The sequence below is a fragment of the Sabethes cyaneus genome, chromosome 1 (genome assembly GCF_943734655.1).
Source record: "Sabethes cyaneus chromosome 1, idSabCyanKW18_F2, whole genome shotgun sequence".
In the NCBI taxonomy this organism is placed as follows: domain Eukaryota; kingdom Metazoa; phylum Arthropoda; class Insecta; order Diptera; family Culicidae; genus Sabethes; species Sabethes cyaneus.
This window is the reverse complement of record NC_071353.1, coordinates 145,101,355-145,173,443: the sequence shown is the minus strand read 5'-3', so window position 1 is coordinate 145,173,443 and position 72,089 is coordinate 145,101,355. Positions and strand designations below refer to the sequence as shown.

Here is a 72,089-nt window from a genome sequence, read left to right as displayed (position 1 = left end):
ACGAGGCCGAGTGGATTAGCCGTCTGCTCAAAACCTTGGTTGTGAAATTGAGTAGCCGCAAAACCACGCAGCATTTTTATCTTCCAGTTTTATATTCCCTATTTTTTCATTTTTAACTTTTAATTTTTATTCTAATAATTTTTATTTTAGTAGTTTTTCGTTTTCCATTTCTCACTTAAGATAATTATTTTTCCATTTCTCATTTTACATGTTTTGAATCGTCAATGATGTCAATAGACGTGTGGAGAAACATCCTCTTAATCTTCACATGATGGAAATTCATTTCCCAACTCAATTTTCCAAATCTATTAAATAAAAACGGTTCCTATTGAAGAAACAAAAAGTAAAAAATACGTCAAAATATGCAAAAAACGATGAGAAAATTACGAATATACGGCAGCTAGCCGATAGCATGACTACGAAAAGAAGCCAAGAAACCAAAACAGCGACAATAATGGTAAAAAGTCGTCAAAAAACCAACAAAAACAGAACGTACGACAAATAAATTCATTTAGAAAGCGTTAAAAAGACGACAAAGTATGCATAAGGATGACGTAGAGATGGCAAATATGCAATAAAAAAAGTCGGCTTTTTGTTGTCTTGGCGCTAACAAGACGACAATAAAACTGTAAAAATAGCCGAAAAGATAACAAAAAAAAAAAAACGGCGAAAAGATGACAAAAGACAACGATAAGATGACGATACAAAACGAAGAATAGAGGACAAAGAGATACCAAAACAGCAACAAAAACGCTTCAAAAAGTCGCCGGAAACATGAACGAAAAATGTCAAAAACGGAGCTCAAAAAAAGGAAGGATGAACAGACGACGGAAATAACAAAAAATATGAACACGCGCCAAAACAACGACAAAAAACACGATAAAAAGACGTTAAAAGACGTTAAAGAAAAGATAAAAAGTTGTCAAAAATACGACAAAACGTGCAAAAAACGATGAAAAAATGACGAATATATCAACCCGACAGCATAACGACAAAAAAAAAGCCAAAACAGCACCAAAAAATGGCAAAGTCGTCAAAAACTAAAAACTAAAAAAAATCATTTAGAAACCGTCGAAAAAACGACAAAGTATATATTAACAGTACGACGGATAGATGCCGAATATACGACAAAGAAAACGACGAAAAGACTGCAAGAAGACAGGTTTTTGTTGTCTGGGCAGCAAACAGAACGGCAGTAAAAATGCAAAAATAGACGAAAAGACAACAATAAAAAACGATGAAATGATGATAAAAGACAACAAAAAGATGACAATAAAAACAAAGAAAAGATGACAAAAAATACCAAAACAGCAACAAAAATATCGACTAAAATTCACAAAAATGGCCAAAAACGAAACTCGAAAAAACGCCGGATGATCAGACGACGGAAATAACATGTGAAAATATGACGAAGACGACGAAAAGACGCCAAAACAGCGAAAAAAACACGATAAAAAGACTTTTAAGGAGCGTCGAAACACGACAGAACGATGAAAAATGATGAATAACAGTAGAAAATCGACAGCATGACGACCAAAAAGATACCAAAAAGCAACAAAAATGGCAAAAAGTCGTCAAAATCATCAAAAACAGACGACACATAAAAAATAACAAAAAAAGTCATCTAGAAAGCGTCAAAAAGACGAGTATGCAAAAAGATGAAAAGACAACAGAAAACAATGGAAAGATGGCAAAAAACGAGAAAAAAATGCACAAAATGACGATGCCAAATTGAAGGGGCCAAAACAGTAACAAAAAGGACGATAACAACGGTAAAAAACCGTTGAAAAAAGTAACGAAAAATGCTAAAACGGAGTCGCAAAATGACGCGCAGACGACAGAAGTGTGACGTGAAAAAGGCGACAAATATACAGACAGAGAGATAATAAAAAGACGTCAAAACGCGTCGAAAAAAGGACAAAAAATAACGAATTGGCAACATAAGAACGACGAAAAGAAGTAGACGAGAAAAAGATGGCAAAGAAGCGGCAAAAGACGACGAAACAGGATGACAAACAGGCGAAAAGCTGAGGAAAAAATACCGGAAAAACATCAGGCAAATGACAAAAAATGTCAAAAAACGATGAAAGGACTAAAAATAGATCCAGAAAAGGGCATGGAGAGACAGATAAATGATAGCCAAACAGCGTGCAAAAAACAGACGGCAAATAAGGGCAAAAAGATGCAATTAAGAGGAATCAAAAACGCAATAAAAGACAATAAAGACTAACAGTAAATCACTGGAAGTAGGCGAAAAGACAATGTAAAGATGCCAGAAAGGTAGATGTCGAAAAGAGTGAAATGCCGAAACCCAGAACCGAAAAGCCACACGGACGGAAAACATAGACGAAAGGAGAATTATGAAAGATCCATACGAAACTTAGGCTAAGTTACCATGTTATTGTTTAATGATAAATATTCAATTCGACCTTAACCTGAGATCTTCTCCGTCATACAACAATATGATCTGTTCTGGCCTTCTCCCTACCACACCCAGCTTCAGCGTCTGTACTGAAGCAGGAGTCTTACCCTTCGATGCAATTGCAGCTATTACCGCTGCCAGAAGATTCGTCAGTTACACAGAACGACTACCAAGTCATGAAAATCTTTCCCCCTACCCTCTTCGTCAAATACTACTGAAGTTTCCTGAAATAAAAACATCCCCAGTATCCAGGCTTCCCCGTAATGGACATCGAAAATGGAACCATCGAGGACCAAAAGTAGACTGGTCATTGAAGAAATTACTTAGAGCTGGAGACCCACCTACCAAAGCCCAAACATATTATCTTCGACACGTGGCAAAAAACTATAATTGGCACGACCAAATTTTTACAGATGGCTCTAAACTAGAAAACAGTGTCGGTTTTGGCGTATTAAAAAAAGAATCCTCCCATTTTCATCGATTACCCGAGTCATGCTCAGTGTTCTCGGCGGAAGCAGCAGCAATCTATTATGCCTTAACCACCGATTTCGAATTGACTTCACACACGGTCATCTTCACAGACTCGGCCTCCGTTCTTCAAGCAGTTGAAAAAGGAGCTTCCACCCACCCTTGGGTACAAGCGATTGAATCCGCCGCGACTGAACGAACAATATTATGTTGGATCCCCGGTCACTCTGGAATCAGAGGAAACGAACAAGCCGATAAACTTGCCGCCCTAGGAAGGAGAGGTCAACTGTATAGTCTGGATATCCCCGGACCCGATCTCAGGAAAGAAATTCACAACACTGTACTATTCAACACAAACTGCAAATGGTGGCAACGAAGAGATCTCGTGCTGCGAAAAATAAAAGACAGCATTCAACGATGGGTTGACCGTCCCTCTCGACGAGACCAACAAATACTCTCGCGACTCCGCACAGGCCATACTGGAGTTACCCACCGTGAACTTTTCCAAAGCGGCTGCAGGAATCAGTGCGAGGTCTGCGGCATCCAGCAAACGATTGAACATATCCTCCTCACATGTCCTAAATATGAACTACCCAGAGATGAGTTATTAGACAACGAAACCATTCGAAACATCCTAGCAAACGACTCTTCACGCGAAGATAAAATTCTAGAATTTTTGAAAGTATGCAATATTTATAATGATGTATAAATTGTAATCAACTGTAATTAGTTAAATAGTTTTAAATATACATATAAGTGGTGAATGACCCTTTGGGTTAAAACCACTTAAAAAAAAAAAAAAAAAAAAAAAAAAATCTTCTCCAGTATTAATAACTTAGACTGAGTATCAGTCAATCAGTTTAAGTTTTTGAGCTCATCCTAAAACTTTGACTTGACTCAAATATTGTAACTGGATTTTGTTGATCACTGTAATCCACTCACTTCGAATACTGTTATATCAGAATGGGTATGTGGTAGATTATGTTTTACATATAAGTAGTAAAGAAATTTTATTTTTAGTCAAACCACCGACCGGCTGCAATTACGTAACATCTTCGCGATTATCATCCGGATTCTGACGGAGCACTACTGCAGCAGCGATACAAAATAGAACAATTTAATTCCCCTAATGGATTATAGCCACTATTCGCAGAAGGCAGAACGAACGCACCCGAACGAAAGAAAAATTGCCACAACTGATGAAGTGCATTTGTCCGAGGATACACTCGGCACAGTTAGTAGTTGTAATGCAAACAGAGCGGACAATTTTCCCCTGTCGTCGCTGCCCATGTACCACCCAGGGTTGCGGTGTCACTTACAGCAGCCGCCGCCGCCGCGCCGGCCGGTTGGATTATTAATCAATGAAATTGGCTTCCAGTGAGCGGGTGAGTGAGCGAGTGCAGCGGTACGGCTCAGTGGCCTGTGAATAATATATTAAGATTGCACTCGTTTCGCCATTTTCAACAGTTAATTCCGTCTTGAAGGGTTCCAAAAAGAAAAGGTTTAAGCACAAATCCGATACCCAGGTTCTACGAATCTACGCTAGATCGTTTACTTTTGTAGTAAACACGCGGTTCGCGAGATTGTTGGTAAACAAAACCTTTCAGTCAGTCAGCTGTTCGTGGAAAACCACGTGCCAGCGCCTACTGCGCAGGTTTTCCGAAGCCAACAGGTTCTGCAATCGGTATGACATTGTGAATTCACTGCTCCATTGCCAACCAGCAGCACAGCGGAGCGGTTGTGTTTCGCTTCGTCCCGAGGGAGGTTTTGCGTAAAATAAGTTTTACTACGACATCCTGTTGTGGAAGCAAACATCAGGGGGACACTTAGTTTGGAACATTCGATGTTAAATTACACTTATTTCTGCTCTTAAATTTAAACAAAGTAATAATGAGAATAGGGCAAAACCTTCCGATGGAGGCGCAGTGTACTCGAATGCAGCTTTTGCGGCACCAACAATTTCATTTCGGTCAAACAGAGGAGCGCTGCCGCTCAGTTCAGCCGGCAGCTATTTTCATGCGATGGCATGATGGGAATCGCATGCCAACACACCGGCTGCTGGCTGTTGTACGGTGCTGCGGTTAATCCTTTCGTCACGCAAATTCACGATAGCAGTCTACCGCGGGACTGCAACCGGTACGGACGTCCGAAGCTGGCGGTCGTCGCCCATGGTTTGTGGTTGTTAAGACCAACGATGGTGGAGCCGCTCGGTGGATTAGTTTTATTCTACTAGTGAGTCGGGTGCTAGACTGGAAACAGGAAGAATGTTTATCAGGCGGGAAAAAATGTGAAGAATGTGAATGAGGAAGGTGTCCGCGGTGGTTAAAGGTGGTTAAAGTGCGGTGGCAGTATTGCTCACTCGGCTTGCGGTCGTTTCTATTGTGCGCTGTTGAGTGAAACAAGAGGATTAAATCTAAAACCGTTGCTGAGAACAACCGAGGGATATAGCTACTCGGTAGTGCATTCAGAAGCCGGCGGACGACTTCTGGCAAAGTGGTGCGGATTATTTTAGTTTTATGTTGACTTTTATATATACACGGGGTGCTTCACAGGAGAAATACAGAAGTGATTTGCTGACATCTTGAAGGATTTGTGATTGTTGCGACGACATTCTTCCGCATCCATCGCAGGAAATCGCAGCAGATGACGGTGTGGTGATGTAGTTTGTAAAGAATAAAAGATAGAAGGCAGAAGTTAACACAGTGTAGTGTGTGAAGCGGAAATGTTGATTGGGAAGCAAACAAACATTGTTTCGAAGAGCTCCCCCTGGAGTCCCTGAATTTTAAATGCACCAAACAGTTTCTATTCAATCGGTCATGTTTCCATACCACTACAGCAATCTTATCTGCACAATAGGACGCATCAAATATGCGTTACACAAATGTTCCCGAGACCATTGAGTACCGTAGGGCCTCTAGGCAGTAAACTTATGAAACAATGCAACTGGCAAACGAACGAACCGGTCGGTCGTCACTGAATCGAGCTGAGCCCGGTTTTACCTGTACGCTCGTCGGTTTTTCTACTAGGTAAAAATCAGACCCAGACACTAGAGCTAGAAGTCCATCGATCCCTGGCAAGAAGAGCCTGCAGGGGTAGACGTTGATTTTTTTTGCATCTATCCAACAACCAAGTCACCAGCAGTCGGTCGCCCAGCTTCCGAGAGGAAGCAATTGAACACGTCATTATAATTTCATGCACTTATGAACAGCGTAGTAAACAGAACGCTTGCCCTGGCGGGCGGAGAACAATGTTGTTAATTTGCGGAATCTGAGCGGCGGAGGGTTCGTGGAAAAAAGCGCTTTGTATATAGTTGTTAGAGAGTTCGTCGCTTAATTTCCATCGTCTGCGGCAGTTGCTCTATTTTAGGACTTTTTAAGGAATAATTATTACCAAATCGATTTGTGAAAAATTAACAAAATTATAACGTTGTTTTAATCACTAACAACGATTTGGTTTTAAGTGGGCCCACCGGCGTGCCCAGACCTAAACAAAAGAAGATTGGGGCGCCAACCTTTCAAAAGCATGTTTTGGCCTAGAAAAGTCATCGTAAGATAATAGCGGGTTAGTTTTACGCAATTAATACCGGCCGAATAAATTGCCTACAATTGTGGAACCGGAGTTTTGGTTTAAAATAATTATGAAATTGGACTTAAATTTGAGCTAGTTTAGACATGAAGCCTAACATCAAATTAAATTGCAAACCGGAGTTTGAATTGAACTCAAAAGTGGACCTGGTTTAAGATTTCCAGTTCGAATTAAAATTAGACCTATTTCACTTGAGGTGGCACATGAAATTGAGCTTGAAATAAGACTCGAATTGGAATTTTAATTGGATTTGAACTCGCACTTGAAGTTAATTCTAAAATCGAAGCTGTGCTTGAAAATTTAATGTAAAATTGAGCTTAAAATTTGATTTGATAATAGACTCAAATTAGATTTTAAAATGGGCATGACATTGGACTTAAGCATGGACCAAACCAATTCAGACTAAAAGCTTTATGACAAACCCGTTGAAGCTGGACTTTAAATTGAACTTCAAATTAGAAATTTCACTTGAATTGGACGTAAAATTTGACTTGAAATTGGATTTAAATAGAACTTAAAATAGAATTTGAATATCTACTTGACGTCGAATATGAAATAGAAATTGAAATGTTACTTTTTTACTTTGGGCTTCAAATTTGATTTGAGCCTGGATCTACTGGACTGGAATACTGGACTATTAAATTAGTCTCCGTACGTTCTAGTTACACCTAGGGACGTGCCTTAATTGGTAAATATATTTCTTAGACAGTTTTATCAGCTTTCCAATCGGTTAGTGCGCTTATAGCGGAAAAGGCGGTTTTCTGATAAAAGCCAATATGGCGATCAAATCCAAAATGACCATGTTATTTGTGGGTGCGCGGAGAAAAATATCAAATGATGGCATAGGGATGATAATCATACGAAATTTAGGTATAATGGAAGATAGACATAATGGATGGTAAGCATAATGGATGATAGACATAATGGACGTTAGGCATAATTTACAATACTTCGCTTCTACTCTTTGGCTCTCTAAGGGTCTTTGGCAAAAAATCATTTGCACAACGACCATTTGGCACAATTCCGTAAAACATATTTTACGACTTTTCATGGACGATTTAGAGCGAAACGGCCACAGGTCGCGAATATTGCCGGCGACACGTCGTCGGAGGGGCCGGCTGCTGCGGACGCGGCCCTCCGCAGAAATACCCATCTGTCTAGGTTTATTCGTTTCCATATGTTCCTAGTTGATTTTACCTAACCCACTACACTGCCACTACACATGTAATTTGATTAATGTTCCTTATAGCATTTTTTCTCAGTTTTCCGATGGTGGTCTTAAAATTAAAATCAATTTGGGGGGATCATGACGAAAACGGCGATTTATTGATAAAATCCAACATGGCTGCCAAATTCAAGATGGCCGCCGATTTTTTTCGCTTCGTTTATAAACCCTATTTATACTCTTTACGAAACCGTGTCGTTTGTAGTTTGTTTCATAGCAAATTTTGGAAATATATATCACAATAATTATATGAAAATTGTGAACCTTGCTACAAATAACCGGTTGTTTTATTCAGTTATGAATGTTTCTAATAGCATTTTTTCTCAGCTATTCAATGGTGGTCTTAAAATGAAAATCGGTTTGGGGGCTCATGGTAAAAACGGCTATTTTTTGATAAAAACCAAAATAGCGACCAAATCCAAGATGGCCGCCAAAATTTTTTTTTACTCCATTTGAAAGCCCTGCTCTTCTTCTTTACAGAACTGGGCCATTTGCTAGTTGTTTAATGGCAAATTTATGAAATATCACATGATATAGATCTCAAGGTTTGCTCAAAATTCAACTTTTTTTTGAAACTGTTAGGCCCCTTGGCGAACGAGGGGTCCACTATTTCGAGGAATCAAAAGTTTAATTCTTATTTTTTAACCATTTTCAACCAATTAAGCGAAAACGTCCCAATATTTAAAGACCTCGTGTCAGTAATGGCCCCGTTTCAACGAGAATTACTCCCATACTTAGTTTAATAGTGCCAAAAATTGTTTTCTCGACTAATCTTAATAAAAATAATGTTTTTAAGATTAAGTTATCATTAAAATAATCAAAAGAAATGGCGCACGAAATTTAGGAAAATATCAAATTATGATGGAAAACAGCATTTCTTAAAAATCTGCTACCTTGGTCTTAGAAAAGCAAGACACACCCATTTTGCAATTTATTTTTTGTCCATTCATTCCATTCATTTTACGAAATTTCTTTTTACGTCCATTTTTTACATCCGAAATTTGAATTAACGTCTTTTTTTATGTCCAAAATCTGAATTAACGTTCTCCTTTTTACGCCTGAAATTTAAATTAACCACCCCTTCAACCGATTTTATAGTTTGCACATTTAATCTAGTCTAGTTAATTTGCTGTCTTGAAACTAAACAAATTTGTTCAAATGTAAAACCACCCCTTTTCTTCAGCAGATTTTATCTTTAAACACTGAATGTAGACTATTTTTATTAAAGGTGGCGAAGCGTTTTTTGGTGAGGAGAATGATAGACTAGATGAAACTATGAAGGTTCGCTATGGGACCAAAAATATATTGCGTGGTTCAATTGTTGAGTGGGACTCTAACCCACACTCTCTCGGCTTGCGCCCAAGTATTTTGACAGTTAAACTACCAGCACACGACACCACATATTAGACATACTAGATAGTCCTCCCAGTTGACCTCGAGATATGATGCTGGCCTAATAAGCCAGTCGTCATATGTTCGAATCCCGATTGGGAGAGGCTGTTCGAGTCAATAGGATCGTAGCAACTAGCCCTGCAATTGTCCTGCACTCTAACAGCTGGCTGCGAAGTCTGTCGTATAAAAACAGAAGGTCAAGTTTCGATAACGGAATGTAGCACCTAGGCTTTTAGACAGTATTACATATATTGCGTAGATATATTTGTGGCCTCATATCGAACTTTCGCAGTTTCATCCAGTCTGTACCATTCTTCCCACCAAACGCTCCTCCACCTTTAATAAAAAATAGTTTACGTTGGACACCGCGACAGAGTCAGAAACAAGTAAAACCGAAAAAACTTGAATGTAGTCCAATTTGAGGTCCTGAAAGTGAAACGTTATAGAAAAGTGAGCGGTCATCTTTTCCTTTTGCCAGATTGCATCCATATGCTGTAAGCATTCGTTCGGAACTGTTGTCTTGCACGGAAACAGAGCTGAAGGGGTATTTGTGCATGTGACGTAACACAGCAATTTTGCTCCAGCAGCTCTCTTATCCGAGAATATAGTAGTTTTTGAGCGTTTCATTTGCTGCTTTGCGTCAGCCAGTTTCAATTGCAATTCTTTACATAGTTTCAATTGTATTTTTGTCAATTATGCAAACAGGTGTATAGCTGTAGAGTGTCGAAATGAACCAGTAAGATGCAGAGGACGTTCGCTAATTGATATTTTAACTAGCTGTCTACATGTTAGTTTTAGGACAATTATACTTCAAATCAATCTATCCCAATGAATGGTGTTATCAACAATTTGCTGAAAATTGACGAACGTGAATCAGTGCTGTAAATGGTAACCCAGAATAGTTATTTATTTTTTCGGTTTAATCGTAGTTGCAAGCAAGCTCCTTAAGTGAGCTAACTTCGTCAAGTTCATACCGGTTTCAAGCCAGTTACTTAAGGTTGACTAGTGCTACAAGTCATGCACAAATTGTCAAAATGCGAAATCATCGTCAATCATTCAATTCGAAAAAAAAATCAATTTTATCTACATTTATTACTTGGTGGCCCTTAAAAAGGCAGATTGATGGAAGATATTCAGATTTGACCTGAAACATTACTTGAAGCCATGACAATTATGTGCCTTCTGGGACGGCATCTTGGCTAATTAACTCAACAACAAGAAACAAACGAAGGTCTGAATCTCGCGCGCGATATCCGTAGCGCACTTGCTCAATGCTGCAGTGAGCCAAACGGGAGGCAATGATACTCACAGACAGGGCTTCGACCGAACCTTTTTTTCTACCGCAGTCACACCAACGCGCATTCAAGTTCACACAGTCCGTTTAGTGATGGAATATGAACGCTATGCATAACACAACTGGCAGTTTGCTCAGTCAAACGCCGATTGCACGCAATAGAATGAACGCGTTCTAAAGCTTTTTAACATTTTCGTTTCGATTAAGTTGCCTTTACCGTTTGGAGCAGCGAATGACTGCAAAACAGTCAAATGACTGGCAGTCACCACTCTAACGAAAAGCAATCGCACAATCGTATGATTCAATACTACAAAAAAAAACAACCACTACATGTGCATGGAAGAAGTCGGTCGGACTCCGTCCAATACAAAAGAATATTTTGCTTGCCGATTTGGAGACAAAAAGAGAAACGAAAAAATACGTCACCGTATGCTTCCAGTCAGTTTGCAGTATTCTCAAAGCGCAAAGCAGAACGGGGGATCGACTGTTTGCTTTTGCTGAGATGCCGCATGAATTGTAAGACGGCAGCAGCGCAAGCGGCAGATTGACTGGATTCAAAAAACAGTCAAATGATCGTTCAACAAGCGGAGTTTGAATGCGGAAAGTTCGCATTCACGGCAGTCACATTCAACTTGCGATCCCTTTTCAAGCCCTGCTCACAGATGCTCATAAACATACACATGCCAGAAATGCAGCTGGCATTAGTCTTTGATCTATAATGATCTGACGTAAAGCAATACTTCATCGAGTAAAACATGTTATCAATGCAACGAGTATTATACGGCATAGTGCCACGTCACCCTTTCGTACGATCGTTAGGGCTGTATACCTTGTAGTTTTTACGACCGATTTTTTACATCCCCACAATAGTGGACGTAAAACGAGACTCGTGTGTAATTGGGCCATTACAAATATTTTATAAAGTTTTTGTCCTTCCGGTGTTGAGCCACTGAAGGGGGAGGGGGGCGAAAAAACAAAGAGATTTTTTTAATCGAGCAAAAAAAAATACTGGTTTTAGCCATTTTTACTTATAGTTCAAACGTGAAAACCAAATCTATTCTTACTTTTAATATATACGTTATTATTTTCCATGCAAAAATCTACGAAAACAGATAAAAACGAAAGAAAAATTTTTCGGCCGATTTTCGGAAATTCCGTTGCACGAATTTCCATTTCTGTTTCGTGCTAGAAGCATTGACTCAACTCGTACACTCATTTTTCGAGTTTTGCAGGCTGTAGAACCCACAGACAATTGATTTTACGAAAAAAATTAACACATATTCTACAAATTATTTTTTTGCCCCCCGATTTTTCACGCCAATTTCAGTGACAAAAACTTTTAAAATTATTTGCAGTGGCCTTATTTGCAGTACAAGTTGTACTACAAGCAGTAGAGTATAGATTATTAATACTTTCTTCTTTTCCTTAAGTGCGAATGCGTTACGCTGATTATAAGGTACGAAACCTCCCAAGCAACAATTTGGGTTTTATTACACTCTTATGATGGCCTTTAAGACCAAAATTGGCCTTGTAAACCGTCATAAGTGTTGGTAATTAATGGACTTGGTAGTACTTTTATATTGTGAAATAACACGTAATTTTACATGATTTGCGACGTTCCATTTATGTGCATGTCAAAATACGTAAATTTACAGGATTTTTTTTCGTAATGAGTAGAGCATTAGAAACCATACCAGTAAGACCAGTATGTAAGATTTTTAAACATAAAAAAATTGATACTTCGTTGGTTCGAATGTGTGTGAAAGAGAGGTGGCCGCCTATTTGGCATAAAGTCATTCGACTTTTGACTGAATTCGGAACGATCCTTTTATTAAATTTTGCACTTAAATTATCTCACCGGAATTGGATAAACTTAATGAAGCACGGGAAGTTTTTTGATTATGCCAGGCAAACCTGTATTCTACCTACCGGAATTGCGCAAAGATGGAAGCAAATTTACGCATCATTAATTTTCGAATAGGTTCAGTCCAAATTAATCACCGCGTGCGTATTCACGAAAGCAATTGTGAAACAACATCGATCGATCAGTCAGCTTTTATTTTTTTGTGCTTTATTGTCTCTCGTATAACAATTGTTCCCATCCAGTGAACATTATTGCTTTCTCCATATTGTACTTTTACTGCTCAGCTCTGTATGTAGATAATATCAGAGTGAACTGATAACTCGCCATCATCGTAGCTATCAGAGTATCCATATTCTACCGATTGTCATCCTATCCCTATGGGGCCAATTACCGGGGCTGTTGGTAAACACCGTTTATTTCTGATCCAGTAGTGGAGCGGTGCTGGAAGCAAGCTCCCATTCAATCGACACTCGCACAAATATCGACCTAAATGAAGTCGGTGATCCTATGGGAACTTAACCGCCAACCATCATATGACGGAGTCAATACGGTGATGATAAGGCGGATTCACCCACAACATCATGTTGGTTTATTACTACGGTAAAACTATTATTTGATGCATGCGGGTTGGAAGCAGAAGCCAACCAGACAGAACAGAAGTTGATGGAGCCGCATGGTGAGTGTGGTTAAGGGCAAGCAAACCTGTTCACCGAACCGGACAGCATGCAAATTAGCGAATGAAATAGTTTTGGACGATGTTTCGCCTTTAATTGGTGGTCATAGGAGAGTGACCCGGTGCGGGCGAGCGGGGTGGTAAAAATGACAAAAGTTTTATGATTCGATAGCACGCCGTGCGCCGCTGCTGCTCGTATCGGCTATGGACTTTCTAATAATTAAGACGGAGAATGATGGCGAAACGGATTATGCAAGAAAAGTTGTGTTCTCAGTCGTTACTTTACTTTGGGACAAGTTTTGCAAGGGGCAATGGAGCACGTTTCTAATCCTCAGCCAGAAAAAATCTCAGCCCTTGGATTTATCGTCACCGTTTATAATTAGCTGCTTCCCAGTTCCGGAATCGTGACAGCACAAAGTGTAGAACATAAGGATGAGCATAACATAAACCTTATAAAGCGCTGCTTGACAGGGCTAAAGCACTGGAAAAGTGTTGAAAGAAATATCATAAATTAATTTGCTTTCTTCGTCAGGTCTTTTTTACCGAAACACTACGAACGGTTTGCAAAGCAACGAAATGCTTTTTACTGTACTGTATTCAGTCGTCCGTAAAAGTTGTCCAAAAAGTTGAATTCAAAATTGGCTCGTACTGGTTGACAGTTTAGCCTGGTTGAGCTGTTTTCCCCGGAAGCTTGCATATTTCATATGCAAGCAAGTGCACTTTAGGATTGCAGAATATCATAATGGTGGTGAAAGAACCGTGCACCGATGCATTCAATTGAATTTTTTCCGCTTTTCCGACATAATTGTCGTTCATCCGATGGAATTTTGCCCGATATGAGGGATATCGAAATCGACATTATTCACGCTGCGGCGACGGATGACTGTCAATGTGAATGAGATTTATACACTTAAAAAACTCAGCAAAATTTGCCGAGATTTGGACAACCGAGCGTTCGGTGAAAATTTCAGTATTGCAAATCGACGTTTACGGATCTTTACTAACGTTTGGCATCATAAAAATTTTTACCGAACGCTCGGCTGTCCAAATATCGGCAAAATTTTGCTGACTTCGGCACTTTTTTTTAAGTGTGAACGTTTGTAAAAAAAAGCTCTTCACACCTTAGAAAATAGTTTAGTAATTGAATATGTATTAACTTTTCTGAGGATTCCTTTCAGAGAAGTCCTAGCGGCAAACAAAACTACAATAAACGCCGTCGGAAACTGCATCAGGCTATTTTTATTGCGAAACTGATGAATGGTGACATTGACTCGCCGACGCTTTTGTCTCGCATAAACTTCCGTGCTTCACAACGTGCCCTTCGCTCTACTGGCCTGTTACAAACCAATTATCATCGTACGTTGTTTGGTTATCAAGAACCCATTACCGCCTGCATTAGGACTTTTGAATTGACTGACGAAATTTTCGATTTTAATGAAACTACACAGCAATTTGTGACGAAACTTAAGAGATCTAGTATTATATAAATTTGACGCTAATCCATTTATTAAGAACATTGTTCAGATAAATTATTGTAATAATAAATAAATAAATAAATAGTGTTACATCGTGTACAAGATGCTCAGTTGCAAGTTTAGGCGGGTGATATATGGGAAGCAACCAATTCTACAACTCTTAAAAATGGTCTCAAATTTGCAAATGTTGACCGATTTGGCTGAAATTTTGACCAAAGTCTTAGGATTGAATATAAAACAAATGATGTTGAGCTTAGGAATGTGGGTCATTTTTAAGGTCACTTTAAGGACCCCTAAAGCGAGAAAAATTTTATTTTTTAGTTAAATTTCATATTTAATTGAAAAAATCTCGTCTGACTTTTGTAGAATCATAGTGAATGTATATATATCCTGAAAGCTTATCCTCTAAGCTTTCCAAAAATGTATAAACAACATTAAAACTGCTTGGAAAATTATTGAGTTATTCATGTTAGTATGTGTACACCTAACCAAAAAACGTTGCAATAACTTGAAATAACTTGAAATTTTGAGGGTGTTAGAATGATGTCATATGTGTTTTTGTGATGTACTAGGTGTGACTAACAACGTACACTAGGTCACTTGCAAAGTATATTGAAAAAATTTTTTTTTGTCGCACCGTGTTATTGAACACTTCAATTCATGAATGAATTGTTTTGAAGGGTATAAAACTGAGAAAGACAAACACTGTCAGCAGTTCAGTAGTCATGCCCATGCGCTGACAGATAAAATAATACTACCAGGGGTAAAACTTTATGCGCTCAATGTGTTTTATATTTGCCTTCATGTATAGCTGCCAATTGTTTCGAGCACTGGTCCTAAACCAACGACGCACAGTGGTCCAAAATCGCAAAACCAGATATTAGCAATTGACTAAAAAATGCGAAATTTATCAAGGTAGTCTCTGTTCGATAGCACATGTTAGTTTCTAGTTTCCTCCGCAGGGTGAAGGAGGGTTTCTTTTCCTTGGTGTTTGCCTATCGCGTGTAATGAAAGCCTAATCCCACGTAAAGGCGTATTGTCGATTAGTATGCTAACAAACTTTCAATCCATTTGAGAGATATATCCTTTTAGTAGTCTGAAAAAAGCTTCAGTCGTTTTGGTTATAAGCTAAATTAGTCAACCACAAAGGTGAAATTTGTTTTTTTGACTCACTGTTCCCCAATATGTGGAACGAGTGAGACAACGACGTCTACAGACGTCTCTCCCCTATTTTCGTGTCAAATTTCATGTTCAATTTCAAGTATCCTTTTAAATCCATATTCAGGTTCAATTGTCTTATAATCTTTGAATTTAAAGTTAAATCTGATTTGGATCGGCCCTTAAAATTTGTTCTCTTTTAAAGTTGGCTTTTCAAAAACTTTTGGACATTTAATCTTTCACTTTAGACGTTCGCCTTTGAGTAAAACTTTGACATAATTTCCGACTTTCACTTTCGACTTTTGCATTTTTAATTGACTTACGATATTAGTGTTTTTTTTTTGCCTTTTTTGCCTTTCGACGTAAACTTTTGATTTAGCTCTTGACTCGATTTGTTATGCTGGATTTTTGACATTTGGCTTTCAAACTTTGGCTTTGACTGTTGATTTTTAGTTGTTGACTTTTTACTTTGCTCTCGACCTTCGCTTTTCGGACTTTTGAATTTTGTTTTTTCACTTTTGGTTTTTGTCTTTTGAATTTTACCTTAAACTTTTGACATTTATCTTATTTTAAATTCAGGTCCAATCTATATACCTAAAAGTGAGTGTGAATTTGTATGTTAGTGTGTTTGTATGTTCCGCCATAACTCCAGAACACCTAGACCGTATTCCACCAAACTTGGCATGCATGTTCCTTGACATTGGGGAATCAGCACTGGGGGTTTGACAAAAGGGTGGTCCCTATCAAAGGAGGAGGTTCAAATACGTAAAACGAGTTGCGCTTCTCCTGCATGTAGACCGATTGCAGTTGCACAGGTGGCTGGGAGACAAGAAAGCGGGGGGATTAGGGAGAGGGGGCCGAGGAGGAATATATGCAAAAATGCTTTGTTTCACTTCCGTTATAGGGATTTTCAAAGAGCAAACAGAAGCATAACTGACAGAAGCGTGAGCTGATTAGGAGGGAGCTAACAGCGGGGACGAGTAACGTGAATACGAATGTATGTTCCGCCATAACTTCCATAACCATAACTGGTCGGTTTTTCGTCAAACTTGGCACACATGTTCTTTGACATAAAAGAATCAGCACAGTGGGATTGAAAAAAGAGATAGATGGTCTTTTACAAGGGGGAGGAAGGTTCAAATGGGCAAAGGGGTACGATAGCAGTTGTGTGAGTGGCTGGACGAGTAGAAGATGAGTAGAAGTGTGAGATTTCGAAAGAGTAGAATAGGGTGGCCATTGACAAGAGGGAGGTTCAAACAACTAAAAAAGACAGAAAATAAGACAAATTTACAAGTGGCTAGGGGAGCTGACAAAGGGTAGACACATTCAAATGAAGAAAAAGGGTTTTGTTTCTTGCATTATGAGAATTTTCGTTACAATAACAGTTGTACAAGTAGCTGAGAGACAAAGGGAGCCCGAGAAAGATCGGGCAATCAGCTAGTAATATAATATATAGTTGGACTGTAATAATTTTATATCCAATTTCAAGTTTAATTTTTAGTCTACTAATGAGCCCAACTTGGGGCGTCTGCCTTTCCTTCTCTATAGTATTTAATGTAAAAAAAAGCCCATGATGGTACTCGAAAGTTCAGCAGATTACGAAACAATTGATCCGTCATCTTACATAACTTGATTGGATATTTATTTTTCCAGACCAATATATACTTTTGAAAGGTCGGCGCCCCAACGTCTGTTTTTGTCTAGGCACGCCAGTGTTCCGATGTTTCTCGGGGGACTGACAATGTTGCAAATCGAGCGAGAAGCCAACGATGTCTACTCGCACGCGAACGAGTATGACGCAAATGTAAGACAAACAGTCGCCGTTGCTGTGTACAAACATTCTGCCACGTACACACTCGCGAACGCACAGCCTCGTACCGTCTTCCTGCATAGCCCACTCGCGAGACAAACAACTCGTGAGCAACCAGCTGCCCGTGAGGGTTAGCTTCGCGCTCGATTCTACGGGCGAGAGTACGAGCCCTCGCGAGGGTTCGGTATCAGCAGCTCGGCCTGCAATGACAAGCTAGAACGACGACCGCGGTTGTTAGCTAAATACACACTCGCAAAAACTTGTCGCAGTGCATGAATCAACAAGAGCAAGAGCCCGAAAGGGATGCTTATACCGGCGTGTTAGTTAGAACGAGTACGCGTGTGTGAGAAAATTAGACCACACGAGTGTGTGGGCTTCGCAACACTGGGGATGGGGACTGCGGCATGGCTTTTTTTTATCAGTTTCTTATTTAGGGCATTGCAAATTAAAGTTTTGGTCGTCCCCCTTTGGAAATTGACTTGAAAAATCGGGGGCAAAAATAATTTGTGGGATATAAGTTGATTTTTTTATAAAACCAACTGTCCGTGGGCTCTACAGTCTAAAAAATAGGAAATATGAGTGTACGAGTGGAGTTAACGCTTGTAGCACGAAACAGAAAAGGAAATTCAAACAATAGAATTTCCGAAATTCGGCAAAAAAAAAATTTTTGTTTTAGTTTATCTTTTCGTAGGTTTTTGCATAGAAAATAGTAATGTATATATGAAAAGCAAGAATAAATTTGGTTTTCACGCTTAAACTTTGAGTAAAAATGCTTAAAAGGCATATTTTTTTGCGCGATTAAAAAATCTTTGTTTTTTTCACCCCCCTTTCAGTGGCCCAACACCGGAAAGACAAAAACTATTTATATAAGAGGCTTACTGCCGGTACTCGCATAACAGTCCCATTTATATAGGAAACTCCATACAAAATGGGACTGTTATGCGAGTAGCGCCAGCTTATATATGTACCAAAAACCAGGTCTCTGACAGGACGTCATAAGAAGCTTATCGGTAACTAAAAACAGGTCCCTGACATGACGTAATGCTTTCGTAGCAATGGGTTGTATTCTCAGTCGTCGACTGCTGGACTGCTCGATTGCTCAAGTGGTTGACTAGACTGCTCGACTGGACTGGTCGATTAGACTGCTCGTTTTGATTGCTCGACTAGACTGCTTAACTGAACTGCTCGACTGAACTGTTCGATTCGACTGCTCGACTCAACTGCTTGATTGGACAGATCGACTTGACTGAACAGCTCGATTTAACTGCCCGAGTGGACTACTCGACTTAACTACTCGATTCGAGTGTTTGACACATTTGCATGACTCACTGCTCGACTTAATTGCACGATTGAACTGCTCGACTAGACTGTTCGATTCGGCTGCTCGACTGGACTGCCTGACTGGACAGCATGATTCATCTGCTCGACTAGACTGCTCGATTCAACTGTTCGATTCGACGCTCGACTCAACTGCTCCATTCAGTCGCTTGATTCCACTGCTCGACTGGACTACTCAACTCAACTGCTCGATTCGACTGCTCGAATTAACTGCTTGACCCAACTACTTGATTGGACTATTCGAATCGGCTGCTCGACTCAACTGCTCAACCCGATTACTCGATTCAACTGCTCGACTAGACTACTCGATTTGATTGCTCGACTCAACTGACAGCTTGATTCAACAGCTCGACTAGACTGCTCGACTTAGCCACTCAACCCGCCTGCTCGACTCAACTGCTTGACTTAACTGTTTGATTCGACAGCTCGACTTAATTACTCGATTCAACTGCTCGACTGGGCTACTTGACTGAACTGCTCGATTCAACTGTTCGACTGAACCGCTTGACCTGACTGCTCGGCTGAACTACTCGACTCAACTGCTCGACTGGACTACTCGACTCGACTGCTTGACTCAGCTGGAATACTCGACTCAACTGCTCGAATAAACTGTTCGACTGGACTATTCGACTCAACTGCTCGACACGACTGCTCGACTGCAACTTCCAGATGTTAAATAAAATCCAATACGACCAAAAAAAATTTGTTTGTTTCCGTCTGACTCTTTTATGTACAACTAGCTGAGTGCCCGATCTTACTCGGGGAGCCTTTGTCTCACAACCACTTGTACATCGGTTATTGTAACCGAAATGCTTATAATGCAAAAATACAACGCTTGTTTCTCTTTCGGACGTTGCTCCCCATTTATCAGCTCCCCCTCTTTTGTCTACCCGGCCACCTGCACACCTGTTTTCTTTACGGAAATCCCTATAAAACCCTATAAAAAAAGAAAAACAAAGCCATTTTTCCTATTTGCACCTTTCGCTTTTAACAATGGCCACCCCACCCATAGGAAATGAATAGTTTTGCTATTGTACTTTTCTAAACACAGCTTTTTATTTATTTATTAGTTTAGTATTACATGGTATCCTAATAAAAAAAGTAGAAGGTTTAAGTGTTTGTAAACAATGTTTTTAGTGTCACCACCAGGAGCAAGTATGCACAAATTATTGGCTGAGCCCACTCTGCAGCATGCCACATAAAGTTTACCAAGGGAAAAACATGGTGTTCTCAGATGAACTCCACGCTGTTTGAATGATTGCCTCTGGGACTCAAACAGAGTCGGCCAACAACAATTAGCACTAACGATCAAACACTTTTTATGCAGGTCACTTTGATTCGGTGCATAATTACACTTGACAAATCTACAGCTGCGAGCATTGCAGTTTAGTGTTTCGTATTTTGATTTTTTCTGTTGTACGGATAAATTGTTGCAGTCATGTGGGCGTTACTCCCCCCTTCCCGTCAGCAACCTCCGGTCATCAGCTCCTCCTTTTGTCCTGTCCTTATGGGAGAACCGTCTAAAACATTTCGGTCCCCCCGTTGTCAACCCCTTCAGTGCTGATTCTCTTATTTCAAGGATCATGTGTGCCAAGTTTAGTGAAGATCGGTCAAGGCGTTTTGGAGTTATGATGGAACATACAAACATACAAACAAACATACTCACGCTCACTTTTATATATATAAATATCTTAGAGCAATATAAGAACTCAAAGAACCAATACAAAGATTAAACATCTTCGCAAATACTGGCCAGTGGAATGTATCCGCAGTTTTCTGAATTCTGAACAGACATTTATATTTTACAGATCGTAAGATGCGGGCTCAACTTGTTATAAAATATTTGCAATGGTCTTATTCTAATTATTATTACAAAAATGTTAATTTTTTCAAACAAATCACCGACTGTGGTCATACCAGTTAGTTTGCTGCAGTTACGATACATGGTAAATACGTGCCATACGGACACTCAGAATCCGGGGTTAGTTCCCATAAAAGTTAGTAAGTTAATTAAATGAACTATCGAGTTCGGGTAAACTTTTCAACTGTTATTGAATGTGAATCGAAATTTGAATGAAGCAGAATTTCGGTTTCTAGAAATTAGTGGAAATCTCGCATAAGCCAACTATGTGTATTAAGTTTGACTGTCGACCCAGCGGCTCCATCGAATTTACTCGAAAGGAGACGCTTGGTTGTTGTTGAATATTCGGAACCGAAATATAAAAAAACAATTTTCGGAGAACTGCAGCATATCATGCTGCTAAATTTGCTTTGCTAAACTGAGGGAGTTTTTGTTGATTGGTATTGATATTGTTTTAAATATGATGATATTGTTTTAAATATGTGGATTTTGAACAACTTTTAAGATACTTAGCGTTACATATCTTACAGCAGGCAATTTTACGAGGCAATTTTAAGGAAATTGTGCTACTGAAAACAATAAATTACTATATGCTTACGACTTCCAGGCGCCAATAGAAAAAATCAAAATTATTAAGTGTAATGAATTGGATGCAAAGCAAAGAACAGTTGTAGTGTTTTTTTTCGTACAAAAGTGAGAATGAGTTTCCCACAGATTAGCATACACGACGAACATTGTCTGCAAATTAATTGCCGTAGCACAAATACAGAATGTCACCACTTCGGTGGTTTAAGTGCCCACAAGAAGCGTAGAACATAGGGGGAACATCATACACGTCCCGTGTGCCGAGAATGCCCTCCGCAATAGCATCGCTGGCGCTGGCGCTGCCGATGGGCACGTGTTTCGTCATATCTGTTTGTTTAATTGGGTCTGCCGAAGCGGACAAACTGTCAGTCACCGGTAACAGCAGCAGCAGCAGCAGCAGCAGCAGCACCAGTACTCGTGTCACTCAGCTGGATGCTTCGAAACGGACCTCCGCGCACATATCCGGTGATTTCATCATCGGTGTCCTGTTCTCGGTTCATCATCAGCCGCGACAGAAGCGCACCGGTCCAAACCACTTCCTGGCCTGCGGAGAGGTAAGCCCAAGCAAGCAAGCAAGCATGCTCATTCATTCAAAAACCCGGTTTTTGCCTATTCCGAACAATTGTGTAAGCATATGTATAGGATTTATAAATAAATGACAATGGCGAGTTGAATGTGTTATTATTCCGGATATGAATGTTGTTCCGATATATTCGCTTTGCGAATGCATTGAAAAATTCGATCTAGTTCAAGTGCTGCACTCTTTCGATGAAATAATTGGAATAGCTTTCGGGCGAAATTGCCACAGTTTGCAATTTATCGACAAAGCAAGATGTTCATTGTTCCCTCTTACTGGAAAGAGTTGTCCGTATTCGGAAGGATCGCTCACACAATCTATCGGAAGCAGAAGCTTGTCTGCGCATGAAATGAAGTTCATTACTTTTAACGTTCCAATTTAACCATCGGCGAGGCGATGGAACAGAATTTGCCACCATCCATCACTCGACACTCACTTACAAAGAAAGTTCGGACAGTCAAAGAAGATGCTCCAGCACTAGCGCTAGCTAGAATTGAATCGGTTCATCTCTCGCGCCATTTTCAATCGCTGCCAAAAGCCAGTCTGTCGGTCAGCCAGTTAGTCGATGGCACTTTGCTCGTTTTTCCGACGGGCGCGACGTTCTGGATTGGATCGCTCACATCACATGACCCGCAATGGCCACTTGTCTCTTCTTTCTATCACATGCCATTCACGGTCGGAATGCCGTAGAGTGGTACGATTGCATTGACGGATGCTAAACGTTATCGAACCCATCCCTGCGAGTAATCGAATAGATTTCGACGTTTTTTTGCCTCCTTCATTCATTGTCGAATTCGATGTCTAGCGGCCGGTCGTTTCCAATTTAATATCGTGCATAGATTATTTAGAAGAAAAAAAAAATGATAGAATTCGGCTTTTTGCTCCAGAATCAAATTTGAGTAGAAATCAAATGTGCAATGTAAACAACTAAAAGCAAATTTACAAATTTTTACCTTCATGGATGGCACACAAAAAGGATTCGGCGCAAACATACTGAAGCTCGGTGATTTATTTATCCTTCCATATATAGAGAAGACAATGCCAACACTATTTCCAAGCAGACACACCTTGCTCAGCGCGAACGTCATGTTTTCGTTGCTTTGTGTCTAGAAATCGCGTGGATGATTCAACAATTCATTCAGCTCGCTGCTATTTTGAGGTGGAATATCTTTTTAACTAGAGCAGCGCGTGTTCCGTGATGCTTCTCTCCCTAAAACGCCCAAACAGTGAACTTTACTTTACTTTAAGCGTTCATAATGAGTCCTCAAAATACAATGTAGCTATCATTTCATTCTATTGTTCTACACCGTTTTTACCGGTCGGTAAGAGAATATTACTGAAAATTTCAAACAATCAAAAGTTTTGCCCTAAAAATTTTGCCTAGAGAAAAGGAAATTGGTCTTCTTATCTCCTCATTACCGATCGGGTGATGATTATGAAAGACCCAACCCAACCCTAGTAGGTAGTCTAGTAGGTTGATTGTTTTCAAACAAGCTTGAGTTATAGTGGTGAATGGAGCTTGCTCGTACCTATCGAACAACAACCAATCTGGCAAAGGAACGCGAACAGACCAGACGCTACAGGGTGGTGGCCGTGCACAGCACGGCGAGCGAGCGCGCAAAAAGTGATTATCCCTCTCACCGTCGTAGATGGCGTGCTAATCACTTTTTGCCCGGTCGTTCCTTCTTTAGCCGTGTCTTGTCTAGGTATTGACTTCCGCTCGATTGATGGAATACCAAGTCGAACGGTTAATGCTTGAATGTAGGGCATCATGCGTGCGCAACAGGTGCATGCAGGATCGGCTTCTTAAAACTGGAGAAAAGTACCCTTCTTCGTAATCATCGGCTTTTCATAATACGATAAGAATACCGGTAAAGTTGTTTATTTCAGCGCGAGAAGCAAGATTGATGACAGGTAATGAGCTATTATTGTGATGAAGAGAACTTGCACATAAAGTGTTAAATAGTGGAAGGCCATTTTGAGTGAAAAAAAAAACCAATTTATTAGTTTTTTCTTCCAGTGGATATATGTCCATTTTATGGTCGATGTTCTATGAACACTATTTTCCCAGGAAATTTGAAAGGAAATTTTGCGATTTTCACGGACATCACTTATTTAAAAAATTCATAACTCCTGAATCAAACAGAAAAATGAAAACATAGCAAGAGTATGTAAGAAAATGTAAGTAAGAATTCTCAGTTAATCAGAAAATATATCTGGAAAACATGGCTTTCTGGCCGCTATGAAACGATTAATCGTTTCTGAATTTAGAAATGGAAATTCATACCTGCTAAACTCCCCGCATTTTGGTGGCTTGTGGGAGACAGTAGTTAAATCGATGATGCACCAAACAACGATTACGTTCGATTAATTCCCGTAAAAGGTGCCTTCTGCGTAGTATCATCCGTTTAATGCATCAAGAAGTTCTCGGTCCTAAGCTATTCGTCGCCAATTCGTCGAGTATTTCGAAATCGGCAAGTCGGCTTCAACCTGATCGAGTCATCTAGTACGTTGGGCAACTCTATTTCTGGTACCCCGTGCGGTTCGGCACTCTTGCGACGTGACCGGGTCACCGTAGTCTCCAGATTTTTGCCAGATGTACTATGGGAATCTCTCTGAATAATGTCTGCAGCTTTATACAGGCTCATACGTCTACGTTACTCCTCGCTTTCCGTTTGTACTCCGCCAAAAATATTTCGCAGCATGTTTCGTTGAAATACGGTAAGCGCACGTAAGTCTTCCGTAAGTAAGGCTTGTTCGCAACAAAATCTGGACACCTCAATTTTGCAATAAAACAAATTTGCTAGAAGTTTAATCCATGAAACAATTTTGCATCATTTATGTGTGTATCGTTAATACTTATCAAACAAATTAACATTACTTATTTGGTCTGCAAGAAAAATTGGCGAACTTTGGAGTTCGACCATGAGCACATGAGCACATGAGCACACGACCATGAGGGTCAGTGCAGACTTGTTGGCAACCAATTTAGCTTTTTGTCCAAGATTTTCGAAATCTATCTATAGTTGTTGCTTGTTGTTTGTGCTGGGACAGCTCTCTCTTTACCAAAGCCCAATACCGCTCGATGGGGCGTAACTCTGGACAGTTAGGTGGATTCGCCACCTTCGGTACAATATGGACTCCATTAGCATCATACCATTCCAAAACATCTTTGGCGTAGTGACAGGATGCCAAATCAGGCCTAAACAGCGAAGGTACCTCATGGCTGTGTAGGAACGGTATATTTCCTTGTTAACCGTTCCCGTAGTGATGTAACTTTTGCTTGCTCGGCCACAGCTGCATATGGCCTGCCATACTGAATATTTTTTGGGGAACTTGGCTTTCTTCTTTGTCCTAAAATGCTCTGCAACGCCATTCCGTTTCATGGTAGTGTAAAAAGACATACCAGGAAGCTGTTTAAAGTCTTCTAGGACATACGTTTCATCGTCCATTAAAACGTATGGAAACTTCGTTAAATATTCGCGATAAAGCTTACGAGCGCATGTTTTGGCCGTCGTATTTTGCTTATCATTACGGTTTGGCACAGTCCTCACCTTGAAAGACTTCATGCCCTGTCGTTGCTTAGAAGTGTGCACGAATGTTGGCGCCATTTTTATTTTACGAGCAATGGTACGTACAGAAAGATCTGGTCTCCTCCGTAATATTTGTTTTACCTTCGCATCCTTTTGGTGGTTCCTCAGGTTTGTTTTTGTTCCACTTCCGGTCTTCCTAGCTGTTGTCAAGCGAGTATCGAACGATTTTAAAACACTGTGAACAGTGCTTGGAGGAAATCCAAGCTCTTGGCAAGTTTTCTTAACGAGAGATCCGGATTTTCATTGCGACCACACACAATTGCCTTTCGCACCTGCTCTTCTTTCGACGCCATTTTACGCTGAGCGCTTGTAATATAAACAATCGTTATATTTTCAGAAATGGCAGACATACGTCTGCCACTTTGCAAAATATTTCACTCATTTTTTAATGTATTTCCGAAACTGTGTGTGTTTAGGGGTGTCCAAATTTTGTCGCGAACAAGCCTTAAAGTTACAGTCTCAAGTCCGCAGCGGACTATCCATCTGATTATCGTGTTGTGCATCGTCAGCTTTGTGCGCCTGGCCGGCATATACTTTTTGATCGAAGCATTTTGCGGAGTGAAAAGTTGGCAAAATTTCCAATCCTCCTAGCCTCCGTTCTAAGTCTGGAGTAGATTGCTTCCGCCGTCCTAGTTTCTAGTAAAGATGTCAAGGTCGCCCGCGAAGGCTAAGAGTTGGCTACTTTTACCGAAGATCGTTCCGTTCGTTTCGATGACCACTTGCCAGATGCACACCTTCTATAGCTGCTTGTGCTCGACTGTATCGTATGCTGCCTTGAAATCAAGGCGGCGTTGAACAGCGTAATGCCGCGGTAATTACAGCAATCAAGCCGATCCGTCTCTTTATGTTTTATCGCCATTGGGATGTCCATCGAAGAAGTGCTTCCACCTTTTAGTCACCTAACGATTGTCTGTTAAAATTTTGCGTTTTTTTATTTCGACACATTTCTACTTGCGGTATAAAGCCTTTGCGGGATACGTTCAGTTTCTGGTAGAACTTTCGCGTTGCCTGAGAACGATGCAACTTCTATTATTCTATTGGATTAGGGAGTTTCCCTAAGCAAAGCAAAGCCTAGGTGCTACATTCCGTTATCGAAACTTGACCTTCTGTTTTTATACGACAGACATCGCAGCCAGCTGTTAGAGTGCAGGACAATTGCAGGGCCAGTTGCTATGATCCTACTGACTCTAACAACCTCTCCCAGCCGAGATTCGAACATACAACGACTGGCTTATTAGGCCAGCTTCATTTTTTTCCATGTGTGGACTCATCACTGCGACCAGTGTAGTTGATCTATTGTGATATCGCCCGGGTGTTTGCTGTATGACCTGCACTGCATTTTTTTGCTATAATCGCTATTGAATGAGCGATATGCTTTATTAAATTTTATGCGTGCTTGTGTGTATTAAGGCTTACCCTTCCTTCAAAGCCTGATCTACTTTACCTACTTTTATTCCTCGCTGCCAGTACTATCCCATATTATAGCCGTCCCTGGCGAGGACTCATTTGTACCTCTGACCAGTACACTTAACTATAGGAGGGACATTTGCACTGTCAAGAGGCTTCAGAGGGTAAATATAGAATTCAGCATGAAGGAAGGGTAAATGGAGGGGCCTGAGAATAAACCCATGCTAAAGTCACATGACATCGAATGGCTTGATTCTACTAAGATTCAAACCCACGACCACTCGCTTGTCAAAGCAGACTCGGTAACCTTGCGGCTACGGAGCCCCCCAGGACAGCGTCATACCTAGAAGCCAACGGGGAGTTTCCCTGAAATGTATAAAGGGATATTTACACAATATTTGGGGCATTGCCGGTGGCTTAATCGCCAGGAAATGCAAGTGTCATAATAAGCAAGCGTAAAAGGAGTAAGGGTGAGTCGTGCAATATGGCAAAACACGGAATGTCACATGAAATACAACAAAAAGTATTCAGTTAAGCTACTAGTCTGAACTGCTGGGCCTTTCGTTTAACCTTCGCTTGCCGATTCTGTACCTTGTCTACTTTACCTTAAACCGCTTCGCACAGATTTTTGAGCTTTCAAACTCCACTAGACGATGCGATGGCTTAATATTGCTCGATTAGGCGCAGTTCTAGCATGTTGGGTACTATCACTTTTTCATTTGTAATGCAAGATGCCAAATCCGGCCAAAACAACACGGAAGTATCGTGTTACTTTGGGAAAGGCAGCGGATGTTTTTCCAGACAATGCTGCTAGTTTTGATTGCGATGATTCTCCATTGCCATTTCATCATCGATTTTAATCTCCATATTCGGTAATTCTCTCTTTCGTTCTCCTATTCGTTCGTGAAGAATCGCCGATGCAAAAGCTGGTGGAAAAGATTAATTATTTACGCTCTCAGATACTCTCTCGGCGTCTGTCTCTGACATTGCTTTTGCTTTTCCCTCACTCTCATAAAATAATTCTCATTTAGAAAACAGTTGTCAGGAAATTTGACGTTTTGAAAATTGAAATGTCGCTCTTTAAGCCACTAATAGCTTGCCAAATCAGGTATTTCTTAGCAAGATGATTGTTTCATATGCTTGAAAATTTCAGCCATTCTTTCGCTTCCGGTTGCCGAATAAAATTCCGACGTAGGAAGCTATTCAAAGGATGCCTTGACGAATCGAATTTCGTCAAGATCGACGGCTACAAGTACTTAATTGGCCTAACGTCTTACGACGAGGCCTGCGCAGTATAATTTCTGCATCTATTTCGGTTCATGGCAGCTGGTCTCCAGTTCCGCGGGCACCCAGTGCTCGCAAGATTTCGCTCCACCTGGACTTGCCACCTCGCTCGCTGTGCCCCTCTTCGTTTTGTTCCTACCGGATTCGATGCGAAAACCATTTTTGCGGGATAGTTGTCCGGCATTCTAGCAACATGTCCTGCCCAACGTATCCGTCCAAGTTTTACCACTTTCTGAATACTTGGTTCGCCGTAAAGACGCGCGAGCTCGTGGTTCAGCTTATATTTCGTTTTAGACGTATTTATCTTCAATCCAATCTTCTCTGCCTCGCGTTTTAGTCTGGTGTACTGATCTTCCAACGGCTCAAATGTTCTGCCGACAGCATCCACGCCGTCAGCAAAGCAGCAAATTGACTGGATTTATTGAAAATCGTGCCCTACATTTCGATCACCGCACTTCTTATAACACCTTGAAGCGCAATGTTGAATAGCAGGCAGGAAAGACCATCACCTTGTCGAAGTCCCCTGCGAGATTCGAGTGGGTCCGACAATCTACCCGAGATTCTCACACAGCACTGGATCCCAACCATCATAGCCATGATAAGTCTAGTAAGCTTACCCGGAAAGTCGTATTCGTTCAAAATTTTCCGTTGGTTTACGCTATCATATGCGGCTTTGAAATTGATGAACAGGTGATGCGTGGGGACTCGGAATTCGCGGCACTTCTGGAGGATCTGCCGCAGGGTGAAGATTTGGTCCGTTGTAGACCGACCCTCTATGAAGCCGACCTCGTAACTTCCCACAAATCTATTGGCTATTGGCGATAGTCGTTGAAAGATGACTTGGGACAGCACTTTGTAGGCGGCATTCAGGATAGTGATCGCTTGGTAGTTCTCACAATCCAGCTTATCGCCTTTTTTGTAGATAGGGCAGGTAACCCCGTCTTTTCACTCCTCCGGTAGTCGTTCTGTATCCCAAATCTTGAGAATCAGTTGATGCAAGCAGCCGGTCAACTTGTCCGGGCCCATTTTAATAAGTTCCGCTCCAATGCCATCCTTTCGCGCTGCTTTGTTGTTCTTCAGCCGCTGGATAGCTTCTTTGACTTCCCTTATCGATGGGGGCGGCATCGTATTTTAGCTGTCTTGATTTGTTTATCGTCGCGATTTGGGGGCACTATATTCTTTATAAGTCGACAATCCGGACCGTTTTTAGTTGGATACACGGTTGTAGACGGCACTGTCCGCTTGCGTGCGACATCTCAGATGGAAGAATTGTACCTTCGTTTGAAAGCGCTGGCCACTAATTTTGTCGTCGTTGCGGCTTGTAGCTTCCGATTTCCGTCTGTCATAGGTTTCCTGGTTATCGACCGACAGTCGTTTTTCGAATACTTAGTTTTATCCCGTTAGTGACATTTGTTTTAGTAACTTTTGACGTTTTCGTCAAGTTGATAAGCGAGCAGCTTCTCTTGCGTAGTCGTCGTTTTGGCTTTTCTCGGCTCAACTTTTTCAATCCTTGATTTTATTATGGTTAGCTCCGGGGTTTCGGCTGAATTCCACAGCTCTACAATGACGCCATTGTCGTTGTACCACTGCACATTGAGGCTTTTTCGAACAATGAGATTCTTGATGTCAACAGAAAGTTTTTTAAGTACTCCAATGATGTGGTGTTTATTAACGGCACGTGTCCTTTTGTGGCAGGTCATATTTATTTATTCTATTTTGATGCATTTGCAAAAGAGTAAAAGAGTATCGAATAGGTTTGATCTTTCTCAATGAGAAGTAGCGTAATTTTACCGTACACCGAAAAAAGAAGATTGAATACCTGTCATTTGGCCAAAAATATTGGAAATAGACTTGTACCGTAAACAATCATTCATTGAATCCTCATAAACATAAAAGGATTGAAAAGGAAAGGACATTAAAGGATTGAAACCGTTCCATGTCAGCATCCGTAACGCCGAAATCGTATTACGTTGCCCAATTCTCATAACGAAACGCCTCCTTCAAATTTTCTTTACTATTGGATATTGCTTCGCGTCACATTCTGGTGCAAATTGCGCCTTGAAACTTCTCAAACCAGTTCTCTTCTTTGATTTTTAGTTTTTAGACATAAAATTGTAAAATTTTGAAACACCTCTTGGATTTGGTTTGAAAAGAATCACCATATTCGAATGACTTTACGGATCAGCTGCCTTTGCCATTCTGCTACTTTCGGGTTTTCTATCTATGGTCAACCAGTGAGCCAGTGACACTATGTTGTAAACAAATGCCCACTATAATTTTATATACTCTTAACGTGATCCAGTTAAATTTGCCGAATATTTTTCGTGTTCAATATTAGAATAAAAAAAGAAAGCCGATCGGAGAAAGTTGATCAGATTCTTGGGCTCAGTTCGTAGATGGGTGGAATATCTGGTCAAATATAAAACAAATTCACGTCCCACAATAAAAATACATTGGTTCAATAGATATAATTTTCTTTGGCCTACCGTTTGCTGATGATTATGTCGTAATTGTAAGTGACAGTCGGTTACCGCACGCATGTAGTATTAAGCGAGAGAGAAAAGTACTATTTTACTCTCTACATAGTGTAATCTACACGACACCAGTTTTGTCATTAAATGATCCTAATCGTTGTATCGTAATTGTAACTAATGTAATCGAAATAATTGTGTCAGTTTACGATTATTACTAGCCCATTTCTAACGTTAACATTTGGCTCCACTGCTTCCGTGTACGGTTGCTGTTTAATATTCAACTCTCGTTCTTCCTTCATTTCGGAAATCTGGAAGACAAACTAGTTCGACACACGAGGAAAATAAAAAAACAACCAAATGTAATCTTTTATCATTAAAATAAAAGGTTCTGCCTATGTCAATTGCTTGGAATATCTTTAGGAAAATCTAACCGATCAAGCTAATAACCCTTCTAAAACTCTTCCCCTTCGAAACTCTTAGGTTCGCGAACACTACGGCATCCAGCGTTCGGAGGTGACATTCAAAACCATCGACGAGATCAACCGGAACCCGTCGTTGCTGCCCAACATCACGCTCGGGGTGGAAATTCGGGACTCGTGCTGGTACGCTCCGGTGGCCCTGCAGCAAAGCATCGAACTGATACGGGACTCGATTTCGCCCCCTTCCGGCGGTAATAATCCCATCCGGGGTGGTGATCGGGTCGGTGCGAGCTCGCTGCCGGAGGGCAGCTGCGGGGTAAGTGAAGCCGCCGGTTTTAAATTAATTTCCCATGTGATTTGTGCTTAATTTCGTTAAAATCAACAATTAATCAATCAGACGGTGGGTCCGAATAGCACGCATGGCTACGCTGGCGGGAGGGGCAACAAGCCAAACAAGTTTCGCCGAACGTTGGTGGGAGTTATCGGACCGGGTTCCAGCTCGGTGGCCCTTCAGGTACCTGTCCATTATTATCACATATTGTTCAAGATTTAACAAAAAGCAAACACTCAATTAAACCGTTCCCAACTGTGCTGCTGCTGCTGTTGCTGGTGCTCGTATATTGGCCGGCCCTCCGTCAGGTTCAGAACCTGTTGCAACTGTTTTCGATTCCGCAAATCGGCTACTCGACCACATCGAAAGATCTGTCCGATAAGGCACGTTACAGCACCTTCATGCGAGTCGTTCCTTCCGACTACTACCAGGCACAGGTGATGGTGGACGTGGTGCGGCAGTTTAATTGGACTTACGTTTCTGCCATCAACACCGACGGTAAGTTTAAAACCTGATGGACGGGGACAGCCCGGAATATTTATATGTCAAATGTTGGATGTGAGTTGGCATTTCTACCGGATTTCACACACCAATTAGGATAATTAAAAATTGAGGTGATTAAAAACGTAACTTTTGCTGATTCTTTTTATGTCGTACATTCATTCGATGTGTGCAGAAAACTATGGTCAATCAGGAATTCAGGCATTTCGTGAGTTGGCGGAAAAACACGGCGTTTGTATAGCGAGGGAAGATTCGGTAAGTGATTTTTTACGGTTTATCCGTTTCCGATTTATGGATTTGACATTTCGAAAATTTCCACAGATTCTGAGCAACGCGGACGACGAATCATTCTCCGATGTGCTGCGTAACATTGAGCAGGATCTCAATGCCAACGTGGTGGTGTGCTTCTGCGAGGGGATGACCGTCCGGGGGCTGCTGAAAGCGATGGAACGTCTCAACATGACCGATCGGTTTCTGCTGATCGGCAGCGATGGTTGGGCCGATCGGGCCGATGTCGTACAGAACTACGAACGCCAGGCGCTGGGTTCGATTTCGATACGGATTCACAGTCCGTACGTGAAGTCGTTCGATAACTACTACTTTTCGTTGAATCCGTTCAGCAACAAGCGGAACCCGTGGTTTCAGGAGTTCTGGGAGGTAAGATGGGATTGATACGTTTTTTATCAGAATAAATAAACTGTATAATAGTCACTATACTAACGAGGGTTTTAGATTTCCTAATAATGCATATTCAGCCAAATTCGATCGATGATTGGAAAAATTACATGAAAATTGTCAACCTTGCTATAGATAATTAATTGTTTCTTTTAGTCAATGCCAATGCACATCTAATTTGATGGATCTTTATTGTAGCATTTTTGCTCAGATTTCCATTAATGGTTATAAAATTTAACCAGCCAACCTAAGCCGTCCTAAGTTCACGTTTTACAGGTTTGTAATGTTACCAGATACCTATTTTTATGTAAAAAAATGCAGGAAATCGATTGGTGGAGGTTTCATCCTGCGCAGACTTCGGGAAGTGGTCCATTTTGCCCTATTTTCCTCAGAAATCACGCGACAAGCTAATTAAACAGTATAAAAACTTATTTCCGCCCATGAAATGAACTCAAATATCTTCCAAACGTTGTCGAAACATCAGAAGAAACCAATCCCATCCATTCCATACTGTGCGAAATGCAAGAATAGTCCATTTTGTCCAATTCACCCTCATATACATAGATAACCTAATTAAAGCGATTAAAACTAACTCAAAAGCAAAAACAGTCTTCAGAAAAAATGTGTATTTTATCATATTGAATAACTTTGGAGAACAGTTGAAAGCAATAAATAAATTGGATGCAAAGTTATTGTGCAGAATTGATTTTTAAGTGTACTTTTTAAATAAATCATTATATCTCGCAACTAGTAAAAGATATATAGTTACTATATTCAGCAAAGCTGCTTATTTTAGTGCGATCTACAATTTTTCTGAAGAAATTTTTTTTTGGGCGGATTTAAAAAAAAAAACCCGATTTAATCCACCTAATGGTGAAAGGAACCTTTGTTATACGGTCCTTTTTGCTATTTGAGATAGAAATCGACACGGCTTTGGAACATAATTCATCTATTGGTTATCGTTACGCAGTGCGTTGGTTTACATTAAATTTTTTGAAAATTGAATAAGCTTACAAAATTTGAACAAAATAGGAACACTTTTAAATTTTGATAGATCCTTTTTTCATGAAATTGCTGAGTAAGGAGTAAGTTGTTATTAATCTGAGTAAGTGCAAATAAAACTAAGTTGTAAGAGGAAATCTTATTCTTTAACATATACATTGTCTAGTAAAGGTGTTTATAGGTTTTTGAACTATGCATAGTTTCCTGTAATGCTATTCTATTTGAATCACATCAGTAGAGTTTTCTTGAATAATTTTCATCAATTTTTATTAACCTTCGGTTACTCACGCTGTTGTATTTTATACAACACGTGTAGGTTTTTCAACGCCATATTGTTGTAAAGTTACAAATCGTTATTTAACTAACGTATATTCTTCAACAAACTTATTGTGAGCAAAACGTCATAATTATTCAATGCATTAATAATTTAAATTGTTGGGAAAATGTATGCAGCAAAACTATCAGCAAATGTAAAATGTTTAAAATGTATCCGTCTGCTGGTAGTCGAGTAATTCGGAGTCAATATTAGGGTATTCTTTATAATCAAAGTTCTACAGTTCCTAAACAAGCAAACATACAGGTATACTGTTCTCAGCAAAGTTGTGTATTTTTATTATTTGTACAATGTTATAGTACATAAAAAAGTTATACAACAATTACAAAAAGAGCAAAAATAGAAAAACTGATTTTACAAATTCATTTACAATAAATAAGATTTTTCTATCTTCGCTGCAGAGATAGAAGGTTACTGTCTTTAGCAAAATTTCTTGTAATAATATGCTCTATAACTTTGCAGAACAAATCAATGTGTTATATTGACACTGAAGAGAAATAAATTTTTTATTTCACTTTTAGGGGGATTAATCAAAATTTAAATTCTACCAGACGATACAGCTTTCTATTTCAAGAAACTCTTCCAAAGGTTTGATAAACTTAAAACCAAGTTTTCCCAGTCAAAACTCTAGTGCACACGTTTTCTTTGGTTTGGGACTATTTTGCGCGCGAGTAACTGTGTTACAAAAGTTGGCGCGTGTTCGACGGTTAATATCTTTTGACCGGTAAAACCAATTCTTATAAAATTGTGCATATATATTCGTAGTTTCAAAACCTCTCGATTGATATTAAAATAATTGAAATTAGGTAAATTTTCTTGGTTGAAATCATTATAAATTATTGTTAATTTTGGTGTGGTGTATACGGTTGCTCATAACTTTCAAATTAAACGTGCAATCAAAAAATCATTCACTAGTGATCTATTAGGATATATTACCTTTCAAATGAGACTAATAGCGTATAAATCGGTTTGGCCATCTCTAAGAAACAGGCGATAATTATTACCTTGTCAAAACAGGTTTTTAAAAGCTAACTTTTAAACTACTTGTTTGTTTTCAATAAAAAATTCCTGAGCAATTTAGTTTTAATAAGGGCTTTCATTTGATACTAAGATCGTTGAAATCGGTCATGTAGTTCCGGAGAAACCCGTGTCACGTATTTTTCATATTTTTGCTTATAACTTTTAAACGAAACGTCGTATCACGAAACAACTCAATAGTGATCTACTAGGCAATAATACTTTTCAAACAAAAGTAATAGCGAACGATTCGGTTCAGCCATCTCTGAGAAACAGGCGATAGAAAAAATCATTACATACATACACACACACACACACACACACACACAGACATTGCTCAAATCGTCGAACCCTATCGATTGGTATATGTTACTTGGCCCTCCGGGCCTCGGATCAATTTCGTGTTTTTTGACCAATTTTTAAACCTTTGTTATAGTATAACAAAGGTAAAACAAAGGTTTGCATCATCCTGATAGATGAATATTAGATCACCCTAGTAGTTTGAAAAGGTGCACTGTATTTTATTGATAGACTTCTCTAAAGACACCATCATTGAAGAATTACGATTTTTTACGCAATAGCAAATAAACCTGTTTTTGTAAATCTAGGAGAGAATCAGGCAAAACGGACCGATTGTGAATTCATCACGGTACTAAATCGATACGAATCGATACTTTCGAATGTACTGGTGCTATTCGAGTTTATTCCTCTGTCTTTGAATTAGTTTTAATCGCTTTAATTAGGTTTTAATGTGTATTTAGAGGGTGAATTGGACAAAATGGGCTATTCCTGCATTTCGCACAGCATGGAATGAATGAGATTTGATTTTTATGATTTTTATGATAGTTATAGTGTTTAATTAGCTTTTATCACGATTTTTGGGGATAATAAGGCAAAATGGACCACTTCCCGAAGTCTGCGCAAGATGAAACTACCACCAATCGATTTCCTGCATTTTTTTACATAGGAATAGGTATCTTGTGAGCTTCCAAACCAGCGGCTTCTAATTCTTGGGATTACGAGCTCGTTTTTGCCCATTGTGCATTGTCTAACCATCCGCGATGTTCTATTTGAAAATTTCTATGGTTACGAAAGACAGCCCTGCTGATAGTACCTAGATTTGAAATATTTAAATCTACATTGTAACACCACTAAGTCAATTAATATGTCAGTGAAGCTTTCGTTTCAATTTTTTAGTTCAGCACCGACCTACTTTTCCGGTGACTTTTACTCGGTTGTAGGTAGTGATTTGAATTTGAGTGGAAACTGTCTTACATTATCCCATTTGATTTTCCCTTCAATTCGGATGTATACTGTTTGAATCCTACCTTATTTTTAATTCAATTAACTTTGGCCTAAATTATCAGGATTGCTCTTATCTTTATGTCAATTTGGTCTTGACGACACTTTGCACCCTGACTTTGCTCAAATGTGATTCAAATGTGCCTTATTTTGGCGTAGGGTTTCATCTTTCGAGAACCATGTTGGGCAGTAATTTCAAGATCGAAAATTGGAATGTGTAACGAAAAATGGTTGGATTTTGAACGCTTAAAACTTCTTATCCCCTCGATGGATCGTTAGCCTTAGCGCACCATTGATTGTTTTTCCTTGTTGAGCACACAAATTATCCAAAATTTACAATTCACAAAACTTTTCTCAATTGCATTCGAAAAAAGAAACACTGCCTCCAAACACATACATCAAAATGTTATATCAACTCTCGCGCAACATGTGAAAAGAGCCTATGTGCAAATGAGAGATTCATTTCGTGTCTCCAAACGTAAGAGAACGTTTATCACGGCAACATTAATGCATTCCAATGCAATTTTTCTGAATCAATACTTTACTTACTTTAGCAGCCGAGAGCCGGGGTGGCTCTTGCCGTATCAAGAATTCCTCTTCATTGTACTCGGTCCTGGGCTACTCGTCACTCGTGGGGTTCTTGAAGAGAACGGATTTCACTGCACATTCGTTCGGCATCATTGCGACGTGACCGGCCCACGTGGTATCCCAACCAACTCGCCAGATGTACGATGGGTATCTCTCCAAGCAGTGCCTGTAGCTCGTGATGCATACACCTCCGTCACTCTCTGCTTTCCGTTTGTACTCCGCCAAAAATAGTTCGCAACAACTTTCGTTCATATACGGTAAGTGCACGTATGTCTTCCGTAAGCAAAGTTACTGCCTCAAGTCCGTAGAGGACTACCGGTCTGATTAGCGTTTTGTACATCGCCAGTTTTTCCAGCTTGAATGCATCGTTGGATGAGGACAGTCAGGAATGGCTGTAATTGGAGACAATACTGGCATTGAGGAGCAAGGTGGATTGTGGATAAAGTAGATCTAGCATTGAAGGAAGGGTAAACCCCACTACACGCAAGCACGCATAAAAATTTAATAAGTATAACGCTCATTTTATAGCGATTATAGCAAAAATGCAGTGCATGATATACAGCAAACACCCGGGCGATATCACAATAGATCAACGATACTGGTCGCAGTGATGAGTCCATACAGGAAAAAAATGCTACCCTGAAATCCACGAAAATATGATTCTTGGGCACGTTGTACTCTCGACATTTCTGGAGGATTTATCGGAGACTAAAAGATTGATCCGTAGTAGCACGGGGCCCTATAAAGCCCGCCTGATACTGCTTTACGGCTGGTAAACGGCTGAATAATGCGTACCGTCGGTGCCTTGTGCACGTGTAGGCATAAAATAGACCCTGCAGTGGTTCATAGCCTCTTATTCAGCAACTCCTATTCCTACCGCCTCGTGGTACCAGCCGGGATACGAGCAACTTTGGTGGAGATCGGGTAACCAACCCCGGTGGAAGCCAAGGTCGTATGCTGACAGGAAAGGAGGGCTCTTTCGAGCTTCGTTGGCCCTCCGGCGAAACAGGGGGTTGGTGTAGCAGGCTTTGCAAGCCGTCACCACGAAAAATATTAAAGCATGGAACGAAGAACAAATATATTCTTACTGGAACAATCGGAATAGACCCACGCGACGAAAAAGGACTATGGATTGGAAACTCGGGACGTGGAACTGCCGATCTCTCAACTTCCAAGGGAGCACTCGAGTGCTCTCCGACGTATTGAAGAACCGCAAGTTCGACGTCGTAGCGTTGCAGGAGGTGTGCTGGAAGAGCTCAACGGTACGTACGTTCAGAGATGGACATACCATCTACCAGAGCTGCGGCAACACACACGAGCTGGGTACAGCTTTCATAGTGATGGGCAAGATGCGGAAACGGGTGATTGGGTGGTGGCCAATCAATCCTCGAATGTGCAGGTTGAGAATCAAGGGCCGATTCTTCAACATAAGCATCATCAACGTGCACAGCCCTCACCTCAGAAATACCGATGACGACAAGGATGAATTCTACGCGCAGTTGGAGAGTGAATACGACCGCTGCCCAAAACATGATATCAAGATCGTCATCGGGGATTTCAATGCTCAGGTCGGCCAGGAGGAGGAATACAAACCGGTGATTGGAAGGTTCAGTGCACACCAGCGAACCAATGAAATGGGCCTAAGACTTATCGACTTTGCCGCCTCCAAGAATATGGCCGTACGTAGTACCTTTTTCCAGCACAGAATCCACCATAAGTACACCTGGAGGTCACCAAATCAGACAGAATCACAGATCGACCACGTTTTGATCGACAGTCGGCACTTCTCAGACATTATCGACGTCAGATCCTATCGAAGCGCTAACGTTGACTCGGACCACTACCTAGTGATGGTTAAGATGCGCCCAAGACTCTCCGTTGTGAACAACATTCGGTACCGACGCCAACCTCGGTTAGATCTCGCACGGCTGAAGCAGCCAGACGTCGCCGCAAACTACGCGCATTCACTCGAAGCTGCACTGCCGGAAGAGGACGAGCTGGACGAAGCCCCTCTCGAGGACTGTTGGAACACTATCAAAACAGCCATCAGCAGTGTAGCGGAGAGCTCCATCGGGCATGTGGCCCGGAATCAGCGGAAGGATTGGTTTGACGATGAATGTAGGAGGGTGATGGATGAGGAGAACGCTGCGCGGGCGGCCAAGATGCGCAGTGCCACACGTCAGAACGTGGAAAGACACAAACAGAAGAAGATGCAGCGAAACCAAATCTTTCGGGAGAAAAAGCGCAACCTGGAAGAGCAGGAATATGCGGAGTTGGAGCGGCTGCATCGTTCTCAGGAAACGCGGAAGTTCTACCAGAAACTGAACGGATCCCGCAAAGGCTTTGTGCCGCGAGCCGAAATGTGTCGGGATAAGACTGGCAGTATTCTGACGGACGATCGTGAGGTGACGGATAGGTGGAAGCAGCACTTCGACGAACACCTGAATGGCGCCCAGGCGGAAAACCATGGCGGCGGGGAAAGCGATTTCGACGGTGCAGCAAACGGGGAAGAGGTGCCAGCCCCAACGATAGGCGAAGTTAAGGAGGCCATCATGCAGCTAAAGAACAACAAGTCAGCTGGAAAAGATGGCATCGGAGCGGAGCTTATTAAAATGGGACCAGAAAAGCTGGCCGTTTGTCTACACCGACTAATTGTTAGAATTTGGGATACGGAACAGCTACCGGAGGAGTGGAAAGATGGGGTTATCTGCCCGATCTACAAAAAGGGCGACAAGTTGGACTGTGAGAACTATCGAGCGATCACCGTTCTCAATGCCGCTTATAAAGTGCTGTCCCAAATCATTTTCCGCCGTCTATCACCAATTGCGAATAGATTTGTGGGAACTTATCAAGCCGGTTTCGTCGAAGGTCGGTCTACAACGGATCAAATATTTACACTGCGGCAAATCCTCCAAAAGGGCCGTGAATACAGAGTTCCCACGCATCATTTATTCGTTGACTTCAAAGCCGCATATGATACCATCGACCGGAAAGAGCTATGGAAAATCATGGACGAGAACAGCTTCCCCTGGAAGCTCATCAAACTGATTAAATCTACGATGGATGGTACGCAGTGCTGTGTTCTCATTTCGGGTGGATTGTCAAGTTCATTCGAATCACACAGAGGGCTTCGTCAAGGTGATGGTCTTTCATGCCTGCTGTTCAACATAGCGCTACAAGGTGTTATGAACCGAGCGGATATCAACACGCGGGGCACGATATTCAACAAATCTAGTCAATTCGTCTGCTTTGCCGATGACATGGATATTATCGGCAGAACATCTGTGGCGGTGGCTGAACAGTACACCAGATTAACCGTTATGTGTGCGACAGGGTACCCGGGTACCTTTTCAGTTTTAAAATAGTTATAACTCATTCAATTTAAAACATACGTCATTGAAATTTTGCGACATCGTAAAACTCGTTGATCTTAAGTAATTGAGGCTTTTTTGGTGCATATCCATGAAGGGGTTTAGCAATGAGAGTCACTTGAATTTTTTTATTACGTAGGAGGGCGACAAGGGTACCCGGGTACCCATGATTTGCTATCTTCATAACTTTAGTTATGTTGAACCGATTTGGATGAAACCAGTGGCATTTAATTCGTACATTTATCTAGTTTTGATTAGATAAAGCATTTTGCCATCAAATGACAAGTAGTTCCCGGGAATCGGTAATTCCGGAGCAACATCCGGTAAAACGTGGGAAGCCGCATGTTTTGAAAGAATATCAGCTTTCAGTAAACCTATTAGCTTTGAACTTGACACTGTGGACGCTTTTTTCATCTAATTATATAAATTGGTGACTTTAGATCGCATTGGCCACTCCAGAATTTGGTTCCTGTAGGGATACAGATGGCGAGTTGGGTGCCTAATCCAATATTAGAATTGGTTTAGCGGATCTTTTAGATGTTTGGAACTGATATGGCCAGTTTAGTACTGATTAATAATTTCGGAACTGGTTCCAAATGTATAACGGATGGTTCTACGTTTTGAACGGTTCTGATAATGCTAAGCATTATCTTGAATCCTGCGGTATCATCTGTGACCCCGTAGAAACCATTTTCGAAATAACCAATCAAAATACATCGAAATGTAAAAAATATCACCTACCGAACTAATTCCAAGAACTTTGATACCCATATTGCTAGGTTTTACCTCCAATCCTGGACTGGCCACCCATGACCCCACAGGAACCTACTCCGGAATGGCCAACCTGATTCATCTCATTATATGAAATAGTACATTGTATGAATTTTTAGAGTTTTTATATCCGCATGACTGATTTTCCTGCAATATAATCATTTCTCTTCCTCACAGCGGACACTTTGTCGGAATTCCGGATTTTCGGGCCCCGTATGTCTTTTAGTGGCCAAATAGCCAAATGATTCAAAACTAGATAAATAAACGAATCAAATGACACCTATTTCGTCGAAATCGGTTTAAAATTGTTGATGTTATAAAAATATCAATTTTGGGTACCCGGGTACCCTTGTCGCCCTGCTAAAGGTGTTTTTTTTGTCGCACACATAACGGTTAAAGCGCGAAGCAGAAAAGATTGGGTTAAAGGTAAATACGTCTAAAACAAAGTACATGCTGGCCAGCGGAACCGAGGCTGAACGACACCGCTTGGGCAGTAGTATATTGATCGACGGCGATGAGTTTGAGGTAGTCGATGAATTTGTCTACCTTGGCTCACTGGTAACGGCGGACAATGATACCAGCCGTGAGATTCGGAGGCGTATTATCAGCGGAAGTCGTGCTTACTATGGGCTCCACAAGCAATTGCGGTCGAGCAGACTAAGTCCCCGTACAAAGTGCACCCTGTACAAGACGTTTATTAGACCGGTTGGTCTCTACGGGCATGAAACATGGACAATGCTCGAGGAGGACCTGCGAGTGCTCGGAGTCTTCGAACGACGAGTGCTAAGAACGATCTTCGGCGGCGTACAGGAGAACGGAGTATGGAGGCGGAGGATGAACCATGAACTCGCACAGCTCTATGGCGAACCCAGTATCCAGAAGGTGGCTAAAGCTGGACGGATGCGATGGGCAGGGCATGTTGCAAGAATGCCGGACAACTGCCCTGCAAAGATGGTGTTCGCCTCAAATCCGGTAGGAACAAGACGACCAGGAGCGCAGCGAGCAAGATGGTTAGACCAGGTGGAGCGAGATCTGGCGGAGAGTACTCGGTGTCCGAGGAATTGGAGAGCGCTAGCCCTCAACCGAGTTACATGGAGAAATTTTGTTCAACAGGCTTTGTCTTAGGACGGCAAGCCATCTAAGTAAGTAAGTAAGTTGGAGACTAAAATTTGATCCGTAGTAGCACGGGCCCGCATTAAGCCCGCTGTTACTGCCCTACGAATTCTTTTGCTATTGTGGATAGACGAGGCAACAAAATCTGGGAGACCACCTTGTAGGCGGCGTTTACCAACGTGATGCCGCGGTAATTACAGCCAACTAGCCGGTCGCCCTTTTTGTAGATGGGACACACGACACCTTCCATCCACTCCTCCGGTAGTTTCTTCTCCTCCCAAATCCTAGAAATTATCCAATGAAGTGCCGTTGCTACCGGTTCTTGGCCATTTTTGTACAGCTCTGCTGGGAGTCGGTCCTTTCCGGCGGCTCTATTATGCTTCAGCTGACGAATTTCTCGCCGGATCTCTTCGAGATCGGGAGCCGGCACACTGTTGTCGTGTGTAGGCATTCCGACGTTAACTTCTGTTGCGTCTCCTACTGCTATATTGCCGTTAAGGAGCTCATCGGAATACTGCTTCCACCTGTCAACCACCCACACTCGTTTGTGATTAGATCCCTTCCCTTGTCCCAACAACACCCTTGTCAGGTTTAGGTGTGTAGCCCTTACGAGTTTGGTTCACTCTCTCGTAAAACTTGCGCGTGTCATTAGCCCGGAATAGTTTTTCCAGCTCCTCACTCCCCAGCTCCTCCAGCGCTTTTTCCTCCTCAGGATCGTGCTCAACTCATTCCACGCTCGTCGATATTTGTCCAAATTCTCTCTCGTGGATTTGCTTAGATAGTTTTTCCAAGCTCTTTCCTTTTTCCTCTCTATCACTTGTAGGCATTCCCCGTCAAACCAAACATTTCGTGCACTCGAGGTTTCCACTCCTAGCACCGCGGTTGCGGCATCGTTGACGGCCGAGCGTATCATATTCTGTCCGTTTTCGAGGGTCGAGGCACCTAGCTCCGGAACGCAGAGGAAGGCAGAGCTTCATCCAGTACGTGCACGTAGTGTTCGGCCACTAGCGAGTTCTTTAGCTACCGAATGCTTAATCGAGGAGGCCAGCTTTGTCGCGAGGTATAAACCGTATAGCTTTGAGCGCATGTGCACTGCTACTAGGGAATGGTCTGAGTCGATATCCGCACCCCGTAGGGAGCGTACGTTGGTGACGCTCGAGAAAAACCGGCCCTCGATGAGAATATGGTCCATTTGATTCGAAGTTCGCTGGACAGGCGATCTCCAGGAGGCTCGGGAAGCTGCAAAGTTGATGCATCTCTGGCCGTTATCGTTCGTGTCTTTGTGCAGGCTATGGGTAAATTATGCCTAACGGCCATTATGCCAGTTTGAACATCCAAATGGCCTAAAATAAAGTTTCGAGTGCCGAAAGTCTTATCGTTTCTAGAAAGGTTAACAATGATAGGGTTTTACAAACAAAATGTTATAATTAATCTGCCGCAACCGGTAATTTAAAAAATAATAATTTTGTCAAACATCGAATTTCTACTTCTAAGAGCCATCCCCGTTTTAAAAATGGCGCCAACTATCCATTTTCGACTTCTAATAGTCAAATGGTATTAAACATCTAAAAAGCATTTCTCGTTCCAAAACATCACATTTCTAGTGGGTTTTCATCCATCGTTCATTCATCGGACTTTTTTTTATCACTGACGAAAATGCATCGGAAATTGCTATTTTTATAGCACTGTTATTTCTTTTTAGTTGTCGTCCGGCATCCGTGACGAAACTGACCTCGCCGTTACCTATGTCTAGCCTACGTTTTTTATATTCTATCGATTGTAAAAGAAAGTCAAGCAAATTTGCTTTTCTCACAACTACTGGAGAGTTGTTGGGTTCAGTTCCAAACTGCAAAGTTTGGATTTTTGCGGTTTGCTATGCCATAGTTTTTCAGTTTGTTTAATCCTTTTTAAATTTCTATAATCTCATTTACTCTTCTACCTATGATAAAATTAATTTTCATTTGAGTGTTACCACTCTTTGTCTATTTTTGTATGAATGTTTGCTTAATTTTATTTCCGTTTAGTTTAAATTTGTTTAATTAAGTGTTCAAGTTCTGCTACAATTTCGTCCCTGTTTCTCTGTGTGGTCTTAACTTATTTTAAACTGATTTTTTTTGGCAAAACTCCGTTGTTCAGTTTGACTCAGTTTTAACGCAAGTTTATTCTTCAATTTCGTCCTCTAAAAATCTATGAGAGTTACTAACAACGTAAATCTCTTTGGAGTCCATCAGGCCCATAATTATTTTTTTGTATTTACCAATTTCAGACCAAATTTAACTGCCGCCTGCCGGTAAACGAAGCAACGCTAGATGTGGGCTTGCAAGCATTCGCCGCCAGTGAAGCGAAGCCGGTTTGTACAGGTGAGTTTTGATATTTGAACGAAATTATTTCAGCATCGTGAGGGGTAAAATCAATTCAAACAGAGGAAAAAAACTGTGATGTTTGGCACGAGAAAATATTCTTGCAAATTAAGCGATAATATTTGGATATGCTTGCGGTCCACTACAAACAAGAACATGCATCATTCTGCGGTGCGGAAAAATTGAAAACCTCATCCATTCAAATCTTACATACAGAGAGAGAGAGAATGCATCAAGGAGGGCACACAAACGCAGACACACACAGACATATCCCATATCATTGACAGCTCCCTGTCTTGGTTTACGGTTACGGGGTGAAAGGATACGGCCACAGAGCGCCACAGCAGTGTGATAGTAGACCGCAAACATCCGGCGGGCATTTTCAAATCTACTTCGGAATGTCGGAATTTAACCTCATTCATCTTTTAGCGCGACCTCTCATCACCTCATCACGGTCGTGCGCGAAAAGGGTCACACATACCTCTCCATCTACATACTTGCTGAGCGATTTTCCGGGATTCTGTCCTGCCTGAAGATTACTCGGCAGTTTGGTGGTTCATTCATTGTTCTAAGCCATCCGGCTGGTGACGAGACGGGACAGGCGAGTTTCAAAATAATGTTGAGTTTCCAGTTATTTACAATTCGCTGACAGACAGTTACTTGCATCAAAGCCGTACTTCAAAAAAGCGGGATAGGAAGCTTATTTGAAAAGCCTACAGCTCCGAAGGCAAAAGTAAGTTTTTGAAAAGAATCGACAGCTCCGGTCTGAAACATTTCCATCTCGAAGCGCCCGCGGGCATTAAAATAATGTTTAGAACCGATGTTCCGAAGCAGATAAAAGGGGTTCAGTTGATCCTGTCCAAGTCCATGAATGAAAAATTTCCTTTGTATCGATAATCCACAGCTAAACAGGCTTTGTTTTTTCCTTAACTTTAGAATGAGTTTCCAATGTGAAAGAATTTAATTACATTGCTTATTATTATTATACACCCAAAATTCAACGTTGCCTGTCCGTTTTTTTCTTTTCTCGCCACACCGGTTAGGAAACGAGAAACTGTCGGACCGCTACCGCCAGGAACCGAAGATGAGCTTCGTCATCAAGGCAATCTACACGATGGCTTACGCTTTGCATGCACTACAGCAGGACTCGTGCGGCCGGAGTGTGGTTGGCATCTGTGCGGCCATGTTCCCCTTCAACGGGACACAGTTCCTGGTACGAACCCTCTTTCACCTCCCCGCCTGAGCAGGCAAAAGGAAATTTAATTCATAACTCTTTATCTCCTTCCGTCCACACGCGCGCCTTCACCGACAACAGAACTACCTTATGAATGTTTCGTTCACCTACGAATCAGGCGACACCGTCGAGTTCGACAGCAGAGGAGACCCTCCGGGAAGGTAAGACAGCTAGGATAATTTGATTTGCGTCGCTTTTGTCGCTCGCTGCTTGTTTCGCTGGCTGACTGGTAAAGAACCGTTTTTGGGAAGTTGAAAGGATTCACGCAGCCCAGCGCAGCCAGCGGCCGGGACGATTTGGTAACATATTTTTCCGAATGTGAACGGCTGGGAGTTGACGTCTAAATTTAAATCCCCCGAACGAAGGTGGATGTCAAATCGTGGGCCGAATAGTTTCTCAAATTTTTGCTGAAGAAAGTGCTTGTGAAACTATTCCAGCATTTTCACCAATTTCTAGTGAAAAATCATTTTCACACACCGTTTGATTCGGGTCGCGTGCCACAAATTGTACGGCACTAGGTATTTGGAACGATTTGGAAGAATGCAATTTTTTCGCGGTTCCGAAGCTCGAAGGGAGAAAGAAAACAAAAACAACAAAATCGTTCGAAAAATTCTTCGTTCTGTCTCAACGAGCAGATATTTATTTTCTGAAGAATTCGATTCGATTCAGTGCGCCTGCAATCGGGTTTTACTTGTTGGGTGAAAGAAAAACTGAGCTGTTGTTTGATTTCGTGCAGTTCTTCCTCTAATACTGCGAAAGTAGTTGTGTTGAAAATATATTTTACACATAGCTTTTAAATATTTGACATTGTTCATTGGGTTCGACGAAGTAGCAGCTCTAGTCAAAGAATTGATTGAAGGAAAAAGTTTTTTTCATCCGGTACTGTCAGCTTAAAGTAAAGTAAATATTTCAATTGTAAAGTATTTACACTGTTTTTGAACTGGGGCTATGGGTGAACGACATCTTCGACCAAATCTATTCCAAACGGATGTCCATTGATTGTTTTTCATATCAGTGGAATCTCGAACTTAACGACAAGGTCGTTAGAGTACAGATATGGCAGTCAGTATGGCACCGAGTATCACCCTTCCTTCTCTTCTTCAGAGTACTTGCTCCCATAGACTCGGGAAACCATCACAAAAAAATAAAATTAGTTCAACTAACCTGCTAGCCGTTATAAGATCTTGCAACCCAAAGCATTAAACATTCCATTCTATAGGTTCTATTACTTTTTGGAGCATAAATTACACTAAATATTGAGATTTCTGCCCAATTAAAATTCATCACTATTTTCACTTTTTTGCCGTCGATTTTTTATTAATTTTTATCGATCGTTCCATTTGTCACGTCACTCGCGAAACTTAACTTGAGGCACAGAAAGGTCTAATTTACCACCCAAACAGTTATTTAGTAAGATATTTTAATGATTTTGCCCAAACTGTTCACTTGAATTGATAGGAAAAACTTCACTTCGTTTCGATTGCAATTCCGAATCCGCTACCATCGTTGTTGTATGTTGCCAAGGAAACGGACGTTTATATGGAGTGATGCCAACGTAAACGTTTGAGCATGAAATTGACCAATTATTTTCGCTATTAAATTAAAGGTCGTAGAGTGTCGATAATATACTTATAAAATTCACTGGTAATAAAATTCACCGTAAACAACATTTTATGTGATCGAATTACTGTCGGATCTAGTTCAACAGCAAAAATAAATACGCGATTCTACGTTTCATAATTGTTCATAACAGATTATTACCTACTACTAGCAACTATATTCTCAACAAAACGATAGTGGCAACAAGTACTGAAATCAGTAAAAAATCAACTGGACTCTGACGACCTTCACCTTAAACAAAACTCAATCAATGACATACACTGGCTTACCCCGGTTGGGGCACCTTCTTCTCTGTAAAATTTAATGTAAAACAAAATAATTTCGTTAACCCGGAAGTCCGCAGTTTTTGCCACTATTTTTGTGATAAGTAAATAAATTGGACAAAAATAGTTCCAATTTCAGGAACAGTTTCAATGCCAGTTATGAGTTACATTTCAAGTTTAGTTTCAAGCTTAATTTAAGTCGAATTTCAAGTTCAAATTCGATTCTAATTTCATGGCCAATTTCATTTTGACGCTTAATTTTTCGTCCATCGCCAAGTGTAATTTTAATTTTGATCAGAAGCGGGCAGGAAAAGGGAGAACGAACGGAAGGAAAAGGGAAAACGAGACAAGAAAAGGAATACGGAACAGAAAACAAAAGGAACCACACGATTAAAGTAAAATAACGAAAATTACCACAATAGATCAAAATAATGGTCGCAGTGGTCAAATCTTCCGACAAAAAAAATAACGAAAGATAAAAAAGAAAATTGGTGAAGAAAACGAGAAAAAGAGGTGAAACGGGACAAAAAAGGAGAAAATACGGAAGCAGAACATAAAATGAAGAAAAACGGGACAGAAAATGAAAGACAGAAAACGCAACAGAGGATGTTTAAGACGAAAATGTTTAGGCGAAAAATAGAAAAAAAGAGAAGGAACAGAGGAATATGAAACAGCAGTCAGAAAAATAAAAAAACAGAAAAGAGAAAAAGTAAAACGAGACAAGAAAGAGAATATGAAAAAGAAAATGAGAGAAACCACATGGGAAAAGAAGAATAATGAGAGAAAAAAGAAAATCGACAGAGGAAACGACAAAAACAGGAGTCAAACGGGCTATAAAAGGAGAAATATGGGACAAAAACGGGAAAAAAGGACGAGACAGAAAAAAACAAAAGAAAACAGGACTAAAGAAAAACGAAAACGGAAGAGAAAAGGTCGAAAAACGGGAGATAAAAAAAGAAAATCTAAGAGGAAAGGGAAAAAAGGAAGCCAACAACTGAAAAAAAGCCATCAAAAAGAGGTAGAAAGGACAGGCGAAGACGAAAAACGAGAGAGAAGAGGTACAGTAAGAAAAATATGAAAACAAGGGAAAACAGAAGAGATAACACTGAAAACGGGAAATAAAATAACAAAAGGTCACTGAAAAACATGAGGAAAAAAATGGAACATGACACGAAGAAAAAAGGAGCAATGAAATAGGAACTACGGGATAGAAAAAAAGAAAACGAGAGATAAAGAGCAAAAAAATGGGTGGAACGTGAGAGCAAAACGCAACTAAACTGTACAGAAAAGCAAAACAAAAAATGTAAAAACAGGGCTGGGAACGAGATATAGTATCATTTTAAGACCACCATTGGAAAACTGAGAAAAAATACTATAAGAAACATTCATAAAATTGGGTGTGCAATGGCATTAACTGAATAAAACAACCAGTATTTGTAGCAAGTTTCACAATTTTCATATAATTTTATTAGGATATTTCCAAAATTTGTTATAAAACAAACTACAAATGACACGGTTTTGTAAAGATGAGAGAAGGAAAAAATATCGATGGCCATCTTGGTTTTGGCCCGATTTTTAAAATCGGTTGGGGGGCTCATGGTGAAAACGTCGATTAATAAAATCCAATATGGCGATCAAATCCAAGATGGCTGACAAAATTTTTTTTACTGCATTTGAAAGCTCTGTTCTTCTTTACAGAACCGGGCCATTTGTTAGTTTTTTCATGGCAAATTTATGAAACATCACATGATATAGATCTCAAGGTTTGCTCCAAATTCAACTTTTCTTGAAACTGTTAGGCCCCTTGGCGAACGAGCGGTCTACTATTTCGAGGTATCAAAAGTGTAATTCTTTTTTTTACCATTTTCAACCAAATAAGTGCAAAAGTACGAATATATGAAGACCTTGTGTCAGTAGTGGCCCCGCTTCAGCGAGAATTACTCACTTACTTTAACCTTTACGTTCTCGCCGGGACTTCAAAAATTAGTGTACTTGCCGTTACACTTTTTTCTCTATCTTTACTATTTTTTGATCGATTTTTATACAACCTATCTTCAAAGAACCACCTTAGATTGACCTTCAATGAAAACCTGATTTAATCCACCCAGTGGTGAAAGGAACCTTTGTTATACAGTCTTACTTGCAATTTGAGATAGAAATCGACACGTTTGGTTTACATGAAATTTTTGGAAATTTAATAAGTTTACAAAATTTGAACCAGATAGAAGCACAGAAGCACTTATAAATTTTGATAGTTTCTTTTCTCATGAAATTGCTGAGTAAGTTGTTACTAATGAGGGTAAGTGCAAGTAAAAGTAAGTTGTAAGATGAAGTATTATTCTTTAACATATACATTGCGTAGTAAAGGTCTTCACAACAATAAAGTTTTCTTGAATAAATTTCATCAATTTTTATGAACTTTCGGTTACTCACGTTGTTGTATTTTGTACACCATATGTAGGTTTTTGAATGCCATATTGTTATATAGTTACAAATCGTATGTTACGTATATACTAACGTATAGTCTTCAATAAACTTGTTATGAGTAAAATGTCAGAATTATTCAATGCATTAACACTTTAAATTGTTAGGAAAATAGATTAGCAAAATCCGATATCACAGAAACGAAGCAAGTAGCATGTGGCAATTGGCCCCAACTGGAATTTTCTTCATATGGAAAAATGGTGTCTGTGTGCAGCAAAACTACCAGCAAATGTAAAATGTTTAAAATGTATCCATCTGTTGGTAGTCGAGTAATTCGGGGTCAAAATCAGGGTATTTTTTATAATCAAAGTTCTACAGTTCGTAAACAAGCAAACATAGAGGTATACTATATTCAGCAAAGTTGTGTATTTTTATTATTTATACAACTTTGTAATACATGAAAAAGTCATACAACAATTACAAAAAGAGCTAAAATAGAAAAACTGATTTTTCAAATTCATATACAATAAATAAGATCTCTTCGTTGAAGAGATAGAAGGTTACTGTCTTCAGCAAAATTTCTTATAATAATATGCTCTAAAACTTTGCAGAACACATCAATGTGTTATATTGAAACTGAAGGAAAATAATTTTTTTATTTCACTTTTAGGGGGATTAATCAAAATTCAAATTCTACCAGACGATAGAGCTTTCAATTTTAAGAAACTCTTCCAAAGGTTCGATAAACTTAAAACCAAGTTTTCCTAGTCAAAACTCTAGTGCGCACGTTTTCTTTGGTTTTGGGCTATTGTGCGCGCGAGTAACTGTGTTATAAAAGTTGGCGCGAGTGTTCGAGGGTTAATATCTTTTGACCGGTAAAACCAATTGTTATGAAATTTTGCATATATATTCGTAGTGTGAAAACCTCTCGTTTGATATTAAAATAATTGAAATTAGGTTATTTTTCTTGGTTAAAATCACTATAAATTATTGTTAATTTTGGTGTGGTGTATTGAATTACTCATAACTTTCCAATTAAAGATCCAATCAAAAAACCATTCAATAGTGATCTATCCGGCTATATTACCTGCCAAATGAAACTAATAGCACGTAAATCGGTTTGGCCATCTCTGAGAAACAGGCGATCATTTGAACCTTGTCAAAACTGGTTTTTTAAGCATAACTTTTAAACCACTTGTTTGTTTTCAATAAAAATTGGCGTGAAGTTTAGCAATAGTGAGAGCTTTTATTTGGTACTAAGATCGATGAAATCGGTTATGTTGTCCCGGAGAAAACCGTGTCACGTAATTTTCACATTTTTGCTTATAACTTTTACACTAAAAGTCAGACCACGAAACCATTTAATAGCGATATACTACGTAAAAATACCTTTCAAATAAAAATTATAGCAGACGAATCGGTTCAGCCATCTCCGAGAAATAGGCGATTGAAAATTGAAGCGCACACACATACACACATACACACACACACACACACACACACACACACACACACACACACACACACACACACACACACACACACACACACACACACACACAGACATTGCTCATTCGTCGAACCTGATCGATTGGTATATGTGACACGGCCCTCCGGGCCTCAGATCGACTTCGTGTTTTTCGACCAATTCCTAAACCTTTGTTATATAGTATAACAAAGGTAAAAATATATTAGCAAATTTTGGATCCATTTTCCCGAAGATATTCCAGATCGCAGTGGGATTATTTTTTCATGTCATAAGTAACAGATGAAAATAAAACGAAATCTGCTGCTGCCATCTCATTTTGGGTCAGTAAGAACATTATGTTGTAGAGCACTCGTTCATGCTCCACATTACGGAACTTCCGTTTAGAGTACTACCGGAATCTAAAACTGGTCATTTATAAATTGTAAAATAATAAAGAAGTGTGGCAAATAGTGTATTCAACTACGGGATTTTCTAAGACAAATTCTTGGATCAACATTTGGATGTTTTTAAGCCAATCTGGACATTCCGGTATATCTGTTATATTAAGGTTAGTAAAAACTTAACTTGCAAAAAGTTGCGTGTATTTCCATGGCTACGTAACGACCGTTCCGCTGTTTCAGAAGCTGAAGTCTATGAGCCTCGAAGCGATGATCTCGCTCTAAACTAAACGGGGTCAACCCTATTCAATTCTGTGGACTTCTTTACACAAAATAATTACGTTTTCATGTTTTGTTTTTTCAAAGCCTGGCTTGGTATAGTCCAAAAAGGGTAAAAAATGTTAAAAATAGAGGAGAATGAGCAAAATGGGGCACTTCCCGATGACAAACAGGAAAGCGGTGGGCACCATGCGATTCTTCGGAAAATTTTACATAAGATCACCTACATTTTATCAGCCTGCAGGCCATATCTTAATTGCGTTTTTTCGGCTAGTTTTTGCCCATTGTGCAATGGTATAAGGATAAGGCCGAACTTACACAATTGTGTAGATTGCTACATTTAGCAAATATTTATTGCAATGCGTAGAATATATTGGTTTTATTATTTCGAGAGATAAAAAAATTTATGTTGATCCAAAAACCAAAAATATTGTAACTAAAACCCTCTGTGCTTAAAGGGTTATGTCCAACTTCAGGTTTAAATTCCAAGTTTAATTCAATTTCAATTAAAATTTCAAGTCCAATTTCAAATTAAAATTTCGAATTTTGTGTTAAGTCCGATTTTTTGTCTAATTCCAAGTAAAACCTCCAGTCCAAATCACTCCAAATTTAAGTCTAATATCAAATCTAATTTAAAGTCCAATTTCCAGTTCAATTCGAAGTGAAACTTCAAGCCAAAATTAGTCCAATTTCAAGTATAATTAAATGCTCTATGTCCATAGCTAGTACGTGTTAATAGATTCATCATTATTTGTCTTAAATGTCGAGTGGCCCACCTTTTGATTATGTCTGGGCACGCTAGTGATGACATACTAAACAATTAACTAAAAGACAGAGACAAACTAATTAGTTTTTGAAGCAAACCTCCCAGATTTACATACATACTTAGTCATTATGTACGAATATGTCATTTAACGCAGTCAGTTCGTAGTTTCTTATTCTACTTAGGTTAGAATTTTTATCCTGTTTCATTTTAATAACTTGCTTCAAGGGGTACCCTAATAGAAAAACAGTTTCCTACAATAATCTCCCATAGTTCATCACGTTTAACCAAATCGTACGCCGCTTTGAAGTCTATTGGGGCATTGGTATCAGTTATTAAAAGATTCTTACAATGGCCTAAATTTTTGGAGCATTTTTCGGTTTGATTCGGGATTCTGTTAGTCATTTTCGGGATTGAAAAGTTAAACTGAATTCGTAGAAATTAGCACTTATAGTGAAATCGTTGGTAATGTCTTTGACAGATGAAAACGAATGAGCAATAACTTCTGTAGTATTCTACGCTATAGATTCGTGAAGTTATTCTCTGTTTTGAGTGCTTCGATAATTGCACAGAACAATGTATTCTTATAAAATGCAGCTAACAAAAGCTAAGTATGAAAAACTAAATTCAAATGAATTTTCAAAGTAAATGTTTTATAAAATTTCTCCCGATGGAGACAAAAAATTTGTCTCTTCAGAAAAGTTGTTTGTTTTTACATTTTCAATAATTTTGCCGAAGTAACTATGTCCCTATCTTCCAACACGAAAAAGTTTTTTATCTTTTTATTTAACACAGTCAGTCATAACTAACTTAAGACATTTTTAGATTATGAATGGCAAATTCATACGAACAAATGTTCCAAAAACAGACGCTATATTGCTTAATTGAAAGTCGAAAAACATTTGGAAAATCCGCTTTTGTTGTCAAAATTATAATTTTTCTGGTCTGTAGCGGTTGAGAATTAGGGCAGTTTCATTCTGGCTGCCAATTCGAGAACCACGGCAGCTGGTGCTGTGCCGAAAGTTACATAAAGCCTAAAAAGCTTCCGAAACCGGACAACTATGGAAGCGATCAGTGACAAGCGAAACCACATGTTTTCCAAATTTCAATAGTATCGCTCGGTTACGAGAGCGTACATTGCATTGGATTCTTTCCGATGCGAAAGTGCGGAAGCACAAAGGAAAGTGAGTAAGCCAGTTGAGGGAGAAAACTTCGGTAATTAGGTAAATGGAACATTTTCCTCACCTCCTGCACGTCGATTCGGGAATTCTACTAAAACGTTGAAAAAGAAATTTAAATATAAAAGAGCGAAACACAGTTTGTAAATTTGATAACAGAGTAAAAAAATTTGACTTATTTTGTAGGGGGAAAAATACAGGATGGCCGGACTGCTTCTTAAATAAGGCAATGTTCTTCTGCTAAAATTAATTCATATTTTAAATATATTTTTTCGCCAACGTATTGCTAATGCCCGGGATTTTAGGAAAAAATTAAACCAACTACTCAAAGCGCCATTTTCGCCGTCGATTTTTTCAACATTTTTTAGAACTGTGATACGCATTAAAATGAAAAACTCTGTTTTATTCAAAGTGTTATCCATCGATAGCCATACATTTTTCCCACCACTTTGGCAATTCGTGCATGCCTCACCGAAAAAAAATGTCCAGTTTTGCAAGGAAACTGTTCATAAATCCATTTTGCGTCATTTTCCTAAGAATTGAAGAACTGCTTAGCAAGTGAGTGTTCTACCGGTGCAAATAGATGATAGACGGAAGGAACAAAGTGAGCAAGCCGTAAGTGAAAAAACTTTCCAACTAAATGACTCAATCGTTTTTTCAATCGGCTTTGCAGTGTGTGATGGAGCATTATCATGCAACAAAATCACTTTGCGTTATTATTTGTTGGTAATTTGGTTATTTTTCACCCAAAGCTCGATTCAAATTGAGCGATTTGAATGTTGATAGTTCCCCTGGACTTACCCGGGATCCCTGATGCTTAGGATTCTCGAAATGAATCCACTTTTCATTGTCAGTCACATCCCGAAGGCAAATTTTTTTGAACCACTTAAATCAAGAGCATATTCACCAGCATAAGCTTCGACTAACTTTTCTTTAAATGGTATTTAATCGTGTAATTGCGGTTGCTTTCCGCACGTTGTTGTCATACATGCCGTTGTATGTTTCTGCTATATTATTCTGTGCTCACGTGCTGGAATGACTAATTAAATACTCTAATTCTCGTGGAGTAAACAATTCCTTGATGAATTATGAGTTATATTGCATCGCTGCTCTTTTTGAAACGGGACTCTTTGGTTTCCCCGGGAGAGGCTCTGTAAACTACTTAACCGGCATTAACACTATGGAACAACTGTACGTGGAGAATGGAAAAACGTTCCGGATTGAATACTCGGCACTTGCCTGCATGAGTTGCTTTTTGGAAGAGTAGCGAAGCATAAAACGATCATGTTTTCGACGAATATGGTACACAGGAAAAATTTTTCACTCGAGAACTTTTTCATTCCGCACATTTCAAACAAAGGATCGCACCACAACGCACGGAAATGACGTACACGTCGGTCGTGGCGTCTCCACTAATGAAGGAAGTGCTTCTGTAGCAAATGGGGAATGATGAAATTTTTTAATATAATACTTGAAAATTGAATTTTATCTTTTTTATAAATAACCAACAGAATCCATTAGCTCATACCCAATGGAAACGCTCTGTACTTTAATTGCGTTTCAATCACGAGAAAACGGCTTCTCGCAATGAATGACATCCAACAAACACCCGGTACATGTTCGTTCTCAATTCGAATTAATTATTCCATTAAATCCAACAAGTGTCCGGAAACAGGAAAAAATGCACATAAAAATCATGACTCGTACATGCATTACGATTCAACCAAGCAAAACGCATTTATAATCATCTGCTCTCTCTCTCTCTCACTCACTCACTCTCTGTCTGTCTTTTCTTTTTTGTATCGTCTGTCAGGTACGACATCATGAACTACCAGCTGCTGGAGGACGGAAGCTACGACTACGTTCAGGTGGGCGAATGGAACAACGGGTCGCTTAATTTTTTGCGCGATCTACAGGAAGCGTCGACCGGCCCGGTGGAATCCGTTTGCTCCAAACCGTGTCTTCCGGGATATTACAAGGTAGAGTTGCTCTTAAGGAAAATCCAATTTTCGACAAAACGCCAAGAACACTTTCCTTTCCGCACGTTCGTTAGAAAGTGACTTTTAACCGAGCAAATGACTGCGACATACCTTGACACATGCTTATAATTATGGTCCTTAAGTTTGCTACGTGTCTATTTCTTTACACACCGAGTCCAGACCGAGCTGAGGTGAGATTAAGAAATTAAAAACATATGAGAGGCTAGCACCTGTTTAATTACTTCAGTATCACCCCTTACTTAGTCCATTGAATGAGTCGGAAGGATATGCGAAGTGCATGTCAAAAGCAAAAAAAAAAACAGAACTAGAAATAAACTGAATAACGCGACGTGACGGTGTGAAATGATTTGTTGGGAAAACCCCGGAAACAGTGACAGGAAAGGAGAAAGGAAACTGAAAAGCAGCCTCGGTGAGACTCAAATATGCAAATGATTTAATTATCACGCTGCTTCGGTCGCTCGCATGGGATACTCTCGGCTTCGGTGTTCCCCCCGGCCCCCCCCCCCCCCCCACCTGTACAGCAGTCAGTGCGGTGGGATTTACACGGAACCTTTTATATCCCCATTGTGTGACCGACAGGACGTACAAAAACTATTTTAGTCCTCGCTTCCGAAAGCAGTCGTAAACTACACTTTTATGTGCGTGTTAACTAAGTTATGATGGGTGCAATGACAGTGGCCTGGCTGGGTTGGCTGAGCAGCAGTGTGTGCCAGCTTTACAGCGATGTTCGGGGATTTTATGTTATAAAAGGATTTCTGCAGGCGGCTGCAGGTTCCGTTACTAAAAATACGAAAACATCTCGCCCACGGAAGGCTTGATCTGCGCTAAAGCGCAGCTTTATTGCATCTGCAAACCGCCGAGCGGTAAAAATAGAGTTCGATTATTTTAAAATAAGAAACTCAATTTCCTGCAAACAATTTCCGATTGCGCCAACAGTAGTGTATCTTCCTACGGAATGGTTTTTCCCCCCGGGTCCGGAGGAGAAATGTTTTCTTGAGCAAGTTTTTCGATATTTCTTAGTTACCGGAATAAATTGTTTTATTTCCGTTGCGACCACCAGCTGGCGGCCGCGAGAATGTCTTTTTCATTCTTAATCTGAGCTGTGATGATGACTTCTGTGGTCGCTTAGCTTCCATCAAGGCTAATGATTGCATTCAGTGTTAAAACCGTAAAATGACGACAGAAACGACAAGAGAGTCCTCACACAAGAACTGCTCGAAACAACGTTATTCTGATTTTTAACAAGAGACTGCCCGCACAGTTTGTTTCCTATTTTATCAAAACTGCTGGCAGAGGGTGTAGTGATTAATGACCGAAAACTACTAAATATTTTAAAATTACTTTTTCATCATTTTACTCTGATCTGGTATGATTCGCTTGTAGAATTTTTTATTTCTTCACATCAGCTGAATAGCTGATCGGTGCGACGAGAGGAGGTCTAAAAAAATAGACAAGCTAAGTTTTGCGATGAAAAGTACCTAAATAAAACAGACAAATTATTGTCCGAGAATCTGTCCGAAAACGACTTTGCAGTACGCTTAATCATCCAGTGGAACGCAATCGTATGTCTTATGTTAATTCTCGAGGAGGTTCCTGGAGTGCTTCTGGAAATAATATTTTGCTTCGCCCAATATTCTAGAGATTTCTGGATATACACACTTAATAGTTCGGTAAAATTGTTCATTGTACCAAACTGTACTTCGAGATCAGTGCTTTTTGTTAAGTGTCTATAGAATTACGGAACTGCAGTCATTTTCGTCGCGTCTCTCGATACCAACTTCAGGATACGTTTGACGAAGACCATCACATTCGAACAAGCTTTAAGACCAGCTGTTGTTACTTTTCTGCAACTGTCGGTTTTCCTGTAGCTAGATAATCGGATTTTCTCCAAATTATTTCAGCATATCACAAACCGTGGATTTAAGAGCGTATTTCACCAGTTCAGTTAACTCACGAGCGACTAGTTCGGAAAATTTCCGGCGAACGTGCGAGATCGATTCGCGACGCGCTTGTTCCGGTGTTATGACGTCACGATGTAAACAAATGAAGTAATTCCTTTTTACGTTTTCAGTTTACGTCTTTTATCTCCTTTCCTTTTCGATTTTCATTTTCATTTTTTCTCTTTTGGATGCGCTCCTTTTTTCAGTCTCATTTATTTTGTTTTTGGCTCTCGTTTTTCTCTTCTTTTCTTTTCTTCTTTTTGTCCCATATTTCTACTTTTATCCTGTTTGACCTGGTTTTCCCGTTTTCCTTGTTTCCTTTATCGACTTTCTTTTTCCTCTCTTTTCTTTCCCATTTCCCTCCTTTTCTGTCACATTTCTTTTAAGAAAAACGTCACAGGATTTGTCTCGTTTATCCTGTTTTATGCCCGCTGTTTCCACTCGTTCTTCTTTTCCTGTTTCGTTTTTCGCACTTTGAAGTCCTGATTTTTTCCTATTAGGCCATTACAAATATTTTTTTAAATTTTTGCGCTTCTGATGCTAGACAACCGGCCCCCCCCCCGGGGGGGGGTGAAAAAAAACAAAGAAATTTTTTCTAATCACGCAAAAAAATTGAGATGTTTAGGAATTTTTACTTTAAGTCTAATCGTGAAAACCGAATCTATTCATGCTTTTCATAGATACGTTATTATTTTCCATGCAAAAACCTTCCGAAATAAATTTTTTGTCAATTTTCGGAAATTACATTATTTGTACTTTCGCTTTTGTTTCGTGCTAGAAGCGTTAACACTCTGTACACTCTTTTTTCGAGTTCTTTAGGCTGTAAACCCCACAGATAATTGATTTTATACAAAAGAAATTTACTCAATTTTAACAAATTTTCCCCCCTCCCCCCTCCTTTTTTTAAAGCCAATTTTGAAGGGCGAGGGGGACAAAAACTTTAAAAATAATTTGCCAAAACCTTATTCTTTTTTCGGTTTTGTTTTTCGTCATTTTTCCTCTTTGTCAGGCCCGTTTTTTTCTTTTCCTGTTCTGTTTTATCTCGTTTGTTTTCCGTTTTAATTTTTCTCCTCCTGTTTTCTTATTTCTTAATTTTCATGCTCCGATATTTACTCCTTTCCTTTTATATACCGTTCAATTACCTGGTTTATCGTGCCGTGTTTTCGCCTTTTCTGTCCAGTTTACTGTCATTTTTCTTCATACTCTTCCGTTCTTCCTCTTTTTCTTGTCATTCTCCTCTTTTCTATGTCGTTTTTCCTTGTTTCTCCCATTTTCTTCTCAGGGGGTTTCTCCTAACTTTTCTTTTTCTTTCCGTTTTTTTCTCTCTCGTGTTTGCTGTTCTGTGTTTTCTGTTACATTTTTTCGATTTCTTCGTTTTCGGCCCCATTTTTTTTATTTCCAGTCCTGTTTTTCTGTATTTTGTTGTATTTTCTCTCGTTCTTTTTTGTAATTTTCTCTCCCGTTTTCCCTTTTCTCTTGCCTTTTCCCTTTTTTTGTTTTCAGTTTTCGTCTTTTAATCTACTTTTTTTAGATGTTCATCTTGTTCTTTTTTGCATGCCCCGTTTTTTCTTTTTTGCTGTTGTGGCGGTTATTGGCTCTCGTTTGTCCTTTTGCTTTCCGGCTTTTTCTCATGGATGATTCTATTGTTTTGTTTTTTTTCTTCTGTACCATATTCCCATTCCATTTTTTCCATCTTTCTACTTTCATATGCTGTTTGACCTCGTTTGCCCCTTCTCGTTTCATCTATCGATTTTCTTTTTCCTTTCTCGCTAGTGTTTTTTTCCCTCTTTTTCTTTCCCGTTTTCGCAACTTTCCTGTCATTTTTTTCTTTTTCTGTCCCGTTGTGTCGTAGTCCCGAATTAGTAACAACGCTGGCATGCCAAAATATATAGCTCTGAGCTAGTGAATCGTTCAAAAGAACTAGGTCAGTTCAATGAGCGGAATGATTCAGATTCGTTGATTTAACAGAGTCGCTTTGCCCATCACTAATCTACATGTCTCCTTCTCCCTTCTTTGCTCGCTTGTTTTTCCTTTTTTCTGCCAACTCTATCCATTGTAGCTTCTTTTCTTTTCTCGTTTTCGCACCTTTCAGTCCAGATTTTTCTAGTTTTTTCTTTGTTCTGTTCCGTTTTTCGTCTTCAGCTTCTCCTTCTTTCCTGTCACGTTTTTCGTTTTATACCGTTTGTCTTTCGATTTCCTATTTTTTCTTGCATTTTAATTTTCATGTTCCCTTATATTCTCCTTTTCTTTTCCTGTTTTTCTATTCCGTGCTTTCTCCTTTTCTGTTCAGTTTGCAACCATTTACTGCTTTCCTTGCTTTTGTTATCGTTTTTGCTTCTTTTCTGTCATTTTTCTTTTCTTTCTTTCTGTTTTCCAATATACTAGAGTTTCTTTTAAAACACGGATGAACTCAGCTTCTTGCCGCTTAACTCTCACCGCTCACTCTTTATCACATTAGTTTTATAGGTTTATTGTCCTTGATCGTATTTGAAGGAAATTAGCACTTTTTTGAATTGAATGAAATGATACTTTTGGGATTTGCCTTAAATTAATTAAGGACGACGCTTACGCTCGACTTTTGTTCAGGGATGGCACAATCACTTTGACTCAATTCACATTCATTTGACAATGAAATGAACGTTCATTTAGTTACTAATGAAGTACACCCAATTCTTTTTTTACACGGGGGATGCGTCCCGTGTAAAAAAATCCGTGCAAAAATAAACCGTGTTATTTCGAGAAACCGTGTAAAAAAAATCCGTGTTATTTCGAGAAACCGTGCAAAAAAGTGGTGCAAAAAATCCGTGCAAAAAAAGAATTGGGTGTACTAGCATTATGACTCCGTAACTACAAAAGATAGAGCAAAACTTTATTCAACAAAATTGTAGATAATAACTAGTTCTTCAAACGTCCCATACATAACTTTTCCAAATTCTGCTTGACTAAGACGGTACTGTCAAATGAATGTAAATTGAGACAAACTGATCGTGCCATCGCTGCTTTTGTTGTTGATCTTTCATTCATTCGCCTTTCATCTGTTTTTTCCATCTTTCATCTTTTATTTTCCTTCGTGTAGTTTTTCGATTCAGTAATGGTTCACTCTATCTAACACCTGCCTTTCTGGCATCTTCAGATTGTCTTTTTGTCTACCTCAAGGGATTTGTTGTTATTTTTTATTGCCTTTTGTACCGTTTTTGTGGCTGCTTTTGATTGCGTTTTTTTGTCTTCATTTGTAGTTTTTTTTGGCATTTGTTGTCGCTGTTTTGCTGTCATTTAATCATCTTTTCATCGCCTTTTCTGCATCTATTTTTAGTCTTTTCGTCGTTTTTGACATATACTGTCTTTTCCTTAGCGTTTTGTCGGCATCTATCCATCGTATTTTTGTTGTCTTTCGTCTTTTATTTTCGTCAGAGTTTCGCCTATTTGTCATCACTTTTTCGTCATCTATTCGCTGTCTTTTCGCCGCTTCTTCGTCGTTTATTTGCTGTTTTTTTTTTGTCGTGCTCATGTTGTCTTTTCGTTGTTTTTTCAACACATTTTCGCCGTCTTTTTATTGTATTTTTATCGCTTTTATGCGCGGTTTGCCAACTAGAGACATCATATTTCCGTCATTTTTTTCGTTTTTCTGTCACCTTTTCATCGTTTTTGTGACCTTTTCATCACCTTTGCTCGTCGTCCGATTTGATTGTCAAGACAACCAAAACTGCCACAAAAGACAATCAATAAGACTATTGCAGTGGCCTTGCTTTCAACCCAAACGTCAACCAAATGCTGTTTTTTACTGCCATTTCGTTGTTCTTTTGTCGTCCTTCTGTCCAATATTCGTCGTTTTTGGCATGTTTTGTCATCTTTTTAACGCTTTTTGAATTATTTATTAAAAAAAGCAAAGCCATGGGTTTATACCGTCTTTAGACATTACCCTTCTTTATCGACAGACTTCGCAGCCGGCTGTTAGAGTACAGGAAAATTACGGGGCCAGTGCAACAATCCTACTGACTCTAACTAGCAAGCACCGCCTAGTCGAGATTCGAACATACGACGACTGGCTTGTTAGACCAGCGTCGTACCTCGAAGCTAACTGAGCGGCTATTATTTATTACCGTTTTTCATTATATGGTTTTGTTTCAGTTGAGTTTTTATGATTTTTTTCCATTTTAGTCGCTGTTTTCGCATCCTTTTATCCTTTTCGTGTCATTCTGTGTGACGCTTTTTTAAACGCTTTCACAACGTGTTTCGTGTTTTTTGTTGATGCTGTTTTGACGTTTTTACACCATATTTATTATATTTTCATGTTATTTCCATTGTCCGTCGTTTTTTAACCTTCATTTTTGTCATATTTCGTTGATGTTTTTGGCGACTTTTTGAAGTATTTGTCGTTATTTTTTTCCTGTTTGGGCATCTTTTTGTCGTCTTTTCATTGTTTTTTATTGTTGTTTTTCATCTATTTTTGCAATTTTCTCGTCGTCTTGTTTGTTGTCAAGACAAAAAAACTGTCTTTTCGTCGCCTTTTTTGTATGTTTTGTTGCCTGTTTTGGAAACTTTTTTTCATTGTTTTGTTTTATCCCTGCTTTACTGTCTTTTTATCGTCCTTCATCGCCTTTTTTACATTTATTTATCGTCATTTCGTCGTTTTGTATTGTCTGTTTTGACATGTCTTGTTGTTAGTCAGGCGTTTTTTTCGGGGGTTTTTCATCGTATTTTTGCAGTATTTTGTCTTTTCGACACCTTATTGTTCTCTTATAGCCGTCTTTTAGCCGTCTTTTTGTTGTCTTCTCTTCGTCTATTTCGTCTTTTTATCATTACTCTATCCTGTGTCCTTCGTTAATCACTGTACGTTATTCTTTTTGGATTTAGATTGATTTTTCTCGGTAAAACCATTAAATTACAACTTATCGTTAACGTTTCAGCTTACTCTATTCAGCCATCCTCAGAACTAATTTATTTGAAAAGAAGTTACAATTAACAATATTCGCATAAATTCTCTATTCTATTTCTGTTGTCTTTTCAAAGTCCTTTTGCCATCACTTCAACGTATTTGCGTCGTGCGTTCATCGTTTTTTGTGGCTTTTTTGTAGGAATTTGTCGTTTTTTTTGTTCTGACGCCTATTTGATGCTTTCAAACACCTGTTTCTCGTGTTTTAGTTGTTAGTTGTCTTTGCTTCCCCTTTTTTTGCTGTCTCGTCTTCACTTTTTCGTCATTCTGTCAGACAACAAAAATATTCCTTTTTTGCTATGTTTTCATCTTTCACGTTTCGAGGTTCTTTTAACGGTTTTTGGTGCAGTTTTGCATCGCATTTTTATATTGTTTTCGTCCAATTTTTGTCTTTTTCGTTGTCTTTTAGTCAACTTTTCATCGTATATTCGCCATTTTCTCATCACTTTTGCATTTTTCAATGTATTTTCGTCGTCTTTACGGCGTCTCTTCGTTGTCTCTTCATCGCCTTGTTGTTGTGTTTTCTGGAGGCTTTAACGTTCAACAGTTTTCGATTATCACGTAAAACCGGTACAAGGTATACGAGAAAATTGAAACGAAAATGTTTCGCGTTTTACCAGTACTCCAACAGGAAAAATAAAAGTGTGAATATGGGTACTAAGGTTAGAAAGGGAAAGCCTGAAAATGAGGAATATTATGCTATCAACACATAACATAAGTTCTATCTGCATTAAAGTGAAAAATATAGCTTCATATTAAGATCTTCATAGCATTAACGTAAATGTTTCCTTTTTAATCACTACTCCTTATAGTAGAAAACCCTCTTTAAGTTTTAGTTTAGTTTTAGTTTTATGTAGCGTACCCGTGAATTTTGTAACTGAAAGAAAGTTTTAAAATATTCCGTGGAGTTCAGGAAAATACGTTGATTCATAGAAAATTTTCTAACCCGCCGAATAACGAATAAATCCGCAGATCTGGCAACACTGCCAAGCACATGATGCAACGCTTTGTCTGCCTCGCTCTTTCTCTTCTCTCTTAACTCTCTGCCATAATATCTTATCTCTTTTTAATCTTATCAGGTTTCGCCAGAATCCGGTCAAGTTTAGCCTGATTCTGATTTAGTCTGATCTCTCAATCTCGTTCAGTTTGATCTGAATCTGATTTAAAATCTAGTCTAATTTGCTTCAAATCTGGTTTAAATTAGCAAATCTGCTTTAGTCTGGTTTGTTTGATTTGAAATGGGTTTAACCGAGACTCTCCATTAATCTGGACTGTCCATTTATCTAATTTGATCTTGTCTAGAATTTTCTGAATTTGGTCTGAATATAGTCTAGTCTCGTCAAAATCTGGTCGAGTTTGACCTAAATTTGATTTGAATCCAGCTTAATTTGCACTAAATCATATCTAGTCTGATCTGAATCTGGTGCAAACGGAATCCCTTCGTCTGGTCTAGTCTGTTCTAGTCTGAATCTAGACTGGACTATCCGTTAATCTGATCTGGGCTGAATCTAGTTCTTCGTCAATCTAGTTTCTCCATTAAGCTGGCCTGATCTGAATCTGGTCTGTCCGTTCATCTTTGTATATTTGATCTGTCGCAATATCTGGTTTGGGTTTAGTCCGGTCTGGTGTAAATTTACCCGAAAGAATAAAGAAAATTTGCACAGAATCTTTGGGTTCCTCGCATAGCAGTCGTGTAGAGAAACTCTGCATAAGATTCGTACATAATGCTTTTTTTAGCTTGTCAGTTTTAGCCGAGTCTATTCTATCCTGATCTAATAAATGACGATCAATGAAATGAGAAATGAAAACTGATTTCACAGAATTGGTTAGTTAGTCATAAAAACTAACCGTTCGTCTGTTGATCTTTTAACATAATTGCTCACACCACAAGATACCGAGCGATTCCATCATCACACGACGGCTTTCAACAAAATATAACGGCGATAACAAAATTAATATCTGCAAGTTCAAGGATGCAACCACCAACTGCTTATACCGCACAAGTATCGAGAATTTGCACGGTGAAGCTACTGCCAACATCTCGAAAGCACAGGAACTAAGTTTTAAATTCAAAATTAGCCTCTATCCAGCAGCAGTAAATTTAGAGTTTTATTTTCCTGCAATTAAAAACTAGCGAATATTCCCCGCTCTCGGGAATTATTCACCGCGCAAGTGTTCCACTTCCATCAACTATGAGATAGGGTCTCGACGACGAGAAAAAAAACTGCAGTTGAAACTTAATCAGCGGCTTTCGCTTTCGCTTCCGGACGAAAAATGCATATTATCCAAACTCCAAGTGCACAGCTGCTGGCTGGTGGGTTTTCACTTCAAGTGCCGGCTGAGCTGTCACGATGACTGCTGTAACTGACACTCTACTCGGTTTGGGATCCGGAAATTCGCGGACCTGGTTTTACCTGGTGACACTCTCGACTCGACTCGACTCCGGAAGGGCATTTTCAGGAACGAAAAATAGTTTTACTTCTGTTTTTATCCAACACCGTGGGAAATTTTATACTAACTGACTGACTGAAATACTGACAGTAAGGTTAGTGTTGTATACCGTTGACGATTTCTTTTGTAGCATGTGCTTGTCACTTTTGTGCCAGCATCCTGCTGGCATGTATCGGCTTGTGGATAATTAATGAGACAAGGGAAAGGATGAAAATGTAACAACCTGAACAGTACAAAGTTTGAAAAATTCCTATCCTTACAGAATCTTCAAACCGGTGGCCAAGAGAAGCAATGCTGCTGGGTGTGCGTTCCCTGCGAGAAACATCAGTTTTTATACAACGAGACGCACTGCCGGAATTGCGACCTAGGATACTGGCCAGATCAGTCTAAAACGGGTTTGTCTTCCAGTGTGGTATCGAAACTTTTTCAATGAAAATAATTTATTTTTATTTCTTCCTTAGACTGTCTTCAAATTCCGATTGAGCACGTTCAGTGGGGTGACACCGAGGCAATTGTGGCCATTTCCTTTTCGGTGTTGGGCTTCATAACGACCGGACTGGTGTTTGGTGTGTTCATCCGGCACAACGACACTCCGGTGGTAAAGTCATCCACCCGAGAGCTATGCTACCTCATTCTGGTTGGGATGATCATATCGCACAGTACAATTTTCGCCATTTTGGCCAAGCCGTCGAGAGCTTCCTGCTTGATTAGCCGATCGATGCCCGGTGTGTCCTTTGCGATGATCTACGCTTCGTTGCTTGTTAAAACCAATCGCATCGCAAGGATTTTGGCTGGCTCTAAGAAACGATTTCCCACCAAAAAACCAAAGTTTATGTCGGCTGCTGCGCAGTTGGTCATTACTGGGCTGTTGATTTCGGTTGAAATTGCCATCGCTGTGACCATGCTGATTCTGGAGCCTCCCAACACCGAGCATCAGTATCCGACGAGACAGCGAACCGTGCTGGCCTGCAACACCACTCGTCAGGGCATTCTAGTTCCATTGGCGTTTATCTTCCTGTTGATTATCCTGTGTACTTTGTACGCCTGGAAGACGAGGTGCGTTCCCATTCTGATTAATCCTTCAATCCGTGACAGTTTTTAACATCTGCTCCATTTCAGAAACGTTCCGGAGAACTTCAACGAAGCTAAGTTCATCGGTTTCTCCATGTACACAACCTGCGTAATCTGGGTCGCCTTCGTACCGATCTACTTCGGCTCGGAATCCAAAATCATAACCATGTGCATCTGCATATCGCTATCAGCGATGGTAACGCTACTGTTTCTATTCCTCCCCAAGCTGTACATCATTCTGATTCGACCGGAAAAGAACATCCGGGCACTTTTCACTACCTCCAAATCGATACGGTGTCACATCGGATCACGCGTTGCCTCGGCAATCTCGCACAAAACCTCATCCTCCTACTCCAGTGGTCCCGGGCCGCCGGACGACAGTCACGAGTACAGTTTCGATACCCTCCCGAAGCCGATCATTCGATCGGCATCCTGCCAAACATCGCTGGAACTACTGAACAAACTGCTGGAAATTCATCTTTACGATGCCGAACACCGATCGGAACAAGCCACCACTCCCGTTCCCCGGCAGCGAATCATGTCCTCCAAGCTCAAACAGGTTCGCTACAGTCTTTCGCCGATTAAATCATCCGCCCGAAAGATACTGAAGACCGACAAACACTTGTTAGTTCCGGAAGGAAACATAATCAACAATAACAATTACAGCAATTCTAGTAAACTATCAACCTGCGAACCGCAGGAGAAGGCAACAATCCGCGAGACGTGCTACCATTGCCACCAGCTGGACTCCGTTCGCTGTCGATACGATCTGATAGATACCGGAAGTGACGATCAGGACCTCGAACCCGAGATTCTACAGCTCCAACAGCAGCAGCAACTGCTCACGAATGGTGTCTACTTGATCAACAACAGCGGTGCTAACGGTTCGTTCGTTGCCAACGGCAGTTCCGGCCGAACGGCGGCCGGCTACGGTAAACACGCGACCACGATGATCAGCGAAGAAAGCCTGTCCGAGTGTTCGATCAGCACCATGTCGGAATCGTGTGACTGCAAGTTCAAAAGCATCACCATCAAGCTGCCGACGCCGGCTAGCGCTCAATCGGTGGTTTACTTTTGACTCGAAAGTTTTGAGAACTTAAGTTCTCGTTTTTAGCTAACAATTCGTAGAATTTATAACCGTTACCTCTAGTCTCTAGAACATTCGTTTTTCGTCCTTAGTAGGGTTTCAAGATGGTAAATATAGTAACGAAATATGGCAATAAATGGTTCGATGTAAGAGATAGTACCGTACCTATCGTTGTTTGCTAATAATAAAGTTGTATTTTGTCAACTAGTGAGTGTTTATTTTGGAAAGAAATATGCCACTATTGTTGTGAAGTTGAAAAACTAACTCCTCTCAATTGTTTTTCCCTACGAAAACGTGAAAACGGTGATATTTTTTAACTTAATAAATTCTAACTTACCAACTTACTAACTTACACGAATCCACTAAATCTCTTAAATTTAAAGGAAAGCAATTACCAGAAAAGCTAGCTAACCAAGCGAAATTCATATGGTTTGTGTGTTTACTTCACATGTTCACTCCGTTCTCCAAGTCACAAATGTCTACTAGTTGTATTTTGCATGGATTGATCGGGATTTAATCTTCCGGATCCTGACCAGACTTCAAAATCGGGTTGAATAGTGGGTAGGGTCACTACATCTCCCCCCCCCTGCCTCTGCCCAACTATTTAGTATATCTTTCGCTGCGACCGCAACCCAAACAACAGCAATAAATCTGCTTTCGATGGTGTTTTGATTGCCGTTATGCAGCGGTTTCGCAATTCAATCGTACGAACAATGAATGGCAACCATCTGGGGAAGGTAGGCGTAAGGGCTACTGTTCGGGGATAAACTTTTGTTTTGTTATGTGTATATTCCGCCTGATAAAAGTCGGGATGCTGATGTCATCAACGCACATATCTCATTCGCCTGAGAGCTGTGTGATGGATGATAATAGGCCGTATGAATAAAAGAGTTAGAGCAAATGCTCCCATACGATTTAAACGGGAAAAGCAAAACAAACTGTTTTATTCATACGGCCTAATGTAATAGTCTGCGGCGATTTTAACCAACCACACATTGAGTGCGAATCAGCCGACGATGCGATTCGAAATATCCCCAATTCCCAGTTGCCATGTACCAGTGCCGCACTGATGGATGAAATAAATTTTTTGAACCTCTCTCAAGTAAATACGCAGCGAAATTATCTCGGACGTATTCTAGACCTAGTATTTTGTTTTTCGGATTGCACGCTTATGGTTGATAGTTGCACAGTGAACCCCCGTTCATTTGAACGATTCCTCATGCAAACTAACTGACAACCCTAAATATGCTGAAACTTGTATGAACTGGCCGCCCTGTTCTTTGTTATTGTTTTGGTCGTTTGATTCAGTTGCAAGCAGCGAATACCCAACAAACACCGAAGCTGAATTAAAATACTACTGATTTAGTCACAGTTGATTTAACTCTCAATACAGGTGGTAGACGCTGAATAAATTTAAGCAAAGGCCTCTGTATTCTATAAGTGATTAAGCAGCCAACGAATGCGCTGTAAATCAGCTGCTTCACATAATAGTGTCACAAGCAGATTAGGCGCATCTTCAACCTCTCCACAACCCGTCTATATTGTCAATAATTGTGATATACTAGCTGAACAAACGATTTGTCATCTTAATAAACAGCCCTCCCACGAAACATTTATGCACTGATTAAATATTTTAGCAGCCATTATTATTCAGCCATAGCTGAATATGCATCGAATAAAATTTATGTAAACAATTCTACAATACCTACTCAGCCTAAATTGGAGAACTTATACAACCTATTTCGTTTGGCTGGCAAATTAGTGAACATGTGCAAATATATCACCTCTGTTTTCTAACTCCTATCTCTACCTCCACGAGGTGCCGGCTGGGGTACGGTAGCCAAAGTTGCGCACCTGGTGGTACGCAACCTTGGTTGTCGTATGCAGACAGAGAAGGTGGTTTCGCCGTGTGGTTTCCGGCTACCTAATCATGCAGTTCGGCGCAGGTTTTTCGGAGGGCGCGGCTGCGGGGTGTGGGCACACCGGGAGAGAGTTATTTTCTCAGCTGGCTTAGCACAGAGAGAGAGAGACTCTAAATCGGTCTGTTTTACACAATCTGCAGTTAGGCCCTTTGGCGGTTGATGCCGAATTGTACGTTTGGGCAAAAATTGAGCCACGGGACCTGATCCTGCCGGGAGTCGCAAATGTGCAAATCAGGAGCCCCTAAGTCAAGGTCTACCTCCGTGCCGATGACTGAATGGCTGGAGGGGTGAAAACATGCCAGTCGCGAACGGAGTGCTTTGGGCATCTGGCCCCTACTGTGCCATGCGGGGCTCTGGTACGGTCGATCTTTGTTGTCCCTTGCGTTTCGTGGGAACAGCATATTAGTCCTGCCCAATTTCCCTTATGGGTTTTACGCCAAGTGCGTTCTGGCCAATATAATTGGCTTCGCTTACAATTTGCTGTCTGATCTGTGTTGGAGATTGTTTGTGCATATACTCCGCTAGTCAAATAGTTAGGGTCGCACAAATAAATCTTCAACACAAACGGGCAGCAAATTTGTATTTATGCGAAAAACTTTTTAATGGCTCTGTCACCATCGCATTGGTTCAGGAGCCGTATTTTCGCAAGGGGTACTTTCATTCGACGGATATTGGAAACCAGAACTTTGCTGCTTTCAGCAAAACTGGTATGACAAATCCTCGTTTGATGCCCAGGGCATGCATATTGTTGCATAGGTCAATAAGTGCATGCCTTATCTCTGAGTTGACTACTCGAGATATTTGTGCAGTCACAGTAGAACTCGTCGTGGAAGATGTCCATAGGCGTTATGTCTACTGTTCTGCATACTTACCACACGATGAACCGTCTCCCAGCGACGATTTCAGAAATGTGGTGAGATACTGCCAATCTAATGGGCTTCCTCTCATTGTAGGCAGTGATGCCAATGCCCATCACATCATTTGGGGCAGCTCGGATATCAATCCGAGAGGCTCTGATTTGATGGAATATTTGAGTAGTACCAACCTTGGAATACTCAACATTGGCAATTGTCCAACTTTCATACGAGCTGGTAGAGAGGAAGTGTTAGATATAACACTCTGCTCTAACAGGATCAGTCATGAGTTGGCACAATGGCATGTTTCAAATGAGACACCAATATCTGATCATTGCTTTATATATTTTGATCATTTGGGTGTCTCCTTGAACGCTGCAACCTCTCGCAATCCGAGATTTTCTGACTGGGAACTCTTTGAGGAGGAACTGGCGACGAAATTTCAAGGATTCGAACCGACGATTGAGTCATCGATCGACTTGGATGTGGCTGTAGATGTCACAACATCTTTTATTGCGGAATCTTTTGAAGTAGCTTGTCCGCTAAAAACTATTAAAACGACTAGAGGAACACCGTGGTGGAACTCTCATCTCGCGGAACTAAAGAAACGATGCAGGAGAGCCTGGAATAGACATCGGAGGGATGGCGTGGAGCCTTTCAAGCAGGCCCGGAAAGCCTATGCAAAGGCTTTACGATCTTCAGCACGCACGAGCTGGCACAGGTTGTGTAGCAACGTTTCCAGTTTCGGCGAGGCAAGTCGACTTAATAAAATACTGTCAAAATCGAAAGATTATCAGGTTAATAACATTCGAAGTTCGAACGTTGAATACTGTTCGAATGACAATGAAATCCTGGAATGTCTCTTTTATAGTCACTTTCCGGGCTGTGTGGAACCTGAAGTTCGAAACGATCCAGAAATCGTTTTAGGTGGCTTAGACTCATGGGCTTTTGCTCGGAGACTTGTCACAACTGAAGCGATTGAGTGGGCCGTGAACAGCTTCTCTCCATACAAATCTCCTGGAACAGATGGAATATACCCTATTCTACTGCAGAAAGGATTCAAGTACTTCAAACACATTCTGAGAAGGATGTTTGTGTGTAGTATTGCTATTGGGTACATCCCAACTCAATGGCGTGAAATAACCATTAAGTTCATTCCTAAGGGTGGACGCGCGACATACGAGCAAGCAAAAAGTTTTAGACCAATCAGTCTAACGTCATTCTTGCTTAAATCACTTGAGCGGATTGTTGATCACCACATCCGCGAAACAAGCTTAGTAGAAGTTCCTCTTCATTCAGTTGCTTTTTCACAAAAGGAATCTTGCTTAGGAACTTTTTTGGATATTGAAGGCGCGTTTGATAACGTATCTTTCGCTTCCATTTTGGAGGCTGCTCGTTATCATAATGTGCCTTCAATAATCATAAAGTGGATAGAACAAATGCTTAGTAACCGATTGCTTTTTTCGTCCTTACGGCAAGCAAGCATTTGGAAGCAAAGTGTTTGTGGATGTCCACAAGGTGGCGTTCTCTCGCCTCTTTTATGGAACCTTGTGGCGGACGGCCTATTGAGGAAACTCAATAGTCTAGGCTATCCGTCATATGGTTTTGCGGATGACTATCTCATCCTAGTAGTTGGAAAGTGCATAAGCACATTATTTGCCTTAATGCAGCAGGCACTACGCGTCGTGGAAACCTGGTGCCGAGAAACTGCACTTTCGGTAAATCCGAGCAAAACATCTATCGTCTTATTTTCAAGACGTAGAAATACCAATGGAGCTCGCGCTCTGCGCTTTTACGATTCGGATGTTGATGTTGTGAACGAAGTGAAGTACGTGGGGTTGATTCTCAACTCCAAGCTTGACTGGTCCACAAATATTGACTTCCGAATTAAAAAAGCGTGCATGGCCTTTAGGCAATGTAGACGAGCAATTGGCA

At 40.2% G+C, this 72,089-nt stretch overlaps 1 protein-coding gene across 1 annotated transcript; it reads left to right on the top strand.

Annotated features, from left to right (window-relative positions):
* Positions 1–21,416: 21,416 nt before the first annotated feature.
* Positions 21,417–67,369, top strand: LOC128746339 (metabotropic glutamate receptor 1-like). Its single transcript, XM_053843390.1, has 13 exons — positions 21,417–21,704; positions 30,966–31,220; positions 31,302–31,418; positions 31,544–31,733; positions 31,912–31,991; positions 32,058–32,393; positions 44,176–44,269; positions 45,313–45,482; positions 45,585–45,664; positions 55,710–55,875; positions 65,483–65,615; positions 65,682–66,276; positions 66,340–67,369. The coding sequence occupies exons 1-13, from the start codon at positions 21,417–21,419 to the stop codon at positions 67,367–67,369; spliced, it is 3,534 nt and encodes a 1,177-aa protein (XP_053699365.1).
* Positions 67,370–72,089: the final 4,720 nt, after the last annotated feature.

Excerpts from the sequence above, each read along its gene's own strand:
- LOC128746339 (XM_053843390.1), top strand. The coding sequence starts at position 21,417 with ATGCCCTCCGCAATAGCATCGCTGGCGCTGGCGCTGCCGATGGGCACG. Across the intron at positions 44,270-45,312 it reads AGCGAAGCCGGTTTGTACAG|GAAACGAGAAACTGTCGGAC; the intron begins GTGAGTTTTGAT and ends CACACCGGTTAG. Across the intron at positions 45,483-45,584 it reads TCAACGGGACACAGTTCCTG|AACTACCTTATGAATGTTTC; the intron begins GTACGAACCCTC and ends CACCGACAACAG.